The sequence below is a fragment of the Oncorhynchus kisutch genome, linkage group LG20 (genome assembly GCF_002021735.2).
Source record: "Oncorhynchus kisutch isolate 150728-3 linkage group LG20, Okis_V2, whole genome shotgun sequence".
Taxonomy (NCBI): domain Eukaryota; kingdom Metazoa; phylum Chordata; class Actinopteri; order Salmoniformes; family Salmonidae; genus Oncorhynchus; species Oncorhynchus kisutch.
The window spans coordinates 25,496,137-25,568,225 of record NC_034193.2 but is presented as its reverse complement, the minus strand read 5'-3'; the positions used below and the strand labels follow the sequence as shown (position 1 = coordinate 25,568,225).

The window sequence follows — 72,089 nt, the reverse complement described above, 5'->3', positions numbered from 1 at the left end:
TTCCTCAAGGTTCCGTTTTAGGACCACTATTGTTCTCACTATATATTTTACCTCTTGTGGATGTCATTGGAAAACACAATGTTAACGTTCACTGCTATGCGGATGACACACAGCTGTACATTTCAATGAAACATGGTGAAGCCCCAAAATTGCCCTCGCTAGAAGCCTGTGTTTCAGACATAAGGAAGTGGATGGCTGCAAACTTTCTACTTTTAAACTCAGACACAACAGAGATGCTTGTTCTAGGTCCCGAGAAACAAAGAGATCTTCTGTTGAATCTGACAATTAATCTTAATGGTTGTACAGTCGTCTCCAATAAAACTGTGAAGGACCTCGGCGTTACTCTGGACACTGATCTCTCCTTTGACGAACATATCAAGACTGTTTCAAGGACAGCTTTTTCCCATCTACATAACATTGCAAAAATCTGAAGCTTTCTGTCCAAAAATGACGCAGAAAAATGTATCCATGCTTTTGTTACTTCTAGATTAGACTACTGCAATGCTCTACTTTCCGGCTACCCGGATAAAGAACTAAATAAACTTCAGTTAGTGCTAAATACGGCTGCTAGAATCCTGACTAGAACCAAAAAATGTGAACATACTACTCCAGTGCTAGCCTCCCTACACTGGCTTCCTGTCAAGGCAAGGGCTGATTTCAAGGTTTTACTGCTAACCTACAAATCATTACATGGGCTTGCTCCTACCTATCTCTCTGATTTGGTCCTGCCGTACATACCTACACGTACGCTACGGTCACAAGTCGCCAGTTAAATCTAGGTACCAGTTAAATTTAGGTGCAGACCTATTGTCCTCAGTCTGCGGAGTGGTGTATCCACCCACAGGTGATAGAGGAGATTTTGCGCCAGTTCAGACGAGCTATTCGCATCTCGAAGCGCCACATATTTCCCTCTTTGGTATTCCATTCTGAATGACAATCCACCGTTGAGTCACAATGCCCTGGCCCAGCAGTGGCCCAAGCTTGTCTATATGTATTTCCTCCAACTGCCCTGATACAACAGGTCTTGGACAGAGTGAGGGAGCACAGGCTGATACTGGTGGTCCCGTTTTGGCCCTCACAGACAAAGTTTGCAGAACTGAGTTCAATGGTGTCCGGAGCGCTTTGGACACTTCTGTTATGCACGGACCTTCTGTCTCAGGTGGCTACACTGCTCAAAAAAATAAAGGAAACACTAAAATAACACATCCTAGATCTGAATGAATGAAATATTCTTATTAAATACTTTTTTCTTTACATAGTTGAATGTGCTGACAACAAAATCACACAAAAATGATCAATGGAAATCAAATGTATCAACCCATGGAGGTCTGGATTTGGAGTCACATTCAAAATTAAAGTGGAAAACCACACTACAGGCTTATCCAACTTTGATGTAATGTCCTTAAAACAAGTCAAAATGAGGCTCAGTAGTGTGTGTGGCCTCCACGTGCCTGTGTGACCTACCTACAACGAGAAGCGGCCAGCCGACTGTTCAACCTCCGCCAAGGGGCCAGACCAGTGGCTGACGTCACCATTGAGTTCTGCACCCTCGCCGCCGAATGCGGGTGGAATTCAGAGGCACTGGTTACCACTTTCCACCAGGGTCTAACTCCATCAAAGTTGAACTGGCCGCTCAGCAACTGGGAGAGGACCTCGAGTCCCTGATAACGCTGGCAATCAGGGTTGACAACCGCACCGGGAACGTGTGAGACAGCGCCCTTTTGACACCACTCCAGCATTCCCGGTTTCCTGAGCACCCCAGTCCCTCCAAACCCAGAATGGAGGATCCCATGCAGCTGCGGCGCACACGTCTGAGCCCACAGGAGAGCGACAGGCACATTCGCAAAGGCTGCTGCCTCTACGGCGTAGGTCTCGGCCATCTCCGTACTACCTGCCCAGAGCTGACGGGAAACGCCAGGGCTCGCCAGGACAGGGGGAGACCCTGACGAGCTGTGCAGGTACTTCCCGGCTACCCAGTCACCGTCTGTTTCTATCTGCAACCCTCCACTGAGACAACCGTCAGTACCAGATTCAAGTCTTTGTGGACTCCGGTGGCCGCGGATAATTTCATTGATCAAGACTTCGCTAGAGAGTTACAGATCCCCTGCGTGAAATGTCCCATCCCTCTGCAGATTCAAGCCCTCGATGGATGCCCCATTGGCTCCGGTCAGGTGGAATATCAGACCAAGCCCATTCTACTGCAGGTTGGGGTGACCCACTCTGAGACTCTTATCCTAGGGTACCCCTGGCTAACGCTACATAACCCACTAGTTTCCTGGTCCATGGAAAACCTACTAGACTGAGGTAAGGACTGCCAGACTAAATGTCTAAGACCTCCAAGAGCCTCTCCGTGTCCTCCTGCATCCCTTGAAGACCAAGACTTCCGCTCTCCCTTCCGATACTTTGACCTCCGGGAGGCCTACAGTAAGAGGCAGGCTGCCACCCTTCCCTCTCATCGTCCTTATGACTGTGCCATAGAACACCTACCTGGCACCCCACCTCCCCGGGGTCCTCTGTACTCCCTCTTGACCCCTGAAGCAGCAGTCATGGACAATTACATCCGGGGGTCGCTGGAGGTGGTATTCTCTTGTTTTTATTACATTTCCTATAATTATAATATATGCCATTTAGCAAACACTTTTATCCAAGTGTAATGGTATAAAAGTAAATACATGTTTTATGAGTCTACATTGTCATTTCAGTACTACGTCTCCTTTCCTCATTCTTACATGACTTCTCTAACTGTGGCATTTAAGATAACAATTCCGATTCTAGGGTCTCAGCACTACAGCTGAAATCAACTGTCAATGTTTGTGACCCTCTCTGTGTGCCAAACAAACAAACAGTTTGTTCTTCTCACGGTGTAAGTTCAGTTTATGGTTGTTGAACAACAACACTAGTTCCTCATAGTCCAATTTGTGCAACAGGTTTATTCGGAAGTTCTGGAAGCTTGGGTAGAACCTCCCAAGTTTAAATGCAAACCGTTCTGATGAAGTCTGTCTTTGTCAAATATGAGGTCTGTCTGCTCTCCAATTCTGTCTGCTCTCCAATGGTCCTGACTTTCTTTGCGATGTCAAACTGGACATTGGCCCTTTGATGTTGGATGAGTTCTTTTGTGAGGCGCACGTGGTGTTTTCAGTTGAAGTCCAATGTATTGTTGTTTCCTGTTCTACCACCTGTATGAGACACACTGGGGCTTTGTGGGACTTGATCAAACTGTAGTTTCAGACCCTTTAGGCTGTATTTTGTTCTCCCGACTTGTCTAAAATCAAGCATTTTCAGATTCCACAGTCTGCAGGTACTCTCTCCATCACCCTCATGTATAAAATCTAGAAAGCTCCTTTCCAGGAGTGACACTTTCAGCAGGCCACTATGATAACTGAAAAATATATCAACTACTGTTAATTTTCGATCTGGCTTCAATCTTTGCTTGATTATTGCTCATGGGGACTTGTTTCTGACTTCGGAAGGCCAGATGGCTACAGCCAGGATATTAACAGGTCGGTGTCTGTGGTTGTTTGTCCTGTGGTTTGGCTTTGCTCCACTAGGTTGGCGGTGGACATCTCTTTTGTAATTGTTCATTGTTCATTGGTAGACAGTTCCCCTTTCTCCATTGGATGTTGTCTTGTAGAACTCCCTGTATATAAGGTCAGTAAGTGGAAGTGGAAATCTGCAACAGCAGGCATGGGTCCATGGGTTCAAGGTGAAGGTTCTTATTTTTCAGAGTAAATGACCCACGGACACTAGAGAAGCTTTAACCAAGTTTAATTATTCCCAAAGGTTCTGTACAGCTGTAATTCAGACACCTAAAACATTTCTATCAATCACAGTTATATACATCCTACTTAAGACACGCCTTCTCTCCAATCCTTACATCTTATGGTTCAACAGAAAGAGGGTAACAGGATACCAAACCCTTATTACTCCCTTAATGGAATCTATCCACACCTCCTGACCTCAACCCTCACCTCCTGACCTCAACCCCTTCTTCACCTAATCCACAGATATCCAACTGTCTTCCCTATATCAACACGTTGCTCTCCTCTCCTCCATAAAACACATTCCAAAGCCTTCTGGCTTTCTACAGAGAACACTTAACTTCTGACATAAAACCCTGTCTCTTTCGATTCTACTCTTCCTTCCAATCATTTATCTAATATCTCAATGTTCAAAATGGGAATTTATCTGCATTTTGCTTTGTCAACTTCACAAGCGGGGTCTGAGCGGTCTTGCCATCTACTTCTATTGAAGAATATGGGACATAACATTGTTTGCTCGACCTCATCAATGGAGAGTGGGGCACCTGTCGGGCGGCTATACAGGCATCAACATCCCAAGATGGCGTAGCAGTAGGTCGTCCTGTCCTGTCGTGTCCCTGTATATATCGTTTATTTTTCGTTTTTTACATATTTTCTCCACATATCTCTTTGAAAACATTTTGCTAAACCCTAAGCTTCCAAATACTCTCCTGCAACCCGACTCACCCAATGTAGCTATTTTTCCTAAAGTATTTATATTTACTTCGGGACCCCTCAACTGAAGCTAGCCAGCTAACCAGTGGGTATGCTAGCGGTCTCCAGCTAACCGGTCATCAGCTAACCTGTAGTTCGGAAAGCTCTCGCCTGTTCGTACAACGCGACTTTAACCAAAGCACAACGGACCTATTTATTTTTCATCCCCGGATTCCCACCGCAAACGGAACATCTTTCAGCTGGATTTTTCAGCAACTAGCTATCTAGCTAAACCGCAACCTCGGATTACTCCTGGCTAGCGTCTCCACCCACTTAGCTTGAAGCTAGCCCGGCCGTAGCACCTGTGCTACCACCGTAGCATACTCCTGAGCTACAATACCCGGGCCCACGACCGGTCTACCGATGTCATCGCATGAAGAGGAATAAACAGAATCACCCCATCGCGACGTCCCCCAAAGGCTAACTCTCTAGCCCTCGCTATCTCCCTGCTTGCTAATTCGGCCTGCTAACTGCTAGCTTGTCCAGCTCCGGCCCGCTAACTGCTACCTTGTCTAGCCCGGGCCTACAAACTGTTAGCTTGTTAGCACAGGCCTGCTAACCGCCTGAATCGCCGCGTCTCAAACGCTCACCGGACCCATATTTACTTTCTATCTCTTTTGACTTTTAATTTGTTTATACCTTCCGGAAACCTGCCTCACCCAATGTGATACGGAATCGCTATTATTATTTATTTATTTATTTTTAGAACACACTCAAGAACCTCCAGAAGCTAACCAGCTAACTAGCTACAAGCTATTTAGTCATTGTTAGTTTTTTTAAACCTGGATAACACTCGCCAGGCCAGCTTCCCTGCCCCATCCACCGCTGCCCCCTGGACCCTGATCTCTTGGCTACATAGCTGATGCACGCTGGACTGTCCATTAATCACGGTACTCCATTCTGCTTGTTTGTTCTATCTGTTGGCCCCGTTGCCTAGTCTACGCCATTTTACCTGCTGTTGTTGTGCTAGCTGATTAGCTGTTGTCTCACCTACTGTTTTAGCTAGCTTTCCCAATTCAACACCTGTGATTACTGTATGCCTCGCTGTATGTCTCTCTCAAATGTCAATATGCCTTGTATACTGTTGTTCAGGTTAGTTATCATTGTTTTAGTTCACAATGGAGCCCCTAGTTCCACTCTTCACACCCCTGATAACTCCTTTGTCCCACCTCCCACACATGCGGTGACCTCACCCATTACTACCAGCATGTCCAGAGATACAACCTCCCTCATCATCACCCAGTGCCTGGGCTTACCTCCGCTGTACCCGCACCCCACCATACCCCTGTCTGCGCATTATGCCCTGAATATATTCTACCATGCCCAGAAACCTGCTCCTCTTATTCTCTGTCCCCAATGCTCTAGGCGACCAGTTTTGATAGCCTTTAGCCGCACCCTCATACTACTCCTTCTCTGTTCCGCGGGTGATGTGGAGGTAAACCCAGGCCCTGCATGTCCCCAGGCACCCTCATTTGTTGACTTCTGTGATCGAAAAAGCCTTGGTTTCATGCATGTCAACATCAGAAGCCTCCTCCCTAAGTTTGTTTTACTCACTGCTTTAGCACACTCTGCTAACCCTGATGTCCTTGCTGTGTCTGAATCCTGGCTCAGGAAGGCCACCAAAAATTCAGAGATTTCCATACCCAACTATAACACCTTCCGTCAAGATAGAACTGCCAAAGGGGGCGGAGTTGCAGTTTACTGCAGAGATAGCCTGCAAAGTAATGTCATACTTTCCAGGTCCATACCCAAACAGTTCGAACTATTAATTTTGAAAATTACTCTCTCCAGAAATAAGTCTCTCACGGTTGCCGCCTGCTACCGACCCCCCTCAGCTCCCAGCTGTGCCCTGGACACCATTTGTGAATTGATCGCCCCCCATCTAGCTTCAGAGTTTGTTCTGTTAGGTGACCTAAACTGGGATATGCTTAACACCTCGCCAGTCCTACAATCTAAGCTAGATGCCCTCAATCTCACACAAATCATCAAGGAACCCACCAGGTACAACCCTAACTCTGTAAACAAGGGCACCCTCATAGACGTCATCCTGACCAACTGGCCCTCCAAATACACCTCCGCTGTCTTCAACCAGGATCTCAGCGATCACTGCCTCATTGCCTGTATCCGCTACGGAGCCGCAGTCAAACGACCACCCCTCATCACTGTCAAACGCTCCCTAAAACACTTCTGTGAGCAGGCCTTTCTAATCGACCTGGCCCGGGTATCCTGGAAGGACATTGACCTCATCCCGTCAGTTGAGGATGCCTGGTCATTCTTTAAAAGTAACTTCCTCACCATTTTAGATAAGCATGCTCTGTTCAAAAAATGCAGAACTAAGAACAGATACAGCCCTTGGTTCACCCCAGACCTGACTGCCCTCGACCAGCACAAAAACATCCTGTGGCGGACTGCAATAGCATCGAATAGTCCCCGTGATATGCAACTGTTCAGGGAAGTCCGGAACCAATACACGCAGTCAGTCAGGAAAGCTAAGGCCAGCTTCTTCAGGCAGAAGTTTGCATCCTGTAGCTCCAACTCCAAAAAGTTCTGGGACACCGTGAAGTCCATGGAGAACAAGAGCACCTCCTCCCAGCTGCCCACTGCACTGAGGCTAGGTAACACGGTCACCACTGATAAATCCATGATTATCGAAAACTTCAATAAGCATTTCTCAACGGCTGGCCATGCCTTCCGCGTGGCTACTTCAACCTCGGCCTACAGCTCCGCCCCCCCCCGCAGCTCCTCGCCCAAGCCTTTCCAGGTTCTCCTTTAACCAAATCCAGATAGCAGATGTTCTGAAAGAGCTGCAAAACCTGGACCCGTACAAATCAGCTGGGCTTGACAATCTGGACCCTCTATTTCTGAAACTATCTGCCACCATTGTCGCAACCCCTATTACCAGCCTGTTCAACCTCTCTTTCACATCGTCTGAGATCCCCAAGGATTGGAAAGCTGCCGCAGTCATCCCCCTCTTCAAAGGGGGAGACACCCTGGACCCAAACTGTTACAGACCTGTATCCATCCTGCCCTGCCTATCTAAGGTCTTCGAAAGCCAAGTCAACAAACAGGTCACTGACCATCTCGAATCCCACCGCACCTTCTCCGCTGTGCAATCTGGTTTCCGAGCCGGTCATGGGTGCACCTCAGCCACACTCAAGGTACTCAACGATATCATAACCGCCATCGATAAAAGACAGTACTGTGCAGCCGTCTTCATCGACCTTGCCAAGGCTTTCGACTCTGTCAATCACCATATTCTTATCGGCAGACTCAGGAGCCTCGGTTTTTCGGATGACTGCCTTGCCTGGTTCACCAATTACTTTGCAGACAGAGTTCAGTGCGTCAAATCGGAGGGCATGCTGTCTGGTCCTCTGGCAGTCTCTATGGGGGTGCCACAGGGTTCAATTCTCGGGCCGACTCTTTTCTCTGTGTATATCAATGATGTTGCTCTTGCTGCGGGTGATTCCCTGATCCACCTCTACGCAGACGACACAATTCTATATACCTTCGGCCCGTCTTTGGACACTGTGCTATCTAACCTCCAAACAAGCTTCAATGCCATACAACACTCCTTCCGTGGCCTCCAACTGCTCTTAAACGCTAGTAAAACCAAATGCATGCTTTTCAACCGGTCGCTGCCTGCACCCGCATGCCCGACTAGCATCACCACCCTGGATGGTTCCGACCTAGAATATGTGGACGTCTATAAGTACCTAGGTGTCTGGCTAGACTGCAAACTCTCCTTCCAGACTCATATCAAACATCTCCAATCGAAAATCAAATCAAGAGTCGGCTTTCTATTCCGCAACAAAGCCTCCTTCACTCACGCCGCCAAGTTTACCCTAGTAAAACTGACTATCCTACCGATCCTCGACTTCGGCGATGTCATCTACAAAATGGCTTCCAACACTCTACTCAGCAAACTGGATGCAGTCTATCACAGTGCCATCCGTTTCGTCACTAAAGCACCTTATACCACCCACCACTGCGACTTGTATGCTCTAGTCGGCTGGCCCTCACTACATATTCGTCGCCAGACCCACTGGCTCCAGGTCATCTACAAGTCCATGCTAAGTAAAGCTCCGCCTTATCTCAGCTCACTGGTCACGATGGCAACACCCATCCGTAGCACGCGCTCCAGCAGGTGTATCTCACTGATCATCCCTAAAGCCAACACCTCATTTGGCCGCCTTTCGTTCCAGTACTCTGCTGCCTGTGACTGGAACGAATTGCAAAAATCGCTGAAGTTGGAGACTTTTATCTCCCTCACCAACTTCAAATATCAGCTATCTGAGCAGCTAACCGATCGCTGCAGCTGTACATAGTCTATTGGTAAATAGCCCACCCTTTTTCACCTACCTCATCCCCATACTGTTTTTATTTATTTACTTTTCTGCTCTTTTGCACACCAATATCTCTACCTGTACATGACCATCTGATCATTCATCACTCCAGTGTTAATCTGCAAAATTGTAATTATTTGCCTACCTCCTCATGCCTTTTGCACACATTGTATATAGACTCCCCCTTTGGTTTCTACTGTGTTATTGACTTGTTAATTGTTTACTCCATGTGTAACTCTTTGTTGTCTGCTCACACTGCTATGCTTTATCTTGGCCAGGTCGCAGTTGCAAATGAGAACTTGTTCTCAACTAGCCTACCTGGTTAAATAAAGGTGAAATAAAAAAAATCACACTAAGAGTTGCCTGTATTGCGGGACTACTGGTCATTTCGTCGCCACCTGTCCACTAAAAGACCAGGCTCACCGGTAGGAGTGAGTACTCTGGGGCACCATATGGAGAACTTTTCCTCTTTCCTTACTCGCACCCCTTTTCATGCTATTTTGCTTTGGGGTAAAAAGTCCATCTCTCTACGTACTCATCGACTCTGGGGCAAATGAGAGCTTTATGGATGCTTCCCTGGCGTCCGAGCTGTGCATCCCCACTAAGCCCCTCTCCATTCCCATGAATGTTAGAGCAAAGGATGGGCGCGCTATAGGCTGTGTCACCCACAATACCACCCCCATCAACCATCGTGGATCAGGGAACCACAGCGAGATGATCCAATTCCTGCTCATTAAAACCTCTACTGACTCCCCATCCCGTAATCATCGCCTGACACTAATTAGCATAACGCAACGGACATAAATATCCCTAGAAAATATTCCTAAATCACAAATGAAATATATTGAGACACAGCTTAGCCTTTGTTAATCACTCTGTCATGTCAGATTTTCAAAATATGCTTTACAGCCAAAGCTAGGCAAGCATTTGTGTAAGTTTATCGATAGCCTAGCATAGCATTTTGTCCAGCTAGCAGCAGGTAACTTGGTCACGGAAATCAAAAAAGCAATCAAATTAAATCGTTTACCTTTGAGCTTCGGATGTTTTCACTCACGAGACTCCCAGTTAGATAGCAAATGTTCATTTTTTCCCCAAAAAATATTTTTGTAGGCGAAATAGCTCGTTTGTTCTTCACGTTTGGCTGAGAAATCGCCCGGAAATTGCAGTCACGAAACTGGCTTTCGCCTGCAGCATCAGTTCTGTTATACTCACAGACAATATCTTTACAGTTTTGGAAACGTTAGAGTGTTTTCTATCCTAAGCTGTCAATTATATGCATATTCTAGCATCTTGTCCTGACAAACTTTTTTTTCTTCCAAAAATGAAAATACTCCCCCTAGAGTCGCAACAGGTCTTCTCGGGTTCCCGTGGTATTGGGATTCTATTGGCTCCAGCGACACAATCCCCTTATTGACTGGTCTGCTGGTGCCATCATGTGCTGGAACCCAATTCTGCCACGCTCATTGCCTAAAGTCAGTGCAGCCTGCCCTGGGACGTCTTCCTGGGGGCTCGGAAGTCGCCCCGGACCTCTCCACTCTTTCCGCGGAGTACCAGGACCTCTGGGAGGTGTTCAGTAAGGCCCGGCCCCATTCGCTTCGGCCGAAACCGACCATATGACTGCGGGATTGACCTTCTCCCAGGCACCACTCCGGCCCGGGGACAACTGTACTCCGGAGACCAAGGCTATGGAGGCCTACATTGAGGACTCCATAGCTGCAGCGTTCATCCGTCCTTCTACCTCCCCCGCCGGAACAGGGTTCTTCTTTGTGGAGAAGGACAAAACCCTGTGGCCATGCATCGACTACCGGGGCCTCAACAACATCACTGTGAAGTACCACTACCTGCTACCACTCATCTCCTGGGCCTTTGACCCACTCCAGGGGGCCACCGTGTTCTCCAAGCTGGACCTACGGAACGCCTACCACCTGGTGCGGATATGGGAAAGGGACGAGTGGAAGACTGCCTTCAACATGGCCAGCGGTCACTACGAGTATCTGGTCATGCCATTTGGCCTTACCAAAACCCCAGCTGTGTTCCAGGCTCTGGTTAATGATGTTCTCTGCCAAATGTTGAACCGGTTCATCTTCGTCTACCTCGACGACATCTGCGTCTTCTCCCGCTCCGCCCAAGAACACGGGACACCACCTGGAGGGGCATATCCTGGGTGGACAGCCATACCCGGGGTGCCGGGCTCCAGTGGCGGTCCGCTTGTTGTCGATTCCTGGAGGTGGTCTTGAGAAGAGCCTACCGGGCTCTCTTCCAGGAACGACGACAGCGACGGACAAACATCTGGGCCGAAGGTATGCCGACCTCTTCCTCTTGCTCAGGGAAGAGCGGGGGCTGATAACCCAGGGAACACTCAAAGAGCGAGAGACCCTTGGCAGAGCAAGGCAAGGAAGGGTGCTATCTATTGTGCTTGAGGCCATTTCACAGCCGCCGTTCAGACCGCTGGAAAGCATGTAAATGAGATGTCTAATAAACGACTACTTTACATATAGCCAGTAAGAATAGCTGTCACCATTGGCTTCGGGTAATGGGGATCCTAATAAATCAAAGTACGTCCATAATCTCTTGGGGAACTCCCTGCACAGGAAGGCCCATTTCCTGCCAGCGTCTATCCCACTGGATAGTGGAGGCTATTATACTGGCGTATAAAAGCAAAGTTTATCACCCTCGGAGGGCTTGAGAGCTCACTCCACTAGAGGTATGGTGGCGTCATGGGCAATGTTCAAGGACATCTCTGTTCATCTACCTGCATGAGGTTCTACCGACTGGTTGTCACTGCGCCCTCGTTGGTGCATTCAGATCTCAATGTCTGGGCCACTGAGGGGTGATTCCGTCTAGACTACCTAGCTTTGGAGAGTATACGAGTGCTACGGGAGTTGGCTATATCCTCATAGTGAGAGACCAAAAAAATATTTGAAAGAGAACTTATTAAGGTTACTTACGTAACCTCAGTGCTCTGATAATATGAGTGAGGTCCCTCACCGCATTTCACTTCACATTGTGCGTAAGGAAGAAGAAATATACTTGATAATGAAGTTAGAAGATGGGACCGTGGCGCCTGATAAGGAGTGAGTTCCCCACTATTCACATATCCCGTAGTGAGTGACCTCACTCATATTATCAGAGAACCGGGGTTACACAAGTACTGTAACCGTAGGTTATTATACTCAAATGTGGATAAATGCACGGCTTCTTTTGACCAAAATCCTGGGCCCAGTTTTAAAAAATTCTTAATCTGGATCAGAAGGATTTTTTGCTGTCCAAAATCAGATCTCTCTCTTTTTTAGCAAGTTCTTCAGAAAATAAGTGGATAGGATCATTTTGATCCCGATACTACAATATAAAGATCACAGATCTGAATTTTCAGTGTGTTTTTTAAACCTCCCACCTTAGTTACATTGACATTGTTTAGTTGTAGTGCCTTTCACCTGTCTAAATCCAACCTGAATCCACCCTTCCATTAGAATCAAGATCATCCAGATTTTTTCAGCATTCAAAACTATCCTAATCACTACTTTTTTTTATTTTGAAAAACGCAACTACAACATTTCATCTTGATTGAAGTTCAGATTGTATTAGCGAATCCGAATGTTCCTAATCTAATTCTTCAGTTTCGAATAATCCAAATCTAAGATTTATCTGATTGCTAAAATCCAATCAAATAAATGTTTTTAAAAACTGGGGCTGACCACCCACTACTGACCACCCAGTGCACACAACTGGTTGTGTTTTCCACTGCTCACTGTGCACCAACCATTGGATTGGTGGAGGCATAGCCTAGTGGGGGTTTACACCATATTTCTTATACCAGTCATTTCCTTTCAAATCAGGGAAGTAGACAAGTTCACACTTTGGGAGGAAGGAGAGATAATTTTGAATATATAGTGTATGTGGACACCCCTTCAAATTAGTGGATTCTACTATTTCAGCCACATCCGTGGTGTATAAAATAGAGGACACCGCCATGCAATCTCCATAGACAAACACGGGCAGTAAAATGGCCTTACTGAAGAGCTCAGTGACTTTCAACATGGCACTGTCATTTCCAATTAGTCAGTTTGTCACATTTCTGCCCTGCTAGAGCTTCCCTGGTCAACTCTAAGTGCTGTTATTCTGTAGTGGAAATGTCTAGGAGCAACAACGGCTCAGCCACAAAGTGGTAGGCTACACAAGCTCACAGAACGGGACCGCCAAGTGCTGAAGTGTGTAGCGCGTGCAACACTCATTACCAAGTTCCAAATGGCTCTGGAAGCAACGTCAGCACGATAACTGTTCGTCAGGAGCTTCATGAAATGGGTTTCCATGGACGAGCAGAGGTACACAAGCTTAAGATCACCATGCGCAATGCCAAACGTCGGCTGGAGTGGTGTAAAGATCGCATTGGATTCTGGAGCAGTGGAAATGCGTTCTCTGGAGTGAGGAATCACGCTTCAACATCTGGCAGTCTGACGGACGAATCAGGGTTTAGCGGATGCCAGGAGAACGCTACCTGCCCGATTGCATAGTGCCAACTGTAAAGTTTAGTGTAGGAGGAATAATGGTCTGGGGCTGTTTTTCATGGTTCGGGCTAGGCCCCTTCGTTCCAGTGGAGGGAAATCTTAACGCTACAGCATACAATTTCATTCTAGACAATTCTTTGATTCCAACTTTGTGGCCACAGTTTGGGGAAGGCCCTTTCCTGTTTCAGCATGACAATTCCCCCGTGCACGAAGCGAGGTCCATACAGAAATGGTTTGTCGAGATTGGTGTGGAAGAACTTGACTGGCCTGCATAGAGCCCTGACCTCAACCCATCGAACACCTTTGAGATGAATTGGAACGCAGACTGCGAGCCAGGCCTAATCACCCAACATCACCTCGACCTCACTAATGCTTTTGTGGCGGAATGCTGCAGGGACTTGCTTCCAATGTTCCAACATCTACTGGAAAGACTTCCCAGAAGAGTGGAGGCTGTTACAGCAGCCAAGGGGGGACCAACTCCATAGTAATGCCCATGATTTTGGAATGATATGTTTGACGAGCAGGTGTCCACATACAATTACACTACATGGCCAAAAGTAAGAGTAAAATAAGAGTAATTCGGACATAGCCCTGAAGAAGGCTACTGTCACCATTTTCTGTGTCAGTGGGATTGACAAAGCTTTCTAATAGGTTCTAGTTGTTTCTCTGTAGAGAGGGTACGGAGTTTGTGTCTCGAGAATATACTGTGTGCAAAGATGAATGACCTGCAGCCTTGATTTGAATGACCCACTTACACTCACTGGTAAAACATGGCAACCAGAGGAGGAGAGTGTATTTATCTGACGCTCTTCACCATTGGTTCATAATAGATCCACCCCTTCCCCTTTAAAAGTCTATGACTTTTACAGTAGAAGAGAAAGACGCGGAAGAGAGCTCGAGTAAAACTGCTATCCTGGACATTTGCTTAATCAAGTCTTTTAAACAAGAAGACATGGAAAGGTAATTTGAATGACTTTACTAAAATATAATAGTTTTTCAATTGATTATGCAGATCGGCAACATTTAGCACTGTTTTTTTTTGTGTACACAGCACTCAGAATGGTTCTTGAAGGCAGGTTTAACAGGCAGCAGATGTCATACTTTCAGTACCTTTTGTTCTCTTTTTACAGTGTACTAAAGTGGATGGAGAAGCTGCTGGTTCTGCTGTTTCTGATCTATGGTTGTTATGCTGAACATCAAGGTGAATGATCTCTCAAGTTTTCACTTGTAATTTTAACCATGTAGTAGATCTGGCCCTACATGGACTTAACTGTGCAAATATTTGCTGTCACTGAGTGTCCTCAACTTCTCTTCCGATCATGTTGCTTTGCAAATACTGTTAAACTAATCTGTGGTGAAAAAACTTTTTAAAAAGCTCTATATTTTCATCATACTGGACATCAAGACATACTAGGTCAAGTTGATTTCTGTTGGTGAGCTTTTCTCCTTCTCTCATTTTTAACCCATACAGATCTCTCAGGGAAAAAGTTCATCATCCCAGTCGAGACAAGCAACTCGTTTGTAAAACTCTCTGGCAACATCTCAAAGCCTGTTACTGCTATGACCATGTGTCAGAGGTTCTTCACTGAGGAACACCGAGACCAGTCCCTTTTTTCTCTAGCAACCCCCTCTGATCCCAAAGATATCAATCTGTGTATGCAATCAAAGGGTGGGTATAAACTGAATATCAGAGGAAATTCTGTTACTATCAGCGGTTTGCCAGAAAATAGAAATGCATGGATCTCTTTTTGTGGCACCTGGGACTCTAAAACGGGTCTCACCCAGATGTGGGCGAATGGGAGACGAAGTGCATCGAAGATTCTTAAGCCAAATGGCCCTATAAATGGAAAACCAAGTATAATCTTAGGTCAAAACCAAGGCAGTTATGGTGGAAGTTTTGTAGCATCACAATCCTTTGTGGGGGATGTTACTGATGTACACTTCTGGGACAGTGTCATCTCTCCTTGCCAAATCAAATTGTATATGCAAGGGAAAAACTTTACTCCAGGAAATATTCTCAACTGGAAAGCATTGGAGTTCACTACTGGGGGAGGGGTGTTCAAGGAGATAAGTGACTATAACTGTTAGTGAACCAAGAGCAATACATTTGTACCAGGTATTGCTAATGTGTTCAAATGTATTATGATTACTGTCATCATCATTTGTATGTTCATAGCAGCTTTCACTTTAAAAGCTCTGTTACGAATCAATATCCCATATTTTTTATGTTCCTGAGTATTCAATTAATAGAAAAGAATAGTGCAATAAAGTTTCAATAATTTCTGATAAATGTTTGTCTGTCTTTCATTTAGCGTTTGTATACAGATGACTTTTGAAATAGTGTAAAGTGTTATTTTCAGAGGAGAATGAAACCGAAAAAGAAAGATGTCTTTATTGAAAAATTTCCAGTGTGTCTGTGTGCACAAGGTCGTTGTGTAAACAGAAGATGAATGACTTTGCTGGCCAATTGCAACTACTAGGCAGAACCACATGCAGCTCTGTATTAACGCTGGAGTTCATGCACCAGCGTGTTGAAACAACTTTCCTGCAACTAAAAACCCACAAGAATAAACCAGCAGATCAGTTGATCTCATGTTACCGTGTCAAGCTTTGATTCCAAACAGCTGCGTCTGGGTTCTCTACTCCCGCTCCTTATAGGCCTATAACTCCTAGTCTGGTAAATGATCTAAAAAAAAAAAAGACTTATTGTAAGAATATAGGATTATATTTCATACAAACATGTAATCTTAAATATCAAGATAATTATAATATAATTTGTGTCGTTTATTTTAAATAACTTGATGAGACAATTTGTTCGAAAGCCACCGTCCACCATATTGGTAGCCTACTCCTCATGTCCCCTATACAAGGGCGCAACTTTGGTTTTAGAAGTGTTTACATTTTTTAATCCAGTCGGCTAAACACTCCAAACAGCCTACCCGACCGCTCGGTGGCGTCTGCATGGTCATAAAGCACACCGTTTCCTTGTTTTGGATCACATTCCATTGATCAAACTGAGCAGGACAATTTCAGAATGTGGGTGGAGCCCCACCATCCCCAGTGAAAGTTGCACCCCTGCAACTGTACACTGAGTGTACAAAACATTAGGAACACCTGCTCTTTCCATGACATGGATAGACTGACCAGGTGAAAGCTATGGTCCCTTATTAATGTTATCTGTTAAATCCACTTCAATCAGTGTAGCTGAAGGGGAGGAGACAGGTTAAAGAAGGATATTATAGCCTTGAGACAATTTAGACATGGATTGTGTATGTGTGCCATGTCATGGTAGTAGGTGCCCGGCGCACATGTTTGAGTGTGTGAGTTCTTCATGCTCAACTGTTTCCCATGTGTATCAAGAAAGGTCCACCACCCAAAGGACATCCAGCCAGCTTGACAAAACTGTAAGAAGCATTGAAGTCAACATGGGCCAGCATCCCTGTCGAACGCTTTAGTCAGCTTGCAGTTCCATAACCCCCCCCCGACTTGAGGCCGTTCTGAGTGCTAAAGGGGGCGCAACTCAGTATTAGGAAGGTGTTCCTAATGTTTTGTACACTCAGTGTATATCTGTGCAATAAGTAGCGTAACATAAAACCTGAAATCATGGCCAATGTTTCGCCTGTTGTGACCGAACATGTTTTCAAGTGTCCTTGACAAAAGTCAAACTACTGCATGGGTCTGCTCATCTTTTGCGCACATGCATGTGCTTTGCGCAAATAAGTTTTCCTCAAATATTACAAATTTATTACATAGCCTACGTGTTATTCCTTTATTACTGTACATAGTCAATTGTCAAAAATGCAGAATGATATTTGACAAAGGACTAATAAGAGTACTTTTTAATAAGAGTACTTGAAAAAGGACTGGCCAGGTGGTAACCTTCACTGTGAAGTGTGCTAGGCATCCCAACATTTGCGCTGCTTGCTTGCACTAATTGACTTTCCATTATGGATTTTTTTTTTTACTTTGAAATGTACAAATATTACAAAAATTTACAAGAAATATGTATTATTATAATGACCCTCTTTGTCACTATGTGTTACGTTCATATGACAACCAGTGCCGGTCAGTGCCATTCAAGATGAGGGAGGACAATTTTTTTTAAATGAGCATAGCCTTATTTCTATTACAGAATATTGGATGACTGTCATTCATATTCCATTCACCCAGTTCAATGTAACAGCAATAGATTTAGGGTACTACATGATACACAAATTTCCCCTATACCCATCATGAGGTTCAATGGAAGCATATGAATGAAAGTTTACAATGTCGGTACGCACAGGTCGAGAGACAAATTTGAGGACACAGACAGTGACACATGCACACATTCAATACCGCCTGGCACACTCTTGCCTGCATCTAGCTGATATAGGATGTAATCATTAGTCCAACAGTTACAGACCAGAGTTTCTATTGGACAAATTCATGTTTATCCCTGTTTTGTTCAGTTTGCTTCCGTTTAAGAAATGTTTTTCAACAGAATAGGCGGAATGAATACACCCCTGATCACGTGTGAACACACAGCCAAGTTGTACTCGTTCTCGCATCTTTGCGCTCTCGTCCTCTCCCTCTTTCCCTTCGCTTGTGGAATGCAATGCACAACACATCAGCTGTATGTGACCAGGCTAAAAAACCTTTCCAAGCCACAGCCTACATCGTTGTCACCATATTAGCTAAAGTAACGTCCTAGTCAACATAGCTAATATAACTAATGCGCTAGTAAACCCGCTACAATCATGCATTAACATTAGTGTACAGTCAGTAAGCAGTTACATCGGCGGGCCAGGTGGCAATAAATTAGTAAAAACAAAAGCTTACCTTGACTTGGAAGAGTTTCAGGATTGTGATGGATAGTCATAGCCAGCTAGCTAACATATCATCCCTCTGCTTGAGCAGGGTGTTTCAGTAAGTAATTGAAACTGAAAGTGATTTTTTTTGACAATCTCTATATATATTTCTCTCTTGCTTCTCCTTCATTTTGGAGTAAATTAATTCGTTCAAAATTGTTAAATTATTATTTTTCTCTCTCTTTGAGTCAACTACTCACTACATTTTATGCCCTGCAGTGGTAGCAAGCTGCATTCATTACTAGATTCATTTTCTGATCCTTTGATTGGGTGGACAACATGTCAGTTCATGCTGCAAGAGCTCTGATAGGTTGGAGGACGTCCTCGGAAGTTATCATAATTACTGTGTAAGTCTATGGAAGTGAGTGAGAACCATGAGCCTCCTAGGTTTTGCATTGAAGTCAATGTACCCAGAGGAGGATGGAAGCTAGCTGTCCTTCAACTACCCTACAGAGTGCTGTTGAGGCTACTGTAGACCTTTGCAAATTGTGTGTTTTAATCGATTATTTGGTGGCATGATTATATTTAGTATAGTTTTATCTAAAATGGATAACTTTTAAATGTTTTAAATTATACTTTTATGATTTCAGTGAGGAGGATGGTCCTCCCCGTCCTCCTCTGAGGAGCCTCCACTGATGACAACATGGCGCAATCCAATCGACTGCCTTCATCATACAAACCCAAGTCACTGTAACCTTATCCAAATACTACTTGGGTGGTGGGATGGCTCACCACTGCCATCTGCTGTATGGTAACTAAACTGCTCCATGGCACTCCATAATGCTTTGGAATATATATATATATCCTTGACTCTTGAGTTTGCTCGTTCTGATATTTATTAATTTCTTTATTTTTACTTTTTGGATTATGTGTGTATTGTTTTGTGTTACTAGGTATTACTGCACTGTTGGATCTAGAAACACAAGCATTTCGCCGCACCTGCGATAACATCTGCAAATCTGTGCATGCGACCAATAAACTTTGATTTGATTTGCATCAGGGGAATATTACATGTTCTACTTAGAAGAGTGTATTCAGTCAATACTCAGGAACCAAGAAAATCGTATTATAGCATATAATAATGTTGAAACAGCTGAAACAGTTATCACACACATTGAAAGACAGATAAAAAATCATGCTAGTGTTCAGGCAACATTATTAAAGTCACTCTTCTCCTTGAACACATTCCCCTCAGTTATGTACTCTAATGCTTTCCAGTTTAGAATATTTCCAGGAGTGAAGGAATTCCCCTTCACATAAAAATCGGATTTGTCAAGGAGGGAGGGAGGACACTATCCCATAAGTGGACATTGGCCAGGTCCCCCAAAAAGGACTGTAATCTATGAAAGCACCACCCCATATGTGTATTGCTCTTAACCTAAAATAATACTTGGCTTTCCAGTTATAGAAATGTCCGAAGTGACAAACTTCCATGTACTTCACTTCCCATTTATCCAGAGTTGGGTCAGACCAGTGTAAGAGTCCCAGGTCCAGCAGATGGAGTTCCAGTCATTCTTATTATCTGGCAACCTCAAGAAATCCAGTCCAGCTTCTTTGATGTGCACTCAGTATGCTCCCCCCACATATGGTTTGAACAACAGCAAATCCTTATCATGACGGGCCTGCCAGTGAGACAATGGACTGGCCTCTGCCAACCTCAGAGAAGAACCGCAAGCACACGGTCATAGCGGAAATGGGCGTCTGGATTTTAGCAGAGAGTTTCACATGGAAAGTGTCGCTCTCCAACAGGAACGAGAACACTGTCCCTGAGAAATTGGAAAGGGTGTGGAATTGATTACAACATGATATCATGTGTCAACATAGCCTGAATTAGAGATCATCAAATAGGTTCAGCCTCGGGACGATTTTCTGTTGAGTGTATTGTCAGGGAGCCGAAACTTAATTACAAATCATTTGTAGACTCCAAATTGACTGCAGGAAGCCCAAACATACAGTGCATTTGGAAAGTATTCAGACTCCTTGACTTTTTCCACATTTTGTTATGTTACAGCTTTATTCTAAAATGGATTAAAATGTTTTATCCCCCCTCATCAATCTACACACAATACCTCATAATGACAAACCAAAAACAGGATTTAAGAAGTGTTAGCAAAGTTATTAAAAATAAAAAGCTGAAATATCACATTTACATAAGTATTCAGACCCTTTACTCAGTACTTGGTTGAAGCACCTTTGGCAGCGATTACAGCCTCGAGTCTTCTTGGGTATGACACTACAATCTTGGCATACCTGTATTTTGGGGAGTTTCTCCCATTCTTCTCTGAGATCCTCTCAAGCTCTGTCAGGTTGGATGGGGAGCATCACTGCACAGCTATTTTCAGGTTTCTCCAGATGTTCAATCTGGTTCAAGTCACTCAAGGTTAGAAGATTCTCTGGTTCTCCAGTGCTCTGGAGCAGGTTTTCATCAAGGATCTCTCATTATTCTGCACCTGTTCATCTTCCCCTTGATTCTGACGAGTCTCCCAGTCCCTGCCGCTGAAAAACATCCCCACGGTATGATGCTGCCACCACCATGCTTCACCAAAGGGATGGTACCAGGTTTCCTCCAGAAGTGACGCTTGGCATTCAGGCCAAAGAGTTCAATCTTGGTTTCATCAGACCAGAGAATCTTGTTTCTCATGGTCTGCGAATCTTTCGGTGGCTTTTGGCAAACTCCAAGCGGGCTGTCATGTGACTTTTACTAAGGAGTGACTTCTGTCTGGCCACTCTACCATAAATGCCTGATTGGTGGAGTGCTGCAGAGATGGTTGTCCTTCTGAAAGGTTCTTCCATCTCCACAGAGGAACTTTGGAACTCCTTCAGAGTGACCACCTCCCTGACCAAGGCCATTCTCCCCTGATTGCTCAGTTTGCGGCCACTGTGTTCTTGGGGACCTTCAATGCTGTAGAAATGTGTTGGTGTTCTTCCCCAGATCTGTGCCTCGACACAATCCGGTCTCAAAGCTCTATGGACAATTCCTTCAAACGCATGGCTTTTGCTGACATGCACTGTCAACTGTGGGACCTTATATAGACATGTGTGTGCCTTTCCAAATCATGTCCAAACAATTGAATTGACCAAAAGGTGGACTCCAATCAAGTAGAAACATCTCAAGGATGGTCAATGGAAACAGGATGTACCTAAGCTCAATTTTAAGTCTCATAGCAAAGGGTTTGAATAGTTATGTAAATAAGGTCCTTCTGTTTAAAATGTTTTAAAAATTAGTAAACATTTGGCTGTAACATAAGAAAATATGGAAAAGGTAAAGGGGTCTTTACACATTTAGGCTAGACACATTTAGGCTAGATACATTACTACCGTATAAATATTACAATTCCTAAGGCTATTGACAGGACAAAACACCTGTATCGCAGTTATAAAATAAAGAATGATAAAAAATTGTGCTTTAGCGGAGACCAGACGTTTCTCCTCTTTCATTTAAAATGGATAATTAAGACGTTCTCTTGGACATGCTTATGCCTATCTGATTTTCTTTCAAATACAAATAGTGCTTCCATGTTCCAGAGAGCTCGGGACTTGTACCAATCTTCACAGGAATTTGTATGCTTTGAAAGGGAAATGAAGTCTGCCAAGTTTATGGAGGGAGGGAGTGGGCTTGGGGTATCCCCAGTCCAAAAGTGCAGTCATATCTATGGTGGTTGTTGGTCAGCTACTCTCATATCTCCCACTCATCGCCTGAAGGGTTGAGCTCCCTCTTGTGTTACCTCTGGCAGCGTTTCTTTGCTAAATAACTTTCTCGGGTGTTCGCCTGTTTTATTACTCACGATTCTTTATGACTTAGTTAAATAAAGTTTAAATATATATATATATATATATATTTTAATCTCCTTCATGCTTCTCTGGCCATCACGTCAGAAAACTCAAAGAGCTGATGGCCACGAGCGTGCTTGCTATCCATTTGCAAACCAGCTAATAGTGTGCAACTGCAACCCACAATTCGGGCGTTCCCGCGTGGGTGGCGTTTTTGTTCCTGCATGAACACCCCTCCCTCAAGCACCCCATTGGTTCTGCATGAATGCCCCCCCTTGAGCACAACATCTTCATGCTTGTGTGACACGTTTGAATGTGGGTCAAAAGGGGAATAAAAGTATTATGTGTTTTTCGCCCCCAACCTAATTTCTACCAGAGTCCGCCTTCATAGCTAGCGGAAGGCGGGGTTGATACTGGTAGACAGTCCTTCGCTCTTACCTGCCCTCACCATCGTTAACAGAACTGTGGTAAAAGAGTGACCGACAGGCGGGCGTGAAAGACATTGTCTACCGGTCATCCCTGCCCCTTGTACTAGCTATAGCTAGCTATTGTTGTCGCCCTCTGCCGATTCTTCTTCTTCTGTGGGGTTTATCGGCAGTTGGAATCCAATATTATTTGCATTACTGCCACCTACTGTACTGGATCGCTCCAGCCTCCCTCCTGTGCCGGAGTCATAGCATAAAAATGGACCAATGAAAGTATAAAAAGGGGTTCCTGCAGATGCAGGAATGCCCACACGCAATGCCCGATATTGCGGGCGGGGAAATGCGGGAGTGCACCCTGGCACATTTTCTTTTGCAGTGGATTGTTGCCACGTGCCTCTTGCTAGCCTGGGCAGCCGCTAGTGGGTGCTATGGATCTCCACTATCGTCTGTGCTCAGCTGGTAATACACTCATGTCCCCCCCAGCAACCAGGTTGTACATAGAACATCCTCCAAGGCCTCTAGACTAATTCGCCTACGAAAAGAGGGACAATTAGGCCAATGCCATTCCAAAAACAGTCCACTTCAGTTGTGATTTAGTTCCTTTTTGTCAAGACCCCTGGTCCGTATTGACCCCGTTCTGTGTGCGGAATGCGGACCGCCTATTGAGTATAGCTGTTGTATGCCTGGATTTGATCAGGAAGAGGCATGAGAGGTTAGCCTGGAGTTCCCATTATAACGATGCATTGTCCTAACAGGTTGTTTGTTTCCACAGGCTTCTGAGGCCATATGGAAGGGGGGGATTGGGAAGTGGGTGGGATGGCTTGGCAGAGGAGCTCCCATTTTGTGTATTCAGGGCCATGTTGATGTTGTTCCTCTTGTTTCAAACAAAGGAGGCCTGTAAATCTCTGAGGGTTTTACCTTCATACATGGAAATCAATTACTGAAGTATTCAACAATAGACCAGGGAATCAAAAAACCAGGAACCCTAAGAAGTGAGTTCAGAAATCCAGGGATGATGAGGGTGGATGGAAGTTTGTGCTTGACCATGGGAATTTGAGGTATCGATGACTGTTAAATGGATAGTTCACCCAAATTACACAAATACATATCGGTTTCCTTACCCTGTAAGCAGTCTATGCTAAAAAGTTAGCATTTGGAGACAGTAGACAGGTACACAAAACCAAAGCATGGATTCCTGTCTTACCTTCCATAGACTGCTTACAGGGTAAGGAAACCGATATGTAATATTGTCATTAGTGTGAAGTATCTTTTAAAGCTGATGGGTATACCTCTGAAAAACTATAGTTACTGTAAACAATGAATAACAATCACAATATGAAAGTGAGGACACTAGGGCCATTCCCCAAACACTTTGTTTTAATAGTTAGCTTCACAAACACATCTGACTGATATCATGTACAAACATCAACTGACAGAGCACATGTTACACTGCAGAGTAAATTTGACCGTTAACAACAGGACTTTGTTTTAAATAGGCCAATCCTTCTGCAGGCATGCACACACGCACATGTACACACCGACTATGAACACAACGCAACCATTCAAATGACCACATTGACAACCAGTTAAAATATGTATTCGCAGAACCAAAATAATACAAAATAAATATTTGTCGATGACTACATACCATAGGATTGTACTAGAGAGGACTTAATGTGTGTATTTTGATAGATATGTTTCATTACTTGACAGCCCACATCACACACAACCACCGATATGAACCAAAGAGAGTGTTGTTTTCATCACATGAGTTTGAGGGTAGAATAGGCTACAAATCTAGCATTTAAAATAATATATGTGTAAATACTACAGTATCATAAACAACAATACAGTTGCTGCGAGTTAGGGGCAAGTAAATGAGTACAGTACAGTAACCAATAGAAAGGCATTTTATGTTTTGATTTAAATATCGCTCTGCCTGCTCCTCAACGGAGCGGGTTCAGAAAATACAGTCAAATCAAACTGCTCCTGAACATGTCCCCATAATCTCCCCATCTCAATTTGGTCATATCCTTAGCAGGAAGCATCTGTTATGATTTCCTCTTGACACGGTCACGCTAATAGCTAGATCATGCTGCACAAAACAATATATACAGGGAGAGCCACAACACACAGGGGACATTCTCTTTGAATAGATATACCAGAACATTTTACACCAGTCATATTGAGGGAATGCTATAGGATGCCATAGGATGCCAGAGAATAAAACTTGACAGTGTTGCTACTTTGTCACCGACCCATCGTTTGTTCTCTTCACCACTTTCACAAAATTGTATGATGTAAGTACCAGCAGTGCTACGGGATACCATCATTACATACACATGTTGTCAACAGCTGTCATTACATAGCCATGCGTTTTGGAATAAACACTCCATGACCATCTTTCATATGAATGAAAAGCGACTGATAAGCTCATGGGTGAAACGCGACACACACAATATGTAGCAACTTCTTATGGCATCACGGAAGGAAGGAGGGAGTTTCGTGAAAATGGAAAAACAACAACAACACGTCACAACATGGCGAGGCTGGAGTGGGGCAAAGAGGAGCGTAGACACACAACTCACGAAACCGACACGTCACAACATGGCTCCTAGAGGGGGTAAGAGAGCTGCAGTTTGGGGGTCCATGCAGAAACGTTTATAGAGGGGAAAAGTCTGGGGGTGGGGGGTGGGGTGTTCGTCTGGGATTTGTCAGGGATGTGGCCGAGCTGGTTTACTCGTCAAATCGCCCCTCCAGGATGCTCTCGAAGGAGAAGGGGACGAACTTGAAGCCCTGCCCCGTGTAGAACTTATTCTGGAACTCCACCCTAAAAAAAGAGACAAAAAGGACCGCAAAAGATCAGTGGTTTATTGAACAGGTCAATGGAGTTTTGGGACGAGGCCTCGAGCCAGCTGCCACAACACAAAACAAAGAAATGGTTGCCTCTCGAATGTCAAGACCAATTACAAATTATCATAGTCAATTATGATACTTCGTCCAACATTTCCTGGACATGAGTCAAAAAGCCTCAAATAAACTTGGACGGTCTTTGGACGGCACCATTATACCACATTTCGGGCTTTAACGAGCAGCATGTTCCTTCCTCAGTTACGAGGCCAGATGCTTGGCAGTAACACCAACTCCTCTCTGAATGAGAACAAACCTTAAAGAAGAAACATTTTAAATCGTGGAACAACTGCTGTCCCTACTTCGCTTTCAAGCTGGATTGTCCTACCGACAGTTGCTGAATATCTATTCAACTGGCTGAAAGCAACATACACAGCATCATCCACTTGCTGACAACTGGTGAGAAACCAAGTGAAGTCAACTTCTTTTTTTGTGCTTACCCAACATTATTTACATTGAGAAAAGGATAAAATGGCTTTTTAAAAAGTGGAACACTTCCATTTGCATTTGATTTAAATAACCTGATGTTATACTGCTAAGCTACATGTAGCTAGCCACTTGTCGATCATCCCTTTCCCCAGAGAGGGGGGGGGGGGGGGGGCAGTATTTTGCCAGTGATTGAGGTTGCACTTCATTCCCTCTCTCCTCTGTCCTCGTTCACTCCTCTGGCAGATCTGAGATACATGGATGGGTGGAAGGAAGCAATAGCTCCAACTAGTTTCCATCATACTGATTTCCCACAGTTCTATCAAATCTGCCAAGGGAAGTAAGCAAGGGCAGATGGATTAAGATAATGATATTCAATTGCACACAAGGTTCAACTGAACTTTTAACCCTTTTTCCCACATTTTGTTATGTTACAGCCTTTTTCTAAAATGGATTCCAAAAATGTTTTTCCTCATCAATCTACACACAATACCCCATAATGACAAAGTGAAAACAGGTTTTTAGAAATGTTTTCAAATTTACTAAAAATAAAAAACAGAAATACCTTATTTACATAAGTATTCATGCCCTTTGCTATGAGACTCGAAATTGAGCTCAATTCTACGGAATTGTCCGTAGAGCTCCGAGACAGGATTGTGTAGAGGTACAGATCTGGGGAAGGGTACCAAAACATTTCTGCAGCATTGAAGGTCTCCAAGAACACAGTGGCCTCCTGTGTTCTTGGAGACAACCAAGACTTTTCCTAGAGTTGGCCTCCTGGCCAAATTGAGCAATCGGAGCAGAAGGGCCTTGGTCAGGTTGGTGACAAAGAAAAATCAAATTAAACTTTATTTGTAACATGCGCTGAATACAACAGGTTACTGTGAAATGTTTACTTACAAACCCTTTTCCAACAGTGCAGTTCAAGGAAGAGTTAATAAAATATTTACCAAATAAACTAAAGTAAAAAATAATAAAATAGTAGCACAATAAAATAACAATAACTAGGCTATACACAGGGGATACCGGTATCGAGTCAGTGTGCGGGGGTACAGGTTAGTTGAGGTAATTTGTACATGTAGGTAGGGGTGAAGTGACTATGCATAGATAATAAAACAGTGAGTAGCAGCAGTGTAAACACAAATGGAGGGGGGGGGGGGCAATATAAATAGTCTGGGTGGCCATTTTATTAATTGTTCATGAGTCTTATGGCTTGGGGGTAGAAGCTATTAAGGAGCCTTTTGGTCCTAGAATTGGCGCTCCGGTACCGCTTGCCGTGTGGTAGCAGAGAGAACAATCTATGACTTGGGTGACTGGAGTCTTTGACCATTTTTGGGGCTTTCCTCTGACTCCGCCTAGGATATAGGTCCTGGATGGCAGGAAGCTTGGCCCCAGTGATGTACTGGGCCGTACGCACTATCCCCTGTAGCGCCTTGCGGTCAGATGCCGAGCAGTTGCCATTCAAGATGCTCTCAATGGTGCAGCTGTAGAACTTCTTGAGGATCTGGGGACCCATCCCAAATATTTTATGTCTCCTGAGGGGGCAAAGGTGTTGTTGTGCCCTCTTCAGGACTGTGTTGCTGTGTTTGGACAATGATAGTTCGTTAGTGATGTGGACACCAAAGAACTCTCGACCTGCTCCACTACAGCCTCGTCGATGTGAATGGGAGCCTGTTCGTCCCGCCTTTTCCTGTAGTCCACAATCAACTCCTTTGTCTTGCTCACATTGAGGGAGAGGTTGTTGTCCTGGCACCACACTGCCAGGTCTGTGACCTCATCCCTATAGGCTGTCTCATCGTTATCGGTGATGAGGCCGACCACTGTTGTGTCGTCAGCAAACTTAATGATGGTGTTGGAGTCGTGTTTGGCCAAGCAGTCGTGGGTGAACAGGGAGTACAGGAGGGGACTGAGCACACACCTCTTAGGGGCCCAAGTGTTGGGGATAAGCACGTCAGGAAGTCCAGGATCCAGTTGCAGAGGGAGGTGTTTAGTCCTGGGGTCCTTAGCTTAGTGATGAGCTTTGTGGGCACTATGGTGTTGAACGCTGAGCTGTAGTCAATGAAGAGCATTCTCACATAGGTGTTCCTTCTGTCCAGGTGGAAAATTGCAACGTGGAGTGCGATTGAAATTGCGTCATCTGTGGATCTGTTGGGTCGGTATGTGAATGGGAGTGGGTCTAGGGTATCCGGGATGATGCTGTTGATGTGAGCCATGACCAGCCTTTCAAAGCACTTCATGGCTACCGACGTGAGTGCTACAGGGCGATAATCATTTAGGCAGGTTACCTTCGCTTCCTTGGGGACAGGGACTATGGTGTTCTGCTTGAAACATGTAGGTATTACAGACTCGGTCAGGGAGAGGTTAAAAATATCAGTGAAGACACTTGCCAGTTGTTCCACGCATGCTCTGAGTACATGTCCTGGTAATCCGTCTGGCCCCGCGGCTTTGTGAATGTTGACCTGTTTAAAGGTCTTGCTCACATCGGCTACCATCACACAGTCGCCCGCAACAGCTGGTGCTCTCATACATGCTTCAGTGTTGCTTGCCTCGAAGCGAGCATAAAAGGCATTTAGCTCATCTGGTAGGCTCGTGTCACTGGGCAGCTCACGTCTCGGTTTCTCTTTGTAGTCCGAAATAGTTTTCAAGCCCTGCCACATCCGAGGAGTGTCAGAGCCGGTGTAGTAGGATTACATCTTAATCCTGTATTGACGCTTTGCCTGTTTGATGGTTCGTCTGAGGTTTTATAAATGTCCGGATTAGTGTCCCGCTCCTTGAAAGCGGCAGCTCTAGCCTTTAGCTCGATGCGGATGTTGCCTGTAATCCATAGCTTTTGGTTGGGATATGTTTGTTCGGTCACTGTGGGGACGACGTCGTCGATGCACTTATTGACGAAGCCGATGAGGTGGTATACTCCTCAATGACATTGGATGAATCCCGGACTATATTCCAGTCTGTGCTAGCAAAACAGTCCTGTAGCGTAGCATCCATGTAATCTGACCACTTCCGTATTGAGCGAGTCACTGGTACTTCCTGCTTTAGTTTTTGCTTGTAAGCAGGAAAACTTAGGAGGATCGAATTATGGTCAGATTTGCCATATGGAGGACGAGGGAGAGCTTTGTAAGCGTCTCTGTGTGTGGAGGTAAGGTGGTGTAGAGTTTTTTTCCTCTGGTTGCACATGTGACATGCTGGTAGTAATCAGGTAAAACGGTTTTAAGTATTCCTGCATTGAAGTACCCGGTCACTAGGACCGCCACTTCTGGGTGAGCATTTTCTTGTTTGCTTATGGCCTTATACAGCTCGTTGAGTGCGGTCTTAGTTCCAGCAGCGGATTGTGGTGGTAAAACGACGGCTACGAATAATATAGATGAGAACTCTCTTGATACTCTACCTCAGGCGAGCAATACATCTCTCATCGGCTGTTATTGACAAATAGACACACACCCCTGCCCCTCGTCTTACCAGACGTATCTTCTCTGTATCTTCGCTGTAGTCGCAGCCAAAGGTGCTTCAACAAAGTACTGAGTAAAGGGTCTGAATAATTATGTAAATGTGAAAAACGGTTATTGCTTTGTCATTGTTGGGTATTGTGTGTAGATTAATGAGGGGGAAAAACTATTTAATCAATTTTAGAATAAGGCTGTAATGTAACAAAATCTGGAAAAAGTGAAGGGGTCTGAATACATTTTGAATGCACTGTACATACACATACTGTACATGCAGTACACATTCAGTGCCTTCAGAAAGTATTCATACCCCTGGACTTTTTCCACATTTGTTGTGTTACAGACTGAATTTAAAACGTATTAAATTGAGATTCTGTGTCACTTACACACAATACCCCATAATGTCAAAGTGGAATTATGTTTTTAGAAATGTTTACAAATTAAAAATGAAAAGCTGAAATGTACTGAGTCAATATGTATTGAATTATTTTGTTATGGCAAGCCTAAATAAGTTGAGGAGTAAAAATGTACTTAAAAAGTCACATAATAAGTTGCATGGACTTAACTCTGTTTGCAATAATAGTGTTAACATGATTTTTAAATGACTACACCCCCTCTGTAGCCCACACATACAATTATCTGTAAGGTCCTTAAGTCGAGCAGTGAATTTTAAACACAGATACTACCACAAAGACCAGGGAGATTTTTCTACAAGAGCAGACATTGATTATCCCTAAAACTCAAGGCCAAATATACTGGAGTTGCTTACCAAGACGACATTGAATGTTCCTGAGTAGCCTAGTTACAGTTTTGACTTAAATTGTCTTGAAAATCTATTGCAAATGGCAATGATCAACAACCAACTTGACAGAGCTTGACAAATGTTTTAAAGAATAATGGATAAATATTGCACAATCCAGGTGTGCAAAGCTCTTAGAGACTCTTAGAGACCCAGAAAGACTCACAGCTGTAATCTCTGCCAAAGGTAATTCTAACATGTTTTGACTCAGGGGTTTGAATACTTATCTTATCAAGATATTGTTTTATATTCCACGAATTAACAAAAATATAGAGAATTTTTCTTCCTCTTTGACATTGCAGAGTATTTTGTGGCGATCGTTGACAAAGATGTTACAATTAAATTCATTTTCATCCCAGGGGTGTGAATACTTTCTAAAAGCACTGTACATAGACAGGTTTTGGAGCGGTGCGGGGGGCTGACACACTGGGTGCCCAGGGAGCTGTTGTTGTGGGGAGTTAAGTGTTTTGCTCAAGGGCAGGCAATGGCGTCTAGGATCTGATAACAGCAACCTTCCTGTTGCCAGCTCTCACCTTCCGGTGGCTGTCTCGCCTCTCGAACCGCTAGGTTACCTGCCGCCTAGGGGGCAACGTCCTGGAATGGAACGTCGTATCAGAGCGGTGGGTGACCAAATATGGCCGAAATAAGCACAGCATCCAGAGGCAGACGACCAGACGAGACCCTTCACGTCTTATCATTCCCGTCCTCATCTACACTGGAACTGGAACCCAACCCAACTAGATATTAAAATGACATTCATTATGAGAGATTACATTTATTCTCAAATAAGATCATCTTGGAGGTTTGTGGTATTTTTCATATGGCACCAGGACCAGAAACATCAATGGTGCATGCTTCGAATGATATAGGCTATGGACGTTATTGTCAGAATCATCGGTAAACCCAGACCAATGTGACGTACACTGACCACCTTTACAGAGTGACTCTGGTCTCTGTGCACCCAAAAACTCCATTTTTATATCCTCCTCTGCTGAACAATTTAGAAGTTCACTTCAATGTTTACATGTTCAGTCAAGTTTTTATTTTTTAAATTTATTTTTATGTTCAGTCAAGTTACCGAAAGCCAAGGTGAGAAACTTCAGAGTTAAACGAACAAGGTCAGGCTCTGGTATAGTCACTCTTTCTGGGCTGTGTCCCAAATGCCATCATATTCCTTATATAGTGCACCATTTTTGACCAGAGACCTATGGGCCCTGGTCATAAGTACTGCAGAGCACTATGTAGGGAATAGGGTGCCATTTGGAACGCATCCTGATGTCTTGATGCATTGAAAAAACTAAGAGTGGATTCCCAATTCCCGCTCCTCCTCTCCGGCCTCAGCTGACAGCCATATACGAGGGAAGCACGGGAAGTGCCAAGGAATGTCCCACCGCCACAGCAAATATTTAGCTGTCAGAGTTGAGAGGGCAGCATTTAAAGGCCCAATGCAGTCCATAACATGATTTTCCTGTGTTTTATTTACAGTATATTTCCACACTATGATGTTGGAAGAAAACTATGAAATTGTGAAAATTCTACCTGTTTTAGTGGGATAGAGTTTTGGTCTGCCCGGTGACATCCCCAGGTAAATTAGTTAATAGACCAATAAGAAAGAGAGTTCCAAACCTCTCTGCCAATAACAGATAGTTTTCAGTTTCATTTACAATATATATATATATCTCATCAGCTGTAGTACAATATGATACAAAACACAGAAAAACAAAACTTTTTCTGCATTGGGCCTTTAATATATTTAGCTGGGCCCTGGTCAAAAGTAGTGCACTATAGGAAATAGGTTGCCATTTTGAATGCACCCATTACTTATGTGAGGTGGTCTACATACCATTTCCCTGGAGGCCATTTTGAGGAGCTGATAGACTGACTGATGTTTGGGAGAGAGAGCGGTATGGCACTGCACCATTCCAACACTGACAGACTACAGTACAAAGGCAGGCAAGCAGGCGTAAGACATTTGGCTTATACTGGCATCCAACAAAAACACACTCTCCTATACCTCATTTCACAACCATGAGGTAAGATGGTCATTAGTGCTTAATAGCCAGTGCCAGACGAGGAAGGTTTTAAGAAAATAAACCCAACTCTGTACATAACATGCCAAAAACCTTTACCTAAGAAAGATAGACCACTAACAAAGTAAAAAAGAATGATAGTGAGTTTTTTGTTTATTTAGTTTTCCAATTCTTAAAAGTATCGCCTCTCGCCTGTCTACCTACAGTATATGTCTATTTGGCTACACTGCGCAGAGCTATTTTTCCACATGACCTCTAAGCACTGGAAAACTCAGGGGGAAAAGGACACTTTGGAGAAAGTGAAAAATGGAGTATCGCATGAAGACTGGACAGTTAGTCTGCATCCCAAATGGTACCCTATTCCCGACACATGGGCCTTGGTCAAAAGTAGTGGATTATGTAGGGAATAGGGTACCATTTGGGATACAGCCAAGATAGACTGTGGGGGCTGTGAACTGGATCATCAGTCAGTGGCACACTCCCCTCTGCTAAGGCACTGGATTCACTCCGTGAGTCTTTACCCATCACATTCCACACTCCACTCCACCTCCAGACCATGTGTGCTCTCCTGTGAGTTTACACGAAAACAGATGAGCAGATCCCTAGGGATCTGAACAGCATCAATTTGGAGGTTGCGCAGGGCCATGGATATCGTATACAGAGTCTGTCATTGTGTGTGTGTGTGGACTGTAAGTGTGTGTGTACACGTGTGTGTGTGTGTAATGTGTGTGTGTGTGGGTGTCTGTGAGCGTGTGTAATGTGTGTGTGTGTGGGTGTCTGTGAGCGTGTGTAATGTGTGTGTGTGGGTGTCTGTGAGCGTGTGTAATGTGTGTGTGTGTGTGTAATGTGTGTGTGTTGGTGTCTGTGAGCGTGTGTAATGTGTGTGTGTGTAATGTGTGTAATGTGTGTGTGTGTAATGTGTGTGTGGGGGTGTCTGTGAGCGTGTGTAATGTGTGTGTGTGTAATGTGTGTGTGTGTCTGTGTGTCTGTGAGCGTGTGTAATGTGTGTGTGTGTAATGTGTGTGTGTGTGTGTCTGTGAGCGTGTGTAATGTGTGTGTGTAATGTGTGTGTGTGTGTGTGTGTGTGTAATGTGTGTGTGTGGGTGTCTGTGAGCATGTGTAATGTGTGTGTGTGGGTGTCTGTGAGCGTGTGTAATGTGTGTGTGTGTGTGTAATGTGTGTGTGTAATGTGTGTGTGTGGGCGTCTGTGAGCGTGTGTAATGTGTGTGTGTGGGTGTCTGTGAGCGTGTGTAATGTGTGTGTGTATGTGGGTGTCTGTGAGCGTGTGTAATGTGTGTGTGTGTGTGTGGGTGTCTGTGAGCGTGTGTAATGTGTGTGTGTGGGTGTCTGTGAGCGTGTGTAATGTGTGTGGGTGTCTGTGAGCGTGTGTAATGTGTGTGTGTGTGGGTCTCTGTGAGCGTGTGTAATGTGTGTGTGTGTGTGTGGGTGTCTGTGAGCGTGTGTAATGTGTGTGTGTGTGTGTGTGGGTGTCTGTGAGCGTGTGTAATGTGTGTGTGTGTCTGGGTGTCTGTGAGCGTGTGTAATGTGTGTGTCTGTGAGCGTGTGTAATGTGTGTGTGTGTGTATGTCTGTGAGCGTGTGTAATGTGTGTGTGTGTGTGGGTGTCTGTGAGCGTGTGTAATGTGTGTGTGTGGGTGTCTGTGAGCGTGTGTAATGTGTGTGTGTGTGTGTGTGTGTGGGTGTCTGTGAGCGTGTGTAATGTGTGTGTGTGTGTGTAATGTGTGTGTGTGTGTAATGTGTGTGTGTGTGTGTAATGTGTGTGTGTGTGTAATGTGTGTGTGTGTGTAGTGTGTGTGTGTGTGTGTAATGTGTGTGTGTGTGTGTGTAATGTGTGTGTGTGTGTGTGTAATGTGTGTGTGTGTGTGTAATGTGTGTGTGTGTGTGGGTGTCTGTGAGCTTGTGTAATGTGTGTGTGTGTGTGTGGTTGTCTATGAGCGTGTGTAATGTGTGTGTGTGTGTGTGTGTGTGTGTGTGTGTGGGTATCTGTGAGCGTGTGTAATGTGTGTGTGTGTGTGGGTGTCTGTGAGCGTGTGTAATGTGTGTGTGTGTGTGTGTGGGTGTCTGTGAGCGTGTGTAATGTGTGTGTGTGTCTGGGTGTCTGTGAGCGTGTGTAATGTGTGTGTGTGTGTAATGTGTGTGTGTAATGTAATGTGTGTGTGTGTGTGTAATGTGTGTGTGTGGGGGGGTGTCTGTGAGCGTGTGTAATGTGTGTGTCTGTGTGTGCGCGTGTGTGTGGGTGTCTGTGAGCGTGTCTAATGTGTGTGTGTGTGTGTAATGTGTGTGTGTGTGTAATGTGTGTGTGTGTGTGGGTGTCTGTGAGCGTGTGTAATGTGTGTGTGTGTGTAATGTGTGTGTGTGTAATGTGTGTGTGTGTGTGTAATGTGTGTGTGTGTGTAATTTGTGTGTGTGTGTAATGTGTGTGTGTGTGTAATGTGTGTGTGTGTGTGTAATGTGTGTGTGTGGGGGGATGTCTGTGAGCGTGTGTAATGTGTGTGTATGCAGATGTAGAGTGTCTTCAGAAAGTATTAACACATTTACTTAACACGTCACAAAATAAGTTGCATGGTTTCACTCTGTGGGCAATAATAGTGTTTAACATGATTTTTGAATGGCTACCTCATCTGCACACCACACATATAAGTATCTGTAAATTCCCTCAGTCGAGCAGTGAATTTCAAACACAGATTCGACCACAAAGACCAGGGAGGTTTTTGCAAAAGAAGGGCACCTATTAGTAGATGGGTAAAAAAAAGACAGACATTTAATATTCCTTTTGAGCATGGTGAAGTTATTAATTACACTTTGGATGGTGTATCAATACACCTAGTCACTACAAAGACACAGCAACTCAGTTGCTGGAGAGGAAAGAAACCGCTCAGGGATTTCTCCATGAGGTCAAAGTTGACTTTAAAACAGTTACAGAGTTGAATGGCTGTTATAGGAGGAAACTGAGGATGGATCAACAACATTGTAGTTACTCCACAATTCTAACCAAAATGACTGAGTCAAAAGAAGGAAGCTTTTACAGAATAAAATATTCCTAAATATGCATCCTGTTTGCAACAAGGCACTAAAGTAATACTGCAAAACAATGTGGCAAAGCAATTAACTTTTTGTCCTGAATACAAAGTGTTATGTTTGGGGAAAATCCAATACAACACATTACTGAGTACCACTCTCCATATTTTCAAGCATAGTGGTGGCTGCATCATGTTATCAGTATGCTTGTAATCGTTTAGGACTGGTGAGTGTTTCAGTGGAGTGAAGCACAGGCAAAATCCTAGAGGAAAACTTGGTTCAGTCTGCTTTCCACCAGACACTGGGAAATGAATTAACCTTTCAGAAGGACAATAACCTAAAACACAAGGCCAAATCTACACTGGAGTTGCTTACGAAGAAGACAGTGAATGTTCTTGAGTGGCTGAGTTACAGTTTTGATTTAAATCTACTTGAAAATCTGTGTCAAAACCTGAAAAAATTGTTGTCTAGCAATGATCAACAACCAATATGACAGAGCTTGAAGAATTATGAAAAGAATAATGGGCAGGTGTGGAAAGTTCTTAGAGACGCACCCAGAAAGACGCTGCAAAGTATTGACTCAGGGGTGTGAATATTTCTGTATTTAATTTTCAATCAATTTGCAAAAATTTCTAAAAACAAGTTTTCACTTTGTCATTATGGGGTATTGTGTGTAGATGGGTGAGAGGGGGGGGGGGGAACGATTTAATCAATTTTGAATTCAGGCTGTAACACAATCAAAAATGTGTAATAAGTGAAAGGGTAAGAATACTTTCTGAAGGCACTGTATGTGTAGTGTGTACGTGCGTGTTTGAGACTCACCAGTGGAGACGGAGCGCGTGCAGGAAGGCGGACAGGCCTTCCATGATGAGCAGGATGCACACGGTGAGCATGGCGAAGGCCGCGAAGATGATTGACAGGCCGAAGAAGCCGCCTCCGCTCCTGGAGGATAGGCCCAGGTGCATCACCATCGTCCAAAGCACCTCCGACAGCTCTGTGGATAGAGAGAGAGAAAGAAGGAAAGAAAAAAAGAAAGATAGAAAGGGGAAAGAGAGGTAGAAAGAGACAGACGGAAGATAGGGAGGTGAGAAGTGAGCGATGTAAGGCGTTCATTCCACAAGTAGGTCGTTATCCACCAATTAGTGTCAACCCTCTTGCCATGTAGTATGTGCATGATTGAGTAAGTGAGAGATAGAAAAGAACCGTATTGCATGTGCACTATGCTTGTGTTATGAGTGCGTGCCTACTCGTTGTGTGTGCGCGCACATGTATTTCTAGGTGCACAGAGTACGTAGTTACATGCACGTGCACAGTATATTCACCTGTGTGTAGTGTGTGTGTGCAGTGTGTGGGTAACACTCACGTGCATGGGCCAGACTGAGGGCCCAGAGTCGCAGGTAGGAGGCAGTGTTGGAGATGCAGCCCAGGCAGTATTCTATGGTGTGGATGGCCTGGTGGACCGCCACATCTCCAAAGTCAAACTGCAGAGAGAGGAGGTGCTCATCAGGGATGTGTTCTAAGATCAATGCTCCTTCCATTGGAACAGCATGTACACTAAGACCTACTGCCATTCCGATGGAAACTAGATGTCTACTATTAACAATAGTTCCACTGGAAGCTACACAGATCTAGGCTATGGTCATGGTCAGTAGGAACAAAACAGAAAAAAAAGGATTTGAAAGAGAGTAAAAAGGAAAGAAACACTGAGGTACCACCTGAGCTTGTCTAATAAAAACACAGATTTTTGTTTTCCATTGCAAAAAGGTTTTGTTACAGTGTGCCCTGCTGAACATGACTCTGGCTGGTGCTGTTCAAATTCACTTTACAGTTGACTGTAAGTATGCTGTAATTCCATACTGAGTGGTACCTCAAGAGGTTGCTTTATCTAATCTATCCACAACTACCGGTAATGTGGCTTTCTTCCCTTGCGTATGAGATGTGAAAAACATGAGAATCAAAATCATTCAGTTTAGCTTGGCAAGGGCAAGGCTTCCTTTTTCCATCCCTCTCTTTTGTCCTTCGATCCACTCACAGTTCACGGAAAAGCCAGCGCTGGCTCTCATTGTTCTACTTGAAAAGGGCTTCCAATGTGATTCGCTAAGAAAAACAACACTACTGCACAGTACATGTTGCAATGGCAAATGTAAGAAGCTGAATAGCTCAGATATTGGTTTTCATCCAACATCCAGATATCAATAGCAAAACATTACAGCAACAATAAAATCATGCCTTTTTGATATCTCAATGCACATTGGTGGGGATGGATGGACTGAGGATTGGTGAGAAAGGAGATGCAGAGAAAAAGAAAAAGTGAGCAATCAGATGGTATGGCTAAATGTTAGTTAATGAAAGGGAATCCAATCAAAACTGATTTTTGATAGACTTGCCTTGCTACACACACACACGCATACACATACACACACACACACACACACACATGCTGTCCCGCCACCCACCACCCGCCAACCCCTCTTTACGCTACTGCTACTCTCTGTTCATCATATATGCATAGTCACTTTAACCATATCTACATGTACATACTACCTCAATCCGCCTGACTAACCGGTGTCTGTATGTAGCCTTGCTACTTTTATAGCCTCGCTACTGTTTTTCACTGTCTTTTTACCGTTGTTTTTATTTCTTTACTTACCTATTGTTCACCTAATACCATTTTTGCACTATTGGTTAGAGCCTGTAAGTAAGCACTTCACTGTAAGTGCTACACCTGTTGTATTCGGCGCACGTGACAAATAAACTTGGATTTGATTTGATGCACACACACGTCATTCTTGGGTGGTTGACAGAGAGTGGGTAGGTAGGCAGGTTGGGTAAACAGACAGGGCGCAGAATACTGTCATTGGGGACAGGCAGACGCACAGCATGCCGGGATGCACGGCCTGGCTCTTACCGGTTCCTCCTCTGCATGCTTGAAAGTAAGCAGAGGTCAAAGGTTAATGGCAGGGTTCAGGAAGCAATTTGTTATATGACTACCGTGATGGCAAAAATGATCACAAAAAAATGAATAGCATGCGTTGCATGCATTACATAACGTTCTATGGCTCTTTGCGACAACATAATAACAGTTTTAGTTAATCCAGCATTTTGCTAAATGTTTAAACTTTCAGAAGAGGTGCCAGAGAATGTCTGGTTGGCCTTCCAGTGAATGATTACTTTAAAAGATGCTCCCAACACCCACAATGAAATTATGTCATCTTGGACACAGTACATGATCACATTTCATAGTAGTCGTAGTTTGTATTACAAAACAAGCCAGCAATTTTTTTGTAAACATACAAACCTTTTCATAAGAAATCATCAAAGTATACTCTTATTGGACTATCAAATATACTTTCTCTGTAAAAACAAACCTCTTACCAGGATATATAATGTAACATTAGGCCTACATGAAAAACCCCAGAACCTCTGACTCAGAAACAATATTTTCCAAATTCCATTCCCTGATGCAATGACTCACTGAGGCTGGTTCTCATGCAAAATCACCTCACTGTTTACTTTTCTGAACCCACTGTGAAACAGAAAATCCATCTCTTATCTCTTCCATTCCATCCCCCCTGCCTTCACTTGTACCCCCCCCCCCTTCACTCAATAACACACAGAAAGAAGCGCTGCTATTTGAAACACACGTCTAAGAGGAAGACGATGTAACGAAGCTACGTAGTGAGGGTACATTAATGGGTTTTATGTAGCTGCGACAGGTTATAGCAAGTCATTGCTGCTGCATAAGGAATAGAGTGAGGCAGTACGTGCTGTAGTCTACAAAGATACCACAAATTCCGTAAAAAGGTCCACAGACTCATTCCTTTAAAAGGGTTTCAAATGGTTTGAGAGAAAGATCCAGAGGAAGAGCTATACTGTAGCTATGAACGAGAGGTCTTAAACGGTGTGATAAAGAACGGGATGATTTCAAATGAGAGAGGGGAACGAAGTGCTTTCTAATGAGAAAGAGATACAACGTTTGAAAGGGAGAAAGGTCATAATACATGTTTTAGAATGGCAGAAGGAAGAAAGGTCCGAAGTGGGAAGATATTCGATTCTATTCTAAGCTGAGAGAAAACCAGATGATAGATATCCAGCTCAGATTTGTTTAGAATTAACTTTCAGTCTGAAATTATGGTACTTCATAGCCAAAATGTCAGAAAGGTACGTGGTCAGTTAACCCCTTGGCTCACCTCGTCTCCGTCCTCAGAGTGCTGTGAGAGCGCGTCGTGGTCCATGATACCAGCTTCGTCCTCCGTGGGCCCGTTGCCCACCCGCACCCCTCCGAATTTCTGTGTGCCCTGTTGGGTGAGTCCGGTTGATGAGGACACGCCTGTTTGCTCTAAAGATTGCTCTAGATTCTCTGCAGGGCATTCTTCCCTCTTCTGTGACTAGATACAAAAGCCACAAGATCTGTGTCTGGCTTAAAGCACGCCTTGGGGTGTTATGTTTGCGTTTGGCACTTAGGGGGGCACCCAACAAGCAGATTGATATAAAAAAAAAAGTTAAATATATGTAAAATACATGTAAAAATGTTAATCATGTATGCAAAATACATGTAAAATATATGGGAAAAAAAGACATGGAAAATATATGTCAAATATTTAAAAATATGGGGAATATTGTACAAATTGGAGACTTGTTAGGTGCCACTAATATGCCAAACAAGCAAAGCTAGCCCTGTGTTAATCAAATAACAAAATAAATATTTTTTACATGCAGCTAAATTATTTCTAATCTCTTTGTAATCCTTTATCAAAATATAGCAAAGTAAATATACTTGTTTTACTTCACAGATTTTCCAAGGCATGCTTTAAGCATCATTGTATGGCAAAACACAACCAAGCACAACATTACAGAAATACAACATACAGTCCATAGAAACGAAAGGCCACGAAAAAAGCGAAAGAAAACGACAACAGGTTCTCAAAAACAGGTAATCAACTAGAGTCGTAAAGGTTAAAGGTTAGATCTGATGAACATACCAGGTGCTTTTTCCACAGGTGCTGGCGCCGAAGCACCATAGTTTTCACTATCAGCATACAGGGAACACATGCAAGGGCAATCAGCACCAAAACAATCTGGATCCCCATCTATAGATTCAAAACAGAGAGAACGTTAACAGACAGTAAAAGAGTTGAAAAGCTGAAAGGGTCGTAACAGGTACACCTCAAGGGTCTATCATCTCATCTGTTAAGTTCTTTCTGATGGGAGCAGACAAAGGAAAGAAGACGAGGAAATTAAGTCACTTTTTGAGTCACTATTGAGATGCAGCCCCATATGCCACTGGGCATCAAAGGGACCAGAGTAGCTAGGAGAGACCGAGGGATGGAGGGATGGAGGGATGGAGGGAGGGAGGGAGGGAGGGAGGGAGGGAGGGAGGGAGGGAGGGAAGGGTCCCCCGGTCACACCTGTCCCCGGTAGAGAGGCTTATTGGTGATGTCGCCGTAGTTGAAGAGACACATGTTGATGAAGGCAATGAGGAGGCTGGGCGCGTCCTTGGAGGTGAAAGCGTCGTAGGCCGTCCACTTGTAGAAGACCAGGATGATGAGGTAGCCGAACAGGCTGGCCATGAAGACAATCTCAGGGATGAAGCCCAGGAAGATGTTCAGGGGCTTCTTGAAGTACCTGGCCCACAGTAAGAGAACAGAAGATATGAGAAGAGGAGAAGAGAATAACATTATTGACCATTACGTTTTCAGGAATGAACCTTTTTGTCTTTGGCGCTCCGGTTTACAGGTAAAAGGTCAAAACGGACATCCAGACCACATACAGCATTAAACACAGAGGGGTACGTACAGGTGGTTGAACAGGCTGAGAGAGACGCCAAACATCATGTGGATCACTCCCAGGATCACAGACATCTTCATCTTGAAGGAGTTAAGGAAGGTCAATTTGTTGGTGGCAATGTTCCAGATCTGAAGATCACAAAGAAGAGGTGTAGATAAAGAGCTCTCATTGTCGAGGTGACTCCCGGTAAGTGCAGACAGATAGACAGACACAGAGAGACAGAGGGACGGACAATATAACAGTTCAGACAGACAGACTGACTGGGCAGACTTACCGGGTCTATACCCAGTGGATAGGGGCCATTGAAGACACCCGGCACGGCTGGGTCCAGCTGCAGCACCTTATTTTCATTGAGAGTTTCAAACCTAGATATATTATAGACAATTGAAGTAAACAATTTGCAGAGCGTTGCTATCATTGACAGACAGTATACATAAGGGGGTTTCTAGTATGCATTGCTGGAAAGTGCACCAATATTAGATTTGAAAAAGCCTGGTATAATAAATGAAGTGCCCTGTAATATACCCCAGATGGAACATTTAATAAATCAGATTTTGTATATAAATAAATAAAGACTTGCTAAATGTCCCTCTGTACACTCACTGTGACTTCTCTGAAGATTTTAAACTCTAAAAGTCGAAGCCGTTGGGGGTACTAAGCTAACATATGGAATTATTTTAAGATGGATCATTTAGCAATTTGATTTGGAATTTTAAGACCCCTTTAGGTATTAAAAATATATATTAAAACATAATTTGATGGTCTTCCAAGTGGTGTAGCGGTCTAAAGCACTGCTTCGCAGTGCTAGAGGAGTCACTACAGACCTGGGTTTGATCCCAAGACGTATCACAACCGGCTGTGACCGGGAGTCCCACAGGGAGGAGCACAATTGGCCCAGCATCGTCCAGGTTAGGAGAGGGTTTGGCAGGGAGGGCTTTTCTTGGCTCATCGCGCTCTAGCGACTCCTTGTGGTGGGCCAGGTGCCTGCAGGCTGACCTCGTGGTCAGTTGAACAGTGTTTCCTCCGACACATTGGTGTGGCTGGCTTCCGGATTAAGGCGGGTGGGTGTAAAGAAGCGCTGTTTGGCGGGTCATGTTTCAGAGGACGCATGACTTAACCTTCGTCTCCTGAGCCCGTTGAGGAGTTGCAGCGATGAGACAAGCGCCTAGAAATGCATTGAATTTAACATTTAAAATTCATAAATGGCGAAAAAGACAGTTAAAAAATAAATCATAAGGAATAAGGTTTTGAAGTGTCTATCCTATATCTAGGCGATATAAGAAAGCTCAGGGAATATTTTAGTTTTTTGGGGCACATATTTAACCCCTTATTTTTGTTGCCACAAAACCACCTCCATACTTCCATTTGTTTGTATGGGTTACCTTCAGACGAGTCCCATGACACTTGTTGGGGTCATAGAGCAAAACGGAGCAATGTCTCCCCTTTCCATAGTGGGGTCATATTAGTTTGTATCTCAAACGGTTCCGATGCTACAGACAGAAGTTGGCACATCAGTGTTACGGACTTCAGACGAGTTTAACATCCGCTCGTCATGACAGTGTTAAAATTAGGTGAATTAAAATGTTTTCACCATGTTATACTACACAAAAAGGACACCTTTCGTGGAACGACCCTGCTACTACATTAACTGGAATGAAAGTATTGTTTTTGATCAATATGTTAAACAGCAATCAAGCTGTTGAAATCTCCCGTGGTGGGTGTATCCTTTTGTTGTTAGCTAATGTCAAAGCTTGTTACCAAGAACTGCCTTCTCCCAATTGGCTGTCGCGCAGTCGCGTGAGTGATTGGTTGGTTATTGGTGGATTTATAGGTTGGACAGTTAACTGACGGATAACTTACGTCCAGTTGGCTCCCTTGGGGCTGAACATGGGCCGGACACTCCAACCGGAGCCAAACATATTGAGGGATTTGGAAAAGCAATCGTTGTAGATGATACCGGTGTAGACAGAGAAGATTCCCATCAGCAGGATGATGTAGCGTCCAGCGAATACCATGTTGAACATCTGCCAGGGCAGGGAGAGTATGAAAACACATTGGGAGCACTGGCCTGGGTCATGTTCATTGGCACAGAAAGGAAAAAACGGACAGAGAGGAAAAACGTAGACCAGTCCAATAAGAAACACTCATTTTAATTTCCCTTTGTAAAACGTTGGAAAATGTTTTCTGTTGCGTACCCTAATGAACACGACCCAGGCAATGACGAATGTCTGCATCCGTCATTGCCTGTACCAGCCATCATTCAACACTCAACTACACCAAACACTAAAACATTACTTAAATTGCCCCAAGTTATGTAGCCTACTGTACAAGAGAGGGTAGTTTGCCAAATTAAATCTACAATACATTGGCCTAATTATCTCCTTCCTCCCAAAGTGTGCACTTGCTCACATCCCTTCACTGACTTTAAAGGAACTAAGTGTTATAAGAAACATGGTGGAAACTCCCCCTGGCCCATTCATTCCCCAATCCAATGCTTTTAGGTTTGTGAGAAGTAGTGAAGGAGTGCACACTTCAGGAGAAAGGAGACATGAATCGGAAGCACACAATGTCATCAGCGCTCTTGGTGGGACGTACCTCGTTGTCAGTCTTCTGGGAGAGGATGCGGCTCTCTCGGATGACCAGGTAGAGGGCGGCGCAGGTCATCAGCACACCGTGACCCATGTCCCCGAACATGACGGCAAACAGGAAAGGGAAAGTGATGATGGTGTAGGGTGCTGTAGGAAGGAGCACACAGTAAGACACATCTCAGTGGACAGTACAACACAATGGCATGGGGGAAAACAACAACAAGATACAGATAGAGACACAACAACACAAGAGACAAAACAAGACAAGAGACAAAGCAACACAAGACACAAAACACACAGAGACATAACAGTTATGTAGACACAACAAAATAGACAGACAAAACCACACACAAAGACACAACAGCATACATAGACACAACAACAACGACAGAAAGACACAACAACAACAACACAGAGGCACACAGTGTAGACTTGTATGTCACCTGGGTTAATCTCCCGGTAATTTCCGATCCCGTAAGCGTCCACGATGTTCTGGAATCCAGAGGTGAACTTATTGGTCTTGTTGAAGGTGGGCGGAGTCTGCTTGGTGGTCATCCTGTTGAGAATGGAGGGCACTGTGGAGCCACTCCTCTCCTGTAAAACACACCAAGCCACAATGAGTCACCGCTATGGGGTGAAGTTTGCCCTAGGTACAACTCTAGGATCAGCTTCCCCTCCCCCAATCCTAACCTTAATCATTAGTGAGGAAAATGCAAATCTGACCCAAGATCAGCATCTAGGGGAAACTTCATCCTATACCAGAATTACCTGACAAATGCCAATTCACCTTCGCAAGCCCATTACAAACCTGATACAGCCAATACACAAACACCATTTTCATATTTTCAGATGACTCAGTGAGGAGGTTGCCACATCACTTAGACCAATGAGTAATGGGAGAAGGAACAGACCCCAGGTCAGTTCTGCAGACCAAAGACTGGGCAGAAGCACTGTTGTATTTGGCTACATGATAACATTACATCAACGTTTGCCTATTCCTGTAATTTCATTTAGCTTTAGATAAGAACAGGGCACAGAAAGAGTACGTTCCATAGACCTCTGGGTGAACTGGTGAAAATTGTGCGTGTTGTTAGTTTAGTTTGCCTGGCAAAACAGATTGCACAATGACAATCTGTATGTATTTGATATCTAGCAATATCATTTCTCCCTTTACTGTGATTACTGTCCAATTCCAAGTATTTCTATTCAACTCAAATTCTATGGTGTTTATAAAGAATGCAACTTATTGTCGTCTTGTATTAAATTCCGAATTTTCATCATCAAAACAACAACAGGAAGTGAGGTAGTGAACTAAAGGGAGGTTCCTGCCTCAGAGCTCTAATCCTTCTGATTTGCAGACCCTACTCACCGTTCCTCGGCGCAGGGCGAACTGGATGGAGTCCAGGTCGGATACAGGGCACCACACCTCGGCGATCAGGCACTTCTGGGTGACGTCGATGTTGCACAGGTTCAGCGTGTGGTAAATGGCCTTCATCTTCCTCACCTTGATGAACCACACCCTCATGGTCTTGGCTGCAGCCTGGAGCACCCTCTGTCTGTGGTCCTCTGTCTGGTTCAGCACCTGCATGGGAGAAAAGAGGGTTTTGTTAGCCCGTTGAGCTAAAGCCTAGGTATTATTTCAGGGGAGCTAACGCAAGTCTTCAGGTCGTTGGTGCAGTTTAATGATTAAATATCTGGTTTTGGACCTGCACAGACAACAAGATGGTGTTAGCTAAGCCTAGGTAGTAGGTATTATCTCAGGGGAGCTAAAGCAAGTCTTCAGGCCTCAGATGGTTCAGACATAGACCGTGTCCAAATACCCATACTTGCGTTCTAAATAGTAGCCATTTTAGGTATGCGAAAATATTACGTTTTATAGTATATGACATTTCCAAAATCGAGTATGCTTTAAATGCCAGGATGTTATACTCACTTCGGCTTTTCATCTAGTAGAATTCGCTGCACACTTTTGAGGAAAATAATCATCTTTCCAGGCACATGTGTTTGACAACAGCTGATAGTCAGCTGATAATGAGATAAGGGGACATACTGTAACCAAGTGAGCAAATTTTTTATCAATGAAATTGCACATTAGACGACGCATTCTTAGGAAGGGTGAGCCGAGTATGTTGATATTTTTTGCTTACTGTATTAACTTTGACTAAACAGTATGTAGTTTTAGTAAGTAGTAGGAAAAACAGATTTCGGACACGGCCACTAAGATTTAATTTATTTTAAAAAGCTTGCGCACGGTGACACCCCTGGAGGGCAGGGTTAGAGGAGGACAGAGGGAGTCTTCCCTTTCAAGCAGAACCACATTATTGTTATACGAGGCGAAAGACCTCTACCGACTAGTACTGAGATACTGCACATCCCAACATCGAGAACATTGTGCGACTTAAACCAACAGTATCAAGGGACTGTGTAACACAAGCACACACATAGAAATGTGCTTTCCGGGACAATTTATGATTGCCATTGCATATGCTGTTGATTAGCATGCAACACTGTCACACAAACACAAAAGCCCTGTGAAACAAGAATGATGTACTGGCAAACGCAAGCCTGAGAACGGAACAAGGGGTAACTGGGTAACTTCCCTCACTTGTAACAGTGAAGGGTGGCGTTCCTACCTGAAAGACGTTGCATCGCATCAACCAATCGTTACGCGCCACACCATCGACTGCATAGTCGGGCATCATATTGCTGTATCATATGATGTGGTTATTTGATATGCAGGCGTCTGCAACGTAGTCAGGCAGGAACAAACCATTTGGGACAGTTCATGGGCCCTGATTGGATGGAACTCCAATCATACAATCATACAGTGCCTTCAGAAAGTATTCACACTCTTGACTTATTCCACATTTTGTTGTGTTACATCCGGAATTCAAAATGGATTAGATAGATCATTATTCTCACCCACCTAGACACAATACCTCACGACGACAAAGTGAAAACATGTTTTTAGAATGTTAGCAAATTTTCTGCACATTATACTTTTATAATTCTTCAAGCGCTGTCAAGTTGGTTGTTGATTGTTGCTAGACAGCCATTTTACAGTCTTGCTATAGATTTTCAAGGAGATTTGAGTCAAAACTGTAACTAGGCCACTCAGAAACATTCAATGTCGTCTTGGTAAGCAACTCCGGTGTATATTTGGCCTTGTGTTTTAGGTTATTGTCCTGCTGAAAGGTCGATGTTGGAAAGCAAACTGAACCAGGTTTTCCTCTACTACACTATCTACCAAGTGAGTTTTCATCTATATTATTCTTGCCGTCTATTTACCACCACAAACCGCTGCTGGCACTAAGACCGCACTCAACTAGCTGTATAAGGCCATAAGAAAACAAGGAAATGCTCATCAAGACGCGGTACTCCTAGTGGCCGGGGACTTTAACGCAGGCAAACTTAAATCCGTTTTGCCTAGTTTCTATCAGCATGTCACATGTGCAACCAGAAAAAAAAAACTCTAGGCCACCTTTACTCCACACACAGAGACACGTACAAAGCTCTCCTTCGCCCTCCATTTGGCAAATAATTCTATCCTCCAAGTTTTCCTGCTTACAAGCAAAAACTAAAGCAGCAAGTACCAGTGACTCGCTCAATACGGAAGTGGTCAGATGACATGGATGCTACGCTACAGGACTGTTTTGCTAGCACAGACTGGAATATGTTCCGGGATTCATCCAATGTCATTGAGGAGTATACCACCTCATCTGGTTCGTCAATAAGTGCATCGACGACGTCGTACCTACAGTGACCGTATGTACATATCCCAACCAGAAGCTTTGGATTACAGGCAACATCCGCACCGAGCTAAAGGCTAGAGCTGCCGCTTTAAAGGAGCGGGACACTAATCTGGACGCTTATAAGAAATCTCACTATGCCCTCAGACGAACCATCAAACAGGCAAAGCGTCGATACAAGACAAAGATTGAATCCTACTACACCGGCTCTAACACTCAGGGCTTGCAAACTATTACGGACTACAAAGGAAAACCCAGCCGCGAGCTGTCCAGTGATGCGAGCCTACCAGACGAGCTAAATGCCTTTTATGCTCACTTTGATGCAAGCAATACTGAAGCAACACTGAAGATTACACAGACGGATTACCAGGACATGTACTCAGAGCATGCAGTGTGGTGCCTGGAAAACAACCTCTCCTTCAATATGAGTAAGACAAAGGAGCTGATCATAGACTACAGGAAAAGGTGGGCCGAACAGGCCGAACAGGCCCCCATCGACAGGGCTGTAGTTGAGCAGGTCGAGAGTTTCAAGTTCCTCGGTGTCCACATCACCAACAAACTATCATGGTCCAAACACAGCAATACATTTGTGAAGAGGGCACGACAACACCTTTGTCCCCCTCAGGAGACATAAAAGATTTGGCACGGGTACCCAGAACATCAAAAAGTTCTACAGCTGCACCATTGAGAGCATCCTGACCATTTGCATCACCGCCTGGTATGGCAACTGCTCGGCATTTGACAGTAAGGCGCTACAGAGGGTAGTGCGAACGACCCGGTACATCACTGGGGCCAAGCTTCCTGCCATCCAGGATCTATATACTAGGCGGTGTCAGAGAAAGGCCCAAAAAATTGTCAAAGTCTCCAGTCACCAAAGTCATAAACTGTTCTCTCTGCTACAGCACGGCAAGCAGTACCGGAGCGCCAAGTCTAGGTCCAAAAGGCTCCTTAACACCTTCTACCCCCAAGCCATAATACTGCTGAATAATGAATCAAATGGCCACCTGGACCTCCTGGACTATCTACATTGCCCCCCCCCCCCCCCCCCCCCCCATATATGATTTCATCAAACATAACTACGCTACATTTTATCTCTGGGACACTCAGGATAACAAATCTGAGCAATATTACTGAATGTAAGTACATTATTTACCTTCAGAGGTGAATGTATCAAACCACTCTCCTCAAACAATAGCATGGTATTTTTTCACTGTAATATCTACTGTAAATTGGACAGTGCAGTTAGATTAACAATACTTTAAGCTTTCTGCCCATATAAGACATGTCTATGTGCTGGGAAATTTTCTTGATACTTACAACGTTTATGCTAATCCCATTAGCGCACGTTACCTCAACTGTCCCAGTGGAGGTACACCGATCCCGTAGAGGTAAAAAAAAAGTCTCGCGGGTAATAAAATAATATTTTGATTTTAGTTTTGGGTCAAAGAAAACGGTTAAAATCACCAGCTAAAAATTTGTTGAATTTAGGAAATCTGTTCACAAATAATCCCACAAATCAAATAATAGATATGTAATTGTGTCTCAATAAAATTAAGGTATGAAATTATTTTTATGTTGCGGCCCTCAACCATCTGCTCAGCAAAAAATCGTCCCCCTGCTGAATCTAGTTGCCTACCACTGGGTACGGTGTCCATATTAGGATACATGTAGCATCAAATGACCAAATCTCCCTCTAGTGGCCTCATGGGTAGAATGTTATTAATATGCCTCATCATTATTTCTATGTCAAACAATTTTGTTATATTTCAGTCATCTGTGATGTACATAAAGTGTAATATTGGGATGCAAACCCAAAAGTGAATACATACTCTATATCTGACATGGTGTCTTTGTTTTTTAAAGCCCATAACCATGTGTGTGAGGTGTTGGTTTCAAAGTAGATTTGTTTGACAACCAAAAAACACTGTGTCCCTGATTTTGTACACTGCAGTAAATGGTTAAGTGACGATGTGTTCATTGTCTTGCATACCATCTGGAGGTCGTCAATACGGGTGTTGACCCCAGCAGCCATCTCCTTCCTTTCCTGGGGAGTCTCGGGGCAGGGGTAGAGGGAGGCCCGGAACCTGGAACACACAACCAACAGTTCACATACTGACTTACAATTATACTGTAGGTAACCATAGAATTAGATTTACTAGAAAACAGACATTCCCATTTAAATTAATGTTCCGTGATCAGATAACGAAACGTCACAACTGATAAACTCGGGTATCATCATTCTGGCCCAAGATTCCCGACTTAAAGGGTCGTTGTAGTGGTTATTTCCGTGTCGGGAACTCGTATATCTACATTTCTGACAGCACTCAAATGCTAAATTAATGGACGAACTGGGTACTGACTAGTGGTTGTAACGTACCCCTCACATATCTTCTTGACTCTGTTCTTCAGCTGATCGCCTTGGAAAAAGATGATGAAGACTGACTTGTGGACTTGGTCGCCCTGTAAGAGAGAAAGAGTCAATCATCTCACCAATCAAGCAGTGACTGTCGTTGGAACAACTTATTGAACAACGCAGATTTCAATTTTTTTTGGCCCTGGCTCATTGGGTGTTAGGTTGCACAAACATGGGTGTGTATACGTTTTTGTATTTTTCATCTTTATTCGTGTGTCAAAGAAAAACATTTTTGACAAACTTTTTATACTTAATAATTTTTTATCCTTTTAGGTGCTCAGTTCACAGACAGGCGTGTATACATAATAACATTTTAAAAAATACATACACAAAGAATCGAAAGACAGTAGAGAATAAGAACAAACATACAACACAAAACACACACACATTTATTTTTTATTTTTTATATGAAGTAAGATTTTTAAAACGTTATTGACAGACCGTGGCGGGGTCCTCCAGAGGGTCCTCAATTTCTGCCTGACGTAAAAAGACGTTGCCGCGGCACACTCTCCACAGCATCCTCTCAAAGGTAGGGATCCTCTCCCGGCTGATCACCCCAGCAACAAACCTGCTCGGGCCAAATAAAAATATTTCAGGTTCTGGCCAATCAAATGCACTGTACATGATCCCTCTGGGTTGTCGTGACATTTTTCCTGACATAGGTGCCTGGTCCCAGATCTGTTTGTCCTTTTGGCATAACAACAACCATATGAGTTGTTACAGAACAAACTGATCTGGGACCAGCCTAATAGCATTTACCCCAATACGTCAACGGGAACAGTGCAAAACAAATGTGTTGAAAGATGGATGAGCCCAAGTTGTTTGTTGTTCTGTCACTGTGTGTCACGCCCTGACCTGAGATATCTGTGTTTCCTTTATATTTTGGTTAGGTCAGGGTGTGACTAGGGTGGGTACGCTAGTTTTTCTATTGTCTAGTTTTTTTTTGTATGTCTACAGTAGGTTGTCTTTGTGCACTCCAGTAGCTTCACATTTAGTTTGTTCTTTATTGTTTTTGTTCGGCGTTCATTTAATAAATAGAGAATGTACGCATACAACGCTGCACCTTGGTCTACTTCATATGACGAACGTGACAGAAGATCCCACCATAAAAAGACCAAGCAGCATGTTCAAGAGGAGTGGACATCCTGGGCCCGGGAGACAGATGAGTGGAGGACATCCTGGACCTGGGAGGAGGTAATGGCAGGGGACAAGACCCTGCCATGGAAGCAGGTGGAGATAGCACAGGAGGAACAGCGACGATACGAGGGGAGACGGCTAGCACGGAAGCCCGAGAGGCAGCTCCAAAAAAAGATTGGGCGGGGCACACGGGGAGATTGGCAGAGTCAGGGGTTAGACCTGAGCCAACTCCCCGTGCTTACCGTGGGGATTGTGTGACTGGTCAGACACCGTGTTACGCAGTGATGCGCACGGTGTCTCCAGCTCGCATTCATAGCCCGGTGAGCTCTATTCCAGATCCTCGCATTTGCCAGGCTAGAATGGGCATTCAGCCAGGACGGATGGTGCCGGCTCAGCGCTCCTGGTCTCCAGTACACCCCCTTGGACCAGGATATCCTGCGCCGGCGCTGCGTACTGTGTCTCCGGTGCGTCTGCACAGCCCAGTGTGTCCTATGCTAGCACCCCGCACTTGCCGGGCTCAAGTGAGCATCCAGCCAGGACGCATTGTGCCAGCTCTATGCTCCAGATCTCAAGTGCGCCTCCACAGTCCAGTACATCCTGTGCCTCCTCCCCCGCACTCGCCCTGAGGTGCGTGTCTTCAGCCCGGTGCAACCTGTACCGGTCCCAAGCACCAGGCCTCCAGTGCGCCTCCAGAGTCCAGTACGTCCTGTGCCTCCTCTCCGCACTCGCCCTGAGGTGCGTGTCACCAGCCCGGTACCACCAGTGCCAGCACCACGCTTCGGCTTCCAGTGCACCTCCAGAGTCCAGTACATCCTGTGCCTGCTCCTCGCACTCTCCCTGAGGTGCATGTCTTCAGCCTGGTGCAATTTCCCTGCTTTTGTTGGTGTGGCAGCTTCATATGCTGCCATTGACCTACTGACACGCACTCACACTTACTTGCTTACGGTTGTCCATCGTATCAAAGGATGACTTCCACTTCTGAGTTAACAGTGAATTCTTTGGTGACAGTAGAGTCCAATCCGAGATCCACAAACTTTATTGCAGGTGGGGCATATGCAGTCTGTGTTGTTTTTGCTGTCTATTTGTGCTCTTCTCCTCCCACCTCTGTACACCGCTCTGGCAGAGCGGAACGGTCAGAAGCAGCATCCTCCAGGTCTGTGGGTTTGATGTTGCACTTCTTCAGCAACGTTTTTAGCTGGTCCTTGTAGCGCTTCTTCTGCCCCCCTATAGACCGCAGGCCAAGATGTAGCTGGCCATACAAGATCTTCCGCGGCAAGCGCTCCTGATACATTCTAATGACATTCCCAAGCCAGTGCAGTTGGTGTTGGGTGACCATGGCCTCCATACTCTTGCAGTTGGTCTTAGCAAGTATTTCTGTATGGGGTACATGGTTGCGCCAGGTGATTCCCAGGATGCGCAGCAGGCATCTTATGCGGAATCGCTCGAGCTGCTTGTTGTGGCGATTGAGTGACCCAGGCTTCACAGCTGTAAAGAAGTGTGGTGATGCAGAGGGCTTGATAAACAGCGTCTTTGCCGTGGAGGTGGAGATCCCTGTTTTGGAAGACCCTGCGTCTGAGTTTTGCAAAGGCATCTGATGCTTGCTTGATCCTAATTTGAATTTGAAGGTTGTTGCTGCAGTCCTCAGAGAAGATGCTGCCCAGGTATTTGAAGGACGTAACGTCACCTTTGCCAGGACCTTGACGGCAACAGCCAGAAGGGATATCCCCCGGCTGTTGCTGCAGATGGACTTGTCACCCTTGTTCTTATAGATGGTGACAATATTTGCATCCCGCTGCTGTTAGCGGACGATCTCCCGGTCCCAAACATCACTGATGTACTGGTGAAGCGTTCTAGTGCAGAAGTAACCTCCCTTCTTAAGTAGCTCTGCCTGGATGCTGTCAGCACTAGGAGTCTTGTTGTTCTTGAGGGATGGATAGCTGATAACACCTCTTGGAAGGTTGGCAAATGATTGAGGTCTTGAATAGGTGGACGGACAGGCAGTTCTTCCAGGATGGAGTGGTCTGTCGGAGTGTGCTGATTGAGTCGTGCTTCAAAGTGGTCAGCCCACCTCATCAGTATCTGGTTTTGGTCCTTCATGAGTCAGACCATCAGCTGTTTTCATGGGGGTGATGTAGCGACTTCCCGGGCCATAGATAGCTATAGTTGAGTTGTAGAAATTGTGCATGTCGTTTTTATCTGCATAAATTTGGATTTCCTTCGACCACCATTTGTTATGCAGAGTGCGCAAGGTTGTTTGCACTTCCTTGCGCGATGCATGCCATTACTTGTGAAGGGTAGCAGATGTGCGGCTGGTGAGAGTAGCCCTGTGCGCTTTGTGCATATTGTCCAGTAAGGTTGTGATGGTGTCAGAATTCTCATCAAACCAGTCCTGATGTTTCCTACCTTTGTAGCCAATGGAGTGGGCTGCTGCCTGATAGAACACTGAGCTAATAGAAGCCCACTTCTGGTCCATGGGGTCCTCTGCGTTCAGAAGAGGCTCAGTCTCCCTCAGCCTTTCAGCGAGAGAGCGGCGGGACTCGACCCTTACTTTTGCTTTCTCAAGCCGGATATAGTGCAGACGCCTCTTACTGGACTTCTGCAGACATTGGGGGGGAAGTATTCTCACCTGGAGTTTAGCCAGTGTCATACGGTGATCTTTCCAGCATTCTGCACCCCTCATGACACGTGTCAGCAGGATGTTATTAGTGTCACAACGTCTCACTATGACGTAGTCGTCCAGGTGCCAGTGTTTGGAGCGTGGGTGCATCCATGATGTTTTATATTTGTTCTTCTGCTGGAACAAGGTGTTAGTGACAATGAGATCATGCTCGGCACATAGAGCTAGAGTATCATGCCGTTCTCATTGACCTGGCCAACACAATGCCTACCCAGCACTCCACTCCATATCCTGTTTTTCTGTCCCACCCTAGCGTTGAAGTCACCCATCTAGCCTTATCTAGTGATTGGTAAAAGCAGTCCTTTGCCTCATTTTCAGATGGTAACGTTGGTGCGTATGCACTGAGAAAAGTAGCATAACGCATCTTGGCTAAGGGGATATGGAGAGACATGAGTCTTTCACTTTTGTTTCGGTGAGGCTGGGTGGAAGGCTGTTCTTAATTGCCAGTCCCACACCGTGCTGATGTTGTCCACCCAGAGGGTAACCTGACCAGAAGAAGGTGTAACCTTCTCCCTCCTCTTTCAGGGAACCTTCATCCAGGAACCTGGTCTAACTCAGGGCAGCAATGTCAATGTTATAGCGCCTTAGTTCTGCAGCAATAAAAGCTGTTCTCCGACGGGGTCTATTGCTATTATCGTCAGTGTCCAAAAGAGTTCTGATGTTCCATGTCGCCAGTTTCAGGGGAATTATTTTCTTTAATATTTTTCGACCGCTGAGTGGAACTCCCGATAGGTGCGGAAGCCTATCCACACACACACACACACACACACACACACACACACACACACACACACACACACACACACACACACACACACACACACACACACACACACACACACACACACACACACACACACAGCCCTGACATTATCAAGCATGGATCAATGCCTGGCTCAAGGTTAATTGAAATCAGTCCCTATTAAGAGGCCAGTAGTTTTTTTATACACCATCCACTCAAGCGCCGACAGAGATGGAGATGGCCGCCTCGCTTCGCGTTCCTAGGAAACTATGCAGTTTTTTGTTTTTTTACGTGTTATTTCTTACACTAGTACCCCAGGTCATCTTAGGTTTCATCACATACAGCCGAGAAGAACTACTGAATATAAGATCAGCGTCAACTCACCACCAGTACGACCAAGAATATGTTTTTCGCGATGCGGATCCTGTGTTCTGCCTTACAACCAGCGCCACGGGATGGTTCCCATGCAGCGACCCAAAAAAACGACTCAGGAAAAGAGGGAAACGAAGCGGTCTTCTGGTCAGACTCCGGAGACGGGCACATCGTGCACCACTCCCTAGCATTCTTCTTGCCAATGTCCAGTCTCTTGACAACAAGGTTGATGAAATCCGAGCAAGGGTAGCATTCCAGAGGGACATCAGAGACTGTAATGTTCTTTGCTTCACGGAAACGTGGCTCACCGGAGAGACGCAATCCGAAGCGGTGCAGCCAGCGGGTTTCTCCACGCATCGCGCGGACAGAAACGAACATCTTTCTGGTAAGAAGAGGGGCGGGGGCGTATGCCTTATGGCCAACGTGACATGGTGTGATGAAAGAAACATACAGGAACTCAAATCCTTCTGTTCACCTGATTTAGAATTCCTCACAATCAAATGTAGACCGCATTATCTACCAAGAGAATTCTCTTCGATTATAATCACAGCCGTATATATCCCCCCCCAAGCAGACACATCGATGGCTCTGAACGAACTTTATTTAACTCTCTGCAAACTGGAAACGATTTATCCGGAGGCTGCATTCATTGTAGCTGGGGATTTTAACAAGGCTAATCTGAAAACAAGACTCCCTAAATTTTATCAGCATATCGATTGCGCAACCAGGGGTGGAAAGACCCTGGATCATTGTTACTCTAACTTCCGCGACGCATATAAGGCCCTGCCCCGCCCCCCTTTCGGAAAAGCTGACCACGACTCCATTTTGTTGATCCCTGCCTACAGACAGAAACTAAAACAAGAAGCTCCCACGCTGAGGTCTGTCCAACGCTGGTCCGACCAAGCTGACTCCACACTCCAAGACTGCTTCCATCACGTGGACTGGGAGATGTTTCGTATTGCGTCAGCCAACAACATTGACGAATACGCTGATTCGGTGTGCGAGTTCATTAGAACGTGCGTTGAAGATGTCGTTCCCATAGCAACGATTAAAACATTCCCCAACCAGAAACCGTGGATTGATGGCAGCATTCGTGTGGAACTGAAGGCGCGAACCACTGCTTTTAATCAGGGCAAGGTGTCTGGTAACATGACTGAATACAAACAGCGCAGCTATTCCCTCCGCAAGGCTATCAAACAAGCTAAGCGCCAGTACAGAGACAAAGTAGAATCTCAATTCAACGGCTCAGACACAAGAGGCATGTGGCAGGGTCTACAGTCAATCACGGACTACAGGAAGAAACCCAGCCCAGTCACGGACCAGGATGTCTTGCTCCCAGGCAGACTAAACAACTTTTTTGCCCGCTTTGAGGACAATACAGTGCCACTGACACGGCCTGCAACGAAAACACATCTCCTTCACTGCAGCCGAAGTGAGTAAGACATTTAAACGTGTTAACCCTCGCAAGGCTGCAGGCCCAGACGGCATCCCCAGCCGCGCCCTCAGAGCATGCGCAGACCAGCTGGCCGGTGTGTTTACGGACATATTCAACCAATCCCTATACCAGTCTGCTGTTCCCACATGCTTCAAGAGGGCCACCATTGTTCCTGTTCCCAAGAAAGCTAAGGTAACTGAGCTAAACGACTACCGCCCCGTAGCACTCACATCCGTCATCATGAAGTGCTTTGAGAGACTAGTCAAGGACCATATCACCTCCACCCTACCTGACACCCTTGACCCACTCCAATTTGCTTACCGCCCAAATAGGTCCACAGACGATGCAATCTCAACCACACTGCACACTGCCCTAACCCATCTGGACAAGAGGAATACCTATGTGAGAATGCTGTTCATCGACTACAGCTCGGCATTCAACACCATAGTACCCTCCAAGCTCGTCATCAAGCTCGAGACCCTGGGTCTCGACCCCGCCCTGTGCAACTGGGTACTGGACTTCCTGACGGGCCGCCCCCAGGTGGTGAGGGTAGGCAACAACATCTCCTCCCCGCTGATCCTCAACACTGGGGCCCCACAAGGGTGCGTTCTGAGCCCTCTCCTGTACTCCCTGTTCACCCACGACTGCGTGGCCACGCACGCCTCCAACTCAATCATCAAGTTTGCGGACGACACAACAGTGGTAGGCTTGATTACCAACAACGACGAGACGGCCTACAGGGAGGAGGTGAGGGCCCTCGGAGTGTGGTGTCAGGAAAATAACCTCACACTCAACGTCAACAAAACTAAGGAGATGATTGTGGACTTCAGGAAACAGCAGAGGGAACACCCCCCCATCCACATCGATGGAACAGTAGTGGAGAGGGTAGCAAGTTTTAAGTTCCTCGGCATACACATCACAGACAAACTGAATTGGTCCACTCACACAGACAGCATCGTGAAGAAGGCGCAGCAGCGCCTCTTCAACCTCAGGAGGCTGAAGAAATTCGGCTTGTCACCAAAAGCACTCACAAACTTCTACAGATGCACAATCGAGAGCATCCTGGCGGGCTGTATCACCGCCTGGTATGGCAACTGCACCGCCCTCAACCGTAAGGCTCTCCAGAGGGTAGTGAGGTCTGCACAACGCATCACCGGGGGCAAACTACCTGCCCTCCAGGACACCTACACCACCCGATGCTACAGGAAGGCCATAAAGATCATCAAGGACATCAACCACCCGAGCCACTGCCTGTTCACCCCGCTGTCATCCAGAAGGCGAGGTCAGTACAGGTGCATCAAAGCTGGGACCGAGAGACTGAAAAACAGCTTCTATCTCAAGGCCATCAGACTGTTAAACAGCCACCACTAACATTGAGTGGCTACTGCCAACACACTGTCAATGCCACTGACTCTACTCCAGCCACTTTAATCATGGGAATTGATGGGAAATGATGTAAATATATCACTAGCCACTTTAAACAATGCTACCTTATATAATGTTACTTACCCTACATTATTCATCTCATATGCATACGTAGATACTGTACTCTATATCATCGACTGCATCCTTATGTAATACATGTATCACTAGCCACTTTAACTATGCCACTTGGTTTACATACTCATCTCATATGTATATACTGTACTCGATATCATCTACTGTATCTTGCCTATGCTGCTCTGTACCATCACTCATTCATATATCCTTATGTACATATTCTTTATCCCCTTACACTGGGTATAAGACAGTAGTTTTTTTTGGAATTGTTAGTTAGATTACTTGTTCGTTATTACTGCATTGTCGGAACTAGAAGCACAAGCATTTCGCTACACTCGCATTAACATCTGCTAACCATGTGTATGTGACAAATAAATTTGATTTGATTTGACTACCATCTTTCATTTAAATTGCCTGTATATGCCTATAGGCCAAAAAGAGGTGACTTGGACATCTATGAGTTAAATTATCCCCACGACAGCTAGAATATATTTTTCCTTGGGCTACAAAATAATATTACAGCATGCAATGGTGTATGTATTGTACAGCTGATTGCATTCAATGTACAGCTCAAGTGCCCTATAGGGCGTACTCTAATGTATTGTTTGTTAAAAGTACATCTCCTAGAACACCAGTGTTCCCCCTACCATTGTTCAAGCAGGGCTTGATGGTTTCTATGGATTTCAATTGACAATTTCAGTGTCCGAGGGCTTGGAGGTTTCTTTGGGAAAACTGCTGTACGGTGCATGTGTGTGATTGTGTGTGTGTGTCTCACCCCAGTCGGAGCGGTGCTCCCCGGCCACCCTCGTTACCCTCCATTAGGGCTGACGACTCTTCCATCAGGGCGGGGTCCTCCATCTGTGGAACATAAGGAATATGATGATGATGGAGATAGGAGGAAGATGCAATTTAATCTGGCGTTACAAACCAGCAACCACTTTGTTAAGATACACTACATATACAAAAGTATGTGGACATCCCTTCAAATTAGTGGATTCGGCTATTTCAGCCACACCCGTGTATGCACCAGGTGTATAAAATCAAGCACACAGTCATGACATCTCCATAGACAAACATTGGCAGTAGAATGGCCTTATTGAAGAGCTCAGTGACTTTCAATGTGGTACTGTCATAGGATGGTAACAACAAGTCAATTTGACAAATTTCTGCCCTGCTAGAGCTGCCTCAGTCAACTGTAAGTGCTGTTATTGTGAAGTGGAAACATCTAGGAGCAACAACAGTTCAGCCACGAATTGGTAGGCAACACATGCTCACAGAACAGAATGGGACAGCCGAGTGCTGAAGTGCGTAAAAAAGTCTGTCCTCGGTTGCAACCCTCACTACCGAGTTCCAAACTGCCTCTTGAAGCAATGTCAGCACTTAACTGTTCATCGCAAGCTTTATGAAATAGGTTTCCATGGCCGAGAAGCCGCACACAAGGCTAAGATCACCATGCACATTGCCAAGCGTCGGCTGGAGTGGTGTAAAGCTCGCCGCCATTGGACTCTGGAGCAGTGGAAACGAGTTCTCTGGAGGGATGAATCACGCTTCACCATCTGGCATTCTGACGGATGAATCTGGGTTTGGCAGAAGCCAGGAGAACGTTACCTGCCGAATGCATAGTGCCAACTGTAAAGTTTGGTGGAGGAGAAATAATGGTCTGGGGCTGTTTTTCATGGTTCGGGCTAGGCCCCTTAGTTCCTGTAAATAGAAATCTTAACGCTACAGCATACAATTACATTCTAGACTATTCTATGCTTCCAACTTTGTGGCAACAGTTTGGGGAAGGCCCTTTCCTGTTTCAGCATGACAATTCCCCCGTGCACAAAGCGAGGTCCATAAAGAAATGGTTTATTGATATCGGTGTGGAAGAACTTCACTGGCCTGCACCAAGCCCTGACCTCAACCCCTTCAAATACCTTTGGGATGAATTGGACCGCCGTCTGCGAGCCAGGCCTAATCTGCCAACATCAGTGCCCGACCTCACTAATGCTCTTGTAGCTAAATGGAAGCAAGTCCTCGAAGCAATGTTCCAACATCTAGTGGAAAGCCTTCCCAGAAGAGTGGAGGCTGTTATAGCAGCAAAGGGGGGACCAACTCCATATTAATTCCCATGATTTTGGAATGAGATGTTCGATGAGCAAAGTATGTGTCCACATACTTTTGATCATAGAGATTGAGGAAAACAGAGGTTGTGTTCCAGGTGAACTACATTACAGATGTTGCATCAATCAATGGTTGTGTGCCATGTCATTGACTGAGCAGTCGGTCATCAAATTGCTATATCAAATGATGTGGGTAGTTGATATGTTAAAAACCTATCCAGGCGTTGTGAGATCTGGCATGCATCTGCAATGTAGTCCGCCTGGAACGTGCCCAAAATATTGGAGTGGAGGTACTCGCTGACCTCGTCAAAGAACTGCTGGGTACGTCGCAGGATGTGCTTGAGCTCGGTCAGCTCCAGGAAGTTCTTCTTCAGGGCTTCCTGGTTGGTGTTGATCTCCTTCAGCTCGTTCTCCAGCTTCTCAAACGTGGCCTGACAATCAAACAGAGACAACCAATGAGATTGGGCGCGATTCGAAAACGGTAGAAGGGGTCATAGAAATAAAATCACTAGAACGGACATAGCCTTTCCTTCCTGCTTTACTCCCATTGGTAAACCTTTCAAATGGCTGCCGGTACACCCATTACAGACCGTTCTAGTGTTTTTATTTCTATGGAAGGGATAGTCTATTCAGCTCCATAACAAACAGTCATGGGCCCTAACATGAGTCCTACCTATATCCTATAATTATGGCCAATGTCCGGTAAAGTGTCATCATGGGTCTTAGAGGTATTGGCTAGAGCAGGTGAACTGCTGCACAGTTCCACTTCACTGTCAGGTAGGCCCTTACAGAAAAAACACATGATTTCACATGTGGAAAATCACGTTTTCACGTTGCTTTAAATGTTGTCACATGTTATTACATTAACTTCACATTAAGAAGTTATGATAAACACGTCACATGTGATCACGTGAAAGTCATGTGGTTTTTCCGTAAATGGAGTAGTAGTATAAGGCAAAAACAATGATTAAATGATCTGTGAAATTGTGTTGTGCTAAATTTGGGTTGATGATTAATGACATTCATAATGTCATATTACTGACATGCAGTATTCAACAGGGATAGATACCTCCAGGTCAATCATATCCCTAGGGAAGGGGACTTCGGGATTCTCTCCTGTATCCACAGTCGGGATGTTGGCTTTTTTAATCTCCTTCTCGACAAACCCTGGAAAGCAAAACACCAGGTAATATTCAATACATGTGCGAGTTTCTACCCTGGTTGCCAGTCTGTTTCTGATCTCTTGCCAACTCTTTATGGAATTGTCATGCCAAATTGCTTGACAATGGCAACATACGTAGTAGGCAGAAGCACAATCAGACCTGGGACTAAGCCATTGAGTTTCTGCATTGTCGGAGAAATAGACATCTGTGTGCCATTCTGTGTGTGGTATTCTTAACAATACTATATCTCAATGTACAGTGAATTCGGAAAGTATTCAGACCCCTTGACTTTTTCCACATTTTGTTACGTTACAGACTTATTCTAAAATTGCTAAAAGCATTTTTTCCCCCCTCATCAATCTACACACAATACCAGATCACGACAAAGCGAAAACAGGTTTTAAGTCTCTGTTCACCGGACGTGCTACCTGTCCCAGACCTGCTGTTTTCAACTCTCTAGAGACAGCAGGAGCGGTAGAGATACTCTAAATGATCAGCTATGGAAAGCCAACTGACATTTATTCCTGAGGTGCTGACCTGTTGCACTCTAGACAACCACTGTGATTATTATTATTTGACCCTGCTGGTCATCAATGAACATTTGAACATCTTGGCCATGTTCTGTTATAATCTCCATTCGGCACAGCCAGAAGAGGACTGGCCACCCCTCATAGCCTGGTTCCGCTCTAGGTTTCTTCCTAGATTCTGGCCTTTGTAGGGAGTTTTTCCTAGCCAACGTGCTTCTACACCTGCATTGCTTGCTGTTTGGGGGTTTAGGCTAGGTTTCTGTACAGCACTTTGTGACATCAGCTGATGTAAGAAGGGCTTTATAAATCAATTTGATTGATTAAGAAATGTTTGCACATTTATAAGAAACAAAAAAACTGCAATACCTTATTTACATAAGTATTCAGACCCTTTGCTATAAGACTTGAAATTGAGCTCAGGTGCATCCTATTTCTATTGATAATCCTTGAGATGTTTCTACAAACTGATTGGAGTCCACATGGTAAATTCAATTGATTGGACATGATTTGGAAAGGCACACGCCTGTTTATATAAGGTCCCACAGCTGACTGTGCATGTCAGAGCAAAACCAAGCCTTGAGGTCGAATGAATTGTCCGTAGAGCACTGAGACAGGATTGTGTCGAGGCACAGATCTGGGGAAAGGTACCAAAAAATGTCTTAAGGTCACTCTGACAGAGCTACAGAGTTCCTCTGTGGAGATGAGAGAAGCTTACAGAAGGACAACCATCTCTGCAGCACTCCACCAATCAGGCCTTTATGGTAGAGTGACCAGATGGAAGCCACTCCTCAGTAAAAGGCATATGACAGCCCACTTGTAGTTTGCCAAAACGCACCTAAAGGACTCTCAGACCATGATAAACATCTGGTCTGATGAAACCAAGATTGAACTCTTTGACCTGAATGCCAAGCATCAAATCTGGAGGAAACCTGGCACCATTCCTACGGTGAAGCATGATGGTGGCAGCATCATGCTGTGGTGATGTTTTTCAGAGGAGGGACTGGGAGACTAGTCAGGACCATGGGACAGATGAAAGAAAGCAAAGTACCTTCCAACAGGATAACAACCCTAAACACACAGCCAAGATAAGGCAGGAGTGGAAGTCTCTGAATGTCCTTGAGTGGCCCAGCCAGAGGCCGGACTTAAACCAGATCAAACATCTCTGGAGAGACATGAAAATAGCTGTGCAGCGACGCTCCCCATCCAACCCAACAGAGCTTGAGAGGATCTGCAGAGAAGAATGGGAGAAACTTCCCAAATACAGATGTGCCCATGTAAGGTTCTGTATTTATTTTCTTAAGTCAACCTTGTTTTCTGTTTCTTTGTGTTCTTGAACGTAGCCCTGTTTCTTTGTGTTTTTGAACGTAGCCCTGTCTTTAATGTTTTGTTCATTGTTTCACCTGTGTTAGTTACTCACCTGGTCTCATCAACTCCTTATTTAGTTCAGTTCATTCTGTTTGTGCCTTTGAGAGGTATTGTTCGTTTTGACTCTACTAAGCCTATTCCTAGCTTGTTTGTGAGAACCAGTTATAGCCTTCAGTCCTAGTTTTGATTCACCTGCCTGTTTGTCTACCTGTGTATGACCATTGCCTGCCTGTGACCACAATTCCTGCCTTCTGCGAAGGTGAAATAAACATCTCTGCGTGTGAATCTACACCTTTTTCTCCCTGAGTTTTCAATACAGCCAACTTGTAGAGTCATACCCAAGAAGACTCGAGGCTGTAATCACTGCCAAAGGTGTTTCAACAAAGTACTGAGTAAAGGGTCAGAATACTTAAGTAAAATTAATATTTCAGTTTTTTATTATTTTATAAATCTTCATTTTTCCACTAAAAACGTTTTTTTCTTTATCATTATGGGGTATTGTGTGTACAGTCGTGGCCAAAAGTTTTGAGAATGACACAAATATTAATTTTCACAAAGTCTGCTGCCTCAGTTTGTATGATGGCAATTTGCATATACTCCAGAATGTTATGAAGAGTGATCAGATGAATTGCAATTAATTGCAAAGTCCCTCTTTGCCATGCAAATTAACTGAATCCCCAAAAAACATTTCCACTGCATTTCAGCCCTGCCACAAAAGGACCAGCTGACATCATGTCAGTGATTCTCTTGTTAACACAGGTGTGAGTGTTGACGAGGACATGGCCGGAGATCACTCTGTCATGCTAATTGAGTTTGAATAACAGACTGGAAGCTTCAAAAGGAGGGTGGTGCTTGGAATCCTTGTTCTTCCTCTGTCAACCATGGTTATCTGCAAGGAAACACGTGCCGTCATCATTGCTTTGCACAAAAAGGGCTTCACAGGCAAGGATATTGCTGCCAGTAAGATTGCACCTAAATCAACCATTTATCGGATCATCAAGAACTTCAAGGAGAGCGGTTCAACTGTTGTGAAGAATGCTTCAGGGTGCCCAAGAAAGTCCATCAAGCGCCAGGACCATCTCCAAAAGTTGATTCAGCTGATCGGAACACCACCAGTACAGAGCTTTCTCAGGAATGGCAGCAGGCAGGTGTGTGTGAGTGCATTTGCATGCACAGTGAGGCGAAGACTTTTGGAGGATGGCCTGGTGTCAAGAAGGGCAGCAAAGAAGCAACTTCTCTCCAGGAAAAACATCAGGGACAGACTGATATTCTGCAAAAGGTACAGGGATTGGACTGCTGAGGACTGGGGTAAAGTAATTTTCTCTGATGAATCCCCTTTCTGATTGTTTGGGGAATCCGGAAAAAAGCTTGTCCGGAGAAGACAAGGTGAGCGCTACCATCAGTCCTGTGTCATGCCAACAGTAAATCATCCTGAGACCATTCATGTGTGGGGTTGCTTCTCAGCCAAGGGTGTGGGCTCACTCACAATTTTGCCAAAGAACACAGCCATGAATAAAGAATGGTACCAACACATCCTAAGGGAACAACTTTTCCCAAGCATCCAGGAACAGTTTGGTGACGAAAAATGCCTTTTCCAGCATGATGGAGCACCTTGCCATAAGGCAAAAGTGATAACTAAGTGGCTCGGGGGAACAAAACATCGATATTTTGGGTCCATGGCCAGGAAACTCCCCAGACCTTAATCCCATTGAGAACTTGTGGTCATTCCTCAAGAGGCGGGTAGACAAACAAAAACCCACAAACTCTGACAAACTTCAAGCATTGATTATGCAAGAATGGACTGCCATCAGTCAGGATGTGGCCCAGAAGTTAATTGACAGCATGCCAGGGCGGATTGCAGAGGTCTTGAAAAAGAAGGGTCAACACTGCAAATATTGACTCTTTGCATCAACTTCATGCAATTGTCAATAAAAGCCTTTGACACTTATGAAATGCTTGTAATTATACTTCAGTATTCCATAGTAACATCTGACAAAAATATCTAAAGACCCTGAAGCAGCAAACGTTGTGGAAATTAACATTTGTGTCATTCTCAAAACTTTTGGCCACGACTGTAGATTGATGAGACAAAAAACTATTCAATCCAAGGCTGTAATGTAACAAAATGTGGAAAAAGTCAAGGGGTCTGAATACTTTTAAGGGGTCCGAATGCACTTAATGTGGTATTATATGAACTGTCCCTGCTATGTTTTGCCCAAGCTGTCCATTCAGTTACCCACCTAGAAATAGGGAGGACCACAATGGAAATGTCTTTATTGTGTAACACTTACTGTGCTTTTAATTCTCAAAAACATTGGATGTATTGTTGGCTCACTTGGCTGACATATCTCTATACATACATTAAATATGTCAAATAAAATGTATTAATTTATTCAGTCAAAATATTGTGAAATCACTCACTTAATTTCCTGTCCATCTCCTCACACCTCCTCACTTCATTCACAAACTTCCTCTGGAACACATTCACGTCTGGGTTGAGCTAAAAATTCAAACAGAAACAGGTGTCAAAGTTGCCCTTCTTGGCCAGGTCTACCTTGGGAAAGAGGTATTCTGACCTCAATCAGACTTCCTGTTTAATTAAATAAATGTTAAATCCTTTTTCTTTTTTAAATAGATAGATGACTGGTATGTTACTTACATCGCGGAACTGAACCATTCCCAGTTCTCCCAGCTCGCTGACACAGCAGTAGGCTGCCTCAGACTGGAGGAAGAGCTGGGCAAGCGTCATCTCCTCGCTCCTGAACAGTTCCCCCATGGTGACCACCTGACACACTCACCCTTTAAGGTAAAAAAAATAATACCGCTGTTGGCAAAATTAAGGGCAAAATGACAAGGATGGACGGATAGATAGTTAGCCTGAACAAAGTTGGGTTGGTGTGTCTCTAGTTTGAACAGTTCAAGAGCAGTAGGTCTAATATTTGGACTACCATTCAAAAGTTTGGGGGCACTTAGAAATGTCCTTGTTTTTGAAAGAAAAGCCATTTTTTGGTCCATTAAAATATAATCAAATTGATCAGAAATAGTGTCCAAACTTTTGACTGGTACTGTATGTCATTCTTCTAATTCTATGGCTTCCTTTTTCTTTCCAGGTGTGAAAGGACTGTCATCAGGATCAGTCAACACGGATATGAGGATTTACTGTCCGTGTCCAATGGAAATCCTACTCGTGCTTAAAGATGCTAAACATATATCCGCTGCCCAGGTAGTCAACCCGAACATAATTCATATAGGTTAGGTATATTCTAATAAATTTCTAAAATGTTCTAAATAACATAAAGCATATTACGTCCAATCGTTAAAATATCAAATATTCTCTCCATTTCAGAAAGCGATGTCGTTTTCTCTGCCGCACTGTCCTTCATCTCAAGGACGCCATTATGATGATGCTGCTGCTGTAGGCTACCAGTAGACTATTGAGCATCTTTCATAATATGATGAAGGCAACGGTGAACACGGGGAACAATGATAGGAATATTATTGCTGAATTTATATACGTCTTTCTAACAATTATGTAGGCTAATTGAAAATTATGAAAACACATGTCTGAAATATTGCTTGAAATGACCGGCTATAGCCATATTTCAACCAAAATGACGACGAAATAAATAGATAGCACCTCTGTTTGATGGTCACTGGAATAAACATTTGAGTATTATGAATAGATAATAATGAATTTCGTTTATATCACAAACGGTTATATTTTGACCGAAGGTCTATGTTATTAGGCCTATGGCCTAATGCAAATACAGAATTATTCTGACATCGTCGATTAATAGTCGACTGACCTTATTTGCAATTTCTTCCTTTTGATTTGGGATGACATAGAGTACAGTAGGTCTATCACTATTATTTTAAACAATACCAAGCCGCATCGCATCATCAGCTGAAGTGCATGGACCAGAGAGGAAATGTTCTCAAGGTGAGGACTCGCGCAAGATGACAGGCACGTTCAAATTCACCATTTAAAAAAATGCATTTCTGTTTGATATCGTTCGGTTTGTAAAATTCACATTTACATATATAGATTTAATCAGTTATGAATTAGCTTACTTGTGATAAAATCCTTCAGAATTTCTCCAGGTCGAACGAAAGGCGCTCTCCTCACGAATCAATGTGACATCACGCAAACCATCTGCTGGGGGATGGTCATGTGACGCGTTGGGGATGCTGCAAGGCTGTGCGATTAGTGTGGCTTTCGACGTCAGCCACACTTTAGTTGAGCTATTACAATATATTGATATCTTGATATCCATTTGATGTAATTCATTGAAATATGTAATTCAAATGGTAGCCAATACCATTTATTTAGAAATTAATTTAGATGACTGATTTTGAAATTCATTTGAATGACTGATGAATGTCAAGCCGGATGCGCTTTCACGCCGCTATAGCCCCGCGGCTACACCCTCGGACCCCGAGACCATCCTTCCTGTCAAATCAAATTTTATTGGTCACATACACATGGTTAGCAGATGTTAATGCGAGTGTAGCGAAATGCTTGTGCTTCTAGTTCCTACCGTGTAGTAATATCTAACAAGTAATCTAACAATTTCACAACAACTACCTTATACACACACACATGTGTAAAGGAATGAATAAGAATACATATTCTGTACATATGGATGCGAGATGGCCATGTGGCATAGAGTACAGTATATACATATGAGATGAGTAATGTAAACATTATAGAAAGTGGCATTGTTTAAAGTGACTAGTGATACATTTATTTTTACCCTTTTTTCTCCACAATTTCGTGGTATCCAATTGTTTTAGTAGCTACTATCTTGTCTCATCGCTACAACTCCTGTACAGGCTCGGCACGCCACAAAGCCCTGACCTCAATCCTATAGACAATTTGTGGGCAGAACTGAAAAACCGTGTGCAAGCAAGGAGGCCTACAAACCTGATTCAGTTACACCAGCTCTGTCAGGAGGAATGGACCAAAATGTACCCAATTTATTGTGGGAAGCTTGTGGGAAGCTTGTGGAAAGCTATCCGAAACGTTTGACCCAAGTTAAACAATTTAAAGGCAATGCTACCAAATACTAATTGAGTGTATTGTAAACTTCTGACCCACTGGGAATGTGATGAAAAAACTAAAGGCTGAAAAAATCATTCTCTCTACTATCATTCTGACATTTCACATTCTTAAAATATAGTGGTGATCCTAACCGACCTAAAAAGGAATTTTTAGTAGGATTAAAATGTCAGGAATGGTGAAAAACTGAGTATAAATGTATTTGGCTAAGATGTATGTAAACTTCCGACTTCAACTGTATCATACTTTGACTAAAACAATTAATTATTGACTTAAATCCATCATATGCTCTGGCCATCGTCTGTCAGCTCGAGAAAAAAAAGTTGCTTTCTACTGGTGTATGGGCATTTAAAAAGGCAATTAAAGTAGTAAGGCCTCGTTAGTCATTGTTTATCATCTCTACACACATAAGAAAAACCTATAGATCGTATCTGTAAAAATGTGCTGCTATACTTAAAAATAATTATGTACCTTTGAGAGTTGTCTCTGCAGTAGGGTAAGGGTCAAAACACAGTATCCACTCCTTCTTTTGAAGAAAATGGACACCTGCCTGCTGGGCTGTGCCACTTCCTTTTCCACTTCCTGTGTTTTCTATTTGGTTTGTATGTTTGTGATTTTAATTAACTCGGTTTTTAAAGTAAAAGATAATTGGAAAGCAAAGTATGCAGAACTGAATATGGATTGGATATAGATATGGATTGATGTTTGGAACTTAATTGCAATGATTTATGGACAAAACCATACCTTAAGAATAAATCTTTGAAAATGGTAATTTGTGTTTGCCTCTGCCTGCTCAACCCATATCCCCAAATAATGGTAAATTGTCCTATTTACAGTGTAAATGTACCAATAGACTGTGATGGGAACACATCTTTCTTTTGAAATGCACTGATAGATCCAAGCAATTCACGTATACTTTTTATTGAAGTGAAAATAAAAAGGTTTCTCTAGTAGGGGAAGAGTTTTAAACTTTGTCATAGTCAGAATGGCCTATAGCCTTGGAGGACAGGTAACACACCATATCACATGAATCATGGATCAATAGATCGCTTGATGAAGCTGTCCAGGTTGGTGCCCTTGTACCGGTGCTTGAAGGAGTCGTAGACCCCACGTCTTTTGCTCTCGGAGGCGACCTTGGCACATATCAGGCTGTGTTTCTCCAGACGGTCAGGATGAAAGCGCCGGCCACAGATATCACACTCTTTCCGGTTGCAGTCGGCGTTGCTCATCGACTGCTGTAACCCTCCATGCTGTTTCGCCTCCACTACTTCGCACCTCTTCTTCTCCTGAAATGGATTCAAAGTCACCTGGAGGAAACAGGTGAACACTGTTACATGTCATGTGATATCTGTAATTTTGCATACTATTCTCCAATAAAAATATATTACAATACAAAATAACCTGATTCAAAGTCACCTTATCTACCTTTTCTATCATGGCGGCCATCTTGGTCTTACTTGAATTCTCTAGCCACACCTTGCGTACCCCGAGGACTGCTGTGGGGGGCACAGGAAGTCTGGGGGGCAGATGCGGGGTAAACCTAGCCTTCGGCTGAACTGAAGTATCTGTACTGAGGCCATGTTGTGAGCACAAATCCTCTAGTTGACTATTTCTCTTCGTCATCCAGATGATCACTTGGTTCATCTGCTCCTTCTCCTCCCTCAGTTTCAGGTATTCCTGCAGTAATTCCTCGTAACTTTCCGTAGGCTCCATTGCAAGCCAGTTGCTTTGATACCACTTTCTACATTGTTTCGAAGGTGCTGTTATATTTTCAGTGGTCAGCCATCAAATAGTTCAAACGGAATGTTCAAGGTGTACTGATCAATTATGAAATCATGGCTCACATTGTTGGGCTCATAGAATTAGTAATTATTAGAAAACTTAAGTATTCTAATTCCTAATTCTAGATGCAGTAAAGAGGTCAATGGAACCCGACTTAAACAATGGAAATGCCATGGAAACGCGTGGGGGAAGATGCTGTGGGGGAAAGATCCCAAATCTCCATTTAGCCCCCCAGCAAAATGTGCCGACATTTAGGCGATTGTTTATATGTTTCTTTCACACTATGTTGAAGTAAAAATTGGAGTATAATGCTTGTCTGGATGTCATCGTCACCAATCATCTGTATTACAGAATTTCAATAAGCATTTTTCTACGGCTGGCCATGCTTTCCACCTGGCTACCCCTACCCCGGTCAACAGCTCTGTACCCCCCACAGCAACTTGCCCAAGCCTCCCCCACTTCTCCTTCACCCAAATCCAGATAGCTGATGTTCTGAAAGAGCTGCAAAATCTGGAACCCTACAAATCAGCTGGGCTAGACAATCTGGACCCTCTCTTTCTAAAATGATCAGCCGCAATTTTTGCAACCCCGATTACTAGCCTGTTCAACCTCTCTTTCGTATCATCTGAGATCCCTAAAGATTGGAAAGCTGCCGGGGTCATCCCCCTCTTCAAAGGGGGAGACACTCTAGACCCAAGTTGTTACGGACCTATATATCCTACCCTGCCTTTTTAATGTCTTCAAAAGCCAAGTTAACAAACAGATCACCGACCATATCGAACCCCACCGTTCCTTCTCCGCTATGCAATCTGGTTTCTGAACTGGTCATGGGTGCACCTCAGCCACGCTCAAGGTCCTAAACGATATCATAACTGGCATCGATAAAAGTCAATACTGTGCAACCGTCTTCATCGACCTGGCCAAGGCTTTCGACTCTGCCAATAACCGCATTCTTATCGGCAGATTGAACAGCCTTGGTTTCTCAAATGATTGTCTCGCCTGGTTCACCAACTACTTTTCAGATAGAGTTCAGTGTGTCGAATCGGAGGGCCTGTTGTCCAGACCTCTGGCAGTCTCTATGGCGGTGCCACAGAGTTCAATTCTCGGGCCGGCTCTTTAGTCTGTATACATCAATGATGTCGCTCTTGCTGCTGGTGATTCTTTGATCCACCTCTACGCAGATGACACCATTCTGCATACTTCTGGCCCTTATTTAGACACTGTGTTAACAAACCTCTAGATGAGCCTCAATGCCATACAACACTCAATCCGTGGCCTCCAACTGCTCTTAAATGCAAGTAAAACTAAATGCATGTGCTCTTCAACAGATCACTGCCCGCACCCGCCCGCCCGTCTGGCATCACTACCCTGGAAGGTTCTGACTTAGAATATGTGGACAACTACAAATACTCATATTAAGCATCTTCAATCCAATATTAAATCTAGAATCGTTTTCCTATTTCGCAACAAAGCATCCTTCACTCATGCGCCAAACACACCCTCATAAAACTGACTATCCTACCGATCCTTGACTTCGGAGATGTCATTTACAAAATAGCCTCCAACACTCTACTCAGCAAATTGTCTGTAGTCTATCACAGTGGGCTGGGCTGGGCTGGCGAACCGGGGACACCATGCGTAGGGCTGGTGCCATGTACCCCGGACCGAGGAAATGCACTGGAAACCAGATGCGCTGAGAAGGCTTCATGGCACCTGGCTCGATGCCCAACCTAGCCCGGCCGATACGAGGCGCTGCTATGTACCGCACCGGGCTATGCCTGCGCACCGGGGACACAGTGCGCCTCACGGCATAACACGGTGCCTGCCCGGTCCCTCTCTCTCCACGGTAAGCACGGGGAGTTGGCGCAGGGCTCCTACCTGACTTCGCCACATTCCCCGTGTGCGCCCCCCAATACATTTTTGGGCTTCCAGCCGCGCTGCCGTGCTGCCTCCACATACCGCCGCCTCTCAGCTTTGGCTGCCTCCAGCTCTGCCTTGGGGCGGCGATATTCCCCAGCCTGTGCCCAGGGTCCTTTGCCGTCCAGGATCTCCTCCCATGTCCTGGAGTCCTGAGATCGCTGCTGCTCCTGCTGCTGCCCGTTACCACGCTGCTTGGTCCTTTGGTGGTGGGTGATTCTGTAATGGTCGTCGATGGTGGAAGAAGGTGAGGACCAAGGTGCAGCGTGGTACAGTGCCTTGCGAAAGTATTCGGCCCCCTTGAACTTTGCAACCTTTTGCCACATTTCAGGCTTCAAACATAAGGATATAAAACTGTATTTTTTTTGTGAAGAATCAACAACAAGTGGGACACAATCATGAAGTGGAACGACATTTATTGGATATTTCAAACTTTTTTAACAAATCAAAAACGGAAAAAATGGGCGTGCAAAATTATTCAGCTCCTTTACTTTCAGTGCAGCAAACTCTTTCCAGAAGTTCAGTGAGGATCTCTGAATGATCCAATGTCGACCTAAATGACTAATGATGATAAATACAATCCACCTGTGTGTAATCAAGTCTCCGTATAAATGCACCTGCACTGTGATAGTCTCAGAGGTCCGTTAAAAGCGCAGAGAGCATCATGAAGAACAAGGAACACACCAGGCAGGTCCGAGATACTGTTGTGAAGAAGTTTAA

At 44.4% G+C, this 72,089-nt stretch overlaps 2 protein-coding genes and 1 pseudogene across 5 annotated transcripts; 1 reads left to right on the top strand and 2 right to left on the bottom strand.

Moving 5' to 3' along the window:
* The first annotated feature begins 14,185 nt into the window (after positions 1-14,185).
* On the top strand, positions 14,186-15,649 carry LOC109865115 (C-reactive protein). Its single transcript, XM_020453232.2, has 3 exons — positions 14,186-14,319; positions 14,490-14,560; positions 14,831-15,649. Exons 1-3 carry the CDS (start codon positions 14,216-14,218, stop codon positions 15,445-15,447), a joined length of 792 nt encoding a protein of 263 aa, XP_020308821.1. The 5' UTR covers positions 14,186-14,215; the 3' UTR covers positions 15,448-15,649.
* A 3,621-nt stretch (positions 15,650-19,270) lies between these two features.
* LOC109865168 (serum amyloid P-component-like) lies at positions 19,271-20,063 on the bottom strand (annotated as a pseudogene).
* Positions 20,064-23,747: 3,684 nt separating this feature from the next.
* LOC109865978 (V-type proton ATPase 116 kDa subunit a) lies at positions 23,748-66,811 on the bottom strand. 4 transcript variants are annotated; one of them, XM_020454493.2, is made up of 22 exons: positions 66,683-66,811; positions 65,271-65,410; positions 65,033-65,111; positions 60,626-60,723; positions 59,859-59,987; positions 58,227-58,309; positions 50,030-50,156; positions 49,553-49,635; positions 49,166-49,259; positions 44,796-45,008; positions 43,870-44,020; positions 43,434-43,573; positions 42,699-42,862; positions 41,113-41,203; positions 40,848-40,966; positions 40,460-40,676; positions 40,034-40,141; positions 39,242-39,439; positions 37,960-37,977; positions 36,415-36,532; positions 35,874-36,045; positions 23,748-25,235 (listed from the first exon to the last, which is right to left on the bottom strand). In XM_020454493.2, exons 2-22 carry the CDS (start codon positions 65,385-65,387, stop codon positions 25,142-25,144), a joined length of 2,613 nt encoding a protein of 870 aa, XP_020310082.1. In that variant the 5' UTR covers positions 65,388-65,410; positions 66,683-66,811; the 3' UTR covers positions 23,748-25,141. The 4 variants fall into 4 exon arrangements, with proteins under 4 accessions (XP_020310082.1, XP_020310084.1, XP_031655868.1 ...); XM_020454495.2 differs by having other exon boundaries at positions 39,242-39,349; XM_031800008.1 differs by having other exon boundaries at positions 65,271-65,435; positions 66,683-66,783.
* Positions 66,812-72,089: the final 5,278 nt, after the last annotated feature.

Excerpts from the sequence above, each read along its gene's own strand:
- LOC109865115 (XM_020453232.2), top strand. The coding sequence starts at position 14,216 with ATGACTTTTACAGTAGAAGAGAAAGACGCGGAAGAGAGCTCGAGTAAA. Across the intron at positions 14,320-14,489 it reads AAACAAGAAGACATGGAAAG|TGTACTAAAGTGGATGGAGA; the intron begins GTAATTTGAATG and ends CTCTTTTTACAG. Across the intron at positions 14,561-14,830 it reads TTGTTATGCTGAACATCAAG|ATCTCTCAGGGAAAAAGTTC; the intron begins GTGAATGATCTC and ends TAACCCATACAG.
- LOC109865978 (XM_020454493.2), bottom strand. The coding sequence starts at position 65,387 with ATGGGGGAACTGTTCAGGAGCGAGGAGATGACGCTTGCCCAGCTCTTC. Across the intron at positions 43,574-43,869 it reads TTACCGGGAGATTAACCCAG|CACCCTACACCATCATCACT; the intron begins GTGACATACAAG and ends TCCTTCCTACAG. Across the intron at positions 41,204-42,698 it reads CCCAAGGGAGCCAACTGGAC|GTTTGAAACTCTCAATGAAA; the intron begins GTAAGTTATCCG and ends TAATATATCTAG.